At 42.4% G+C, this 72,089-nt stretch overlaps 3 protein-coding genes across 3 annotated transcripts; 1 reads left to right on the top strand and 2 right to left on the bottom strand.

Moving 5' to 3' along the window:
• Window positions 1-1,289: 1,289 nt before the first annotated feature.
• Window positions 1,290-16,302, top strand: LOC117546253 (vacuolar protein 8-like). The gene is made up of 10 exons (XM_034216414.1): window positions 1,290-1,388; window positions 1,584-1,701; window positions 3,374-3,582; window positions 3,861-3,906; window positions 11,957-12,090; window positions 13,300-13,431; window positions 13,505-13,619; window positions 13,739-13,873; window positions 13,956-14,081; window positions 15,662-16,302. Exons 1-10 carry the CDS (start codon window positions 1,290-1,292, stop codon window positions 15,820-15,822), a joined length of 1,275 nt encoding a protein of 424 aa, XP_034072305.1. The 3' UTR covers window positions 15,823-16,302.
• Window positions 16,303-44,308: 28,006 nt separating this feature from the next.
• Window positions 44,309-70,861, bottom strand: LOC117546254 (vacuolar protein 8-like). Its single transcript, XM_034216415.1, is given in 16 exon segments — window positions 44,309-45,231; window positions 46,795-46,920; window positions 47,003-47,149; window positions 47,267-47,372; window positions 47,446-47,576; window positions 48,948-49,082; window positions 57,251-57,302; window positions 57,585-57,793; window positions 60,697-60,816; window positions 61,013-61,132; window positions 63,687-63,806; window positions 64,100-64,219; window positions 66,237-66,260; window positions 66,263-66,374; window positions 66,377-66,489; window positions 70,609-70,861. Coding segments are annotated over 15 exon segments (1,743 nt in total). The 5' UTR covers window positions 66,437-66,489; window positions 70,609-70,861; the 3' UTR covers window positions 44,309-45,070.
• LOC117546255 (nuclear factor 7, ovary-like) lies at window positions 67,490-70,723 on the bottom strand. The gene is made up of 2 exons (XM_034216416.1): window positions 70,131-70,723; window positions 67,490-68,948 (listed from the first exon to the last, which is right to left on the bottom strand). Exons 1-2 carry the CDS (start codon window positions 70,572-70,574, stop codon window positions 67,962-67,964), a joined length of 1,431 nt encoding a protein of 476 aa, XP_034072307.1. The 5' UTR covers window positions 70,575-70,723; the 3' UTR covers window positions 67,490-67,961.
• Window positions 70,862-72,089: the final 1,228 nt, after the last annotated feature.

Below are 72,089 nucleotides of genomic sequence, written 5' to 3'. Positions count from 1 at the left end.
CTTTAAAGAGTCCTCTCCTGCTGATGTTCAGTGTATATCAGTATGTAGTGTCTCTACTTTAAAGAGTCCTCTCCTGCTGATGTTCAGGTGTATATCAGTATGTAGTGTCTCTACTTTAAAGAGTCCTCTCCTGCTGATGTTCAGGTGTATATCAGTATGTAGTGTCTCTACTTTAAAGAGTCCTCTCCTGCTGATGTTCAGGTGTATATCAGTATGTAGTGTCTCTACTTTAAAGAGTCCTCTCCTGCTGATGTTCAGGTGTATATCAGTATGTAGTGTCTCTACTTTAAAGAGTCCTCTCCTGCTGATGTTCAGGTGTATATCAGTATGTAGTTCTCTACTTTAAAGAGTCCTGTCCTGCTGATGTTCAGGTGTATATCAGTATGTAGTGTCTCTACTTTAAAGAGTCCTCTCCTGCTGATGTTCAGGTGTATATCAGTATGTATGTCTCTACTTTAAAGAGTCCTCTCCTGCTGATGTTCAGGTGTATATCAGTATGTAGTGTCTCTACTTTAAAGAGTCCTCTCCTGCTGATGTTCAGGTGTATATCAGTATGTAGTGTCTCTACTTTAAAGAGTCCTCTCCTGCTGATGTTCAGGTGTATATCAGTATGTAGTGTCTCTACTTTAAAGAGTCCTCTCCTGCTGATGTTCAGTGTATATCAGTATGTAGTGTCTCTACTTTAAAGAGTCCTCTCCTGCTGATGTTCAGTGTATATCAGTATGTAGTGTCTCCTTTAAAGAGTCCTCTCCTGCTGATGTTTCAGGTGTATATCAGTATGTAGTGTCTCTACTTTAAAGAGTCCTCTCCTGCTGATGTTCAGATGTATATCAGTATGTAGTGTCTCTACTTTAAAGAGTCCTCTCCTGCTGATGTTCAGGTGTATATCAGTATGTAGTGTCTCTACTTTAAAGAGTCCTCTCCTGCTGATGTTCAGGTGTATATCAGTATGTAGTGTCTCTACTTTAAAGAGTCCTCTCCTGCTGATGTTCAGTGTATATCAGTATGTAGTGTCTCTACTTAAAGAGTCCTCTCCTGCTGATGTTCAGGTGTATATCAGTATGTAGTGTCCTCTACCTGTGACATGTCTGTCTCTGATTGTTATCTGGCTGGCTCTGTTGTTATTGGTCAACATCTTAGAGATGTCCCCCTCATGGAATCATGTTTTTAATATTGCTGTTTTAAATCTAATTGTTTTCCACAATCACATCTTAAATCGACCGATGAATAGGGTCATAATAACCGTGCACTAACTCTGGTGTCAGTGTGCAGTAGCCTCTGTGGTTGAGATGGGGATGCTGGTTCCGCTGCCTGGATCTGATCCGGTCCGGAGACTCCAGCGCTCAGAGCCACTCCTGCGGCCTGCGTCGTCCTCCTCGCCTCCTCAGGTGGGTGCAGAAGGATTTAAGGTCTTTAAATGTTTAATAATTATTATTCTCTCGGTGTCTGGCTGTTACATATTTGTACAGATATCTTTATTGTGGGAAGCAGTATTTCAATCTCTCTGTCTGTACACACAAACTGAAAGATGACAATAAAGTTCACTTTGAACTTTTGAAAGTTTCACATGTTTTTTGGTGCAGAGTCGAACAGAGAGGCTGTCATGTGGAGGGAGTGAAGCCTCTGCTGCTTTAGCCAAATCCTACGACTCTCGAGAGCAGCAGGTGGCCTCCTGGGCTCTGCTGCACCTCACACACTCAGGTGGGTCACTTCCTTTAAAGGTCCCCTATTATACTGTTTTTCATCAATATATTATAGGTCTCAGATATATACAGAGCCTGTCTCTGATTGGCTGAAACACCAAACAGATCATTGTAGCATTACCCATAATCCCCTCTGTTTCAGCCCTGTTTCAAAAGTGCTGATTCTCTGTCTGTTACTTCAGATGAAAATAAGGAGCCCCTCCCCACGCCCCTCTGAGAGACATTTGGTTACAAAGAACTCAATGGAGCTCTAGGAGGAGATTCAGGTGACAAGGGGGGGGGGGGGGGGTTACCTTGGTGCTGATTGGCTAATGGTTACACAAGACCAAACATCGTTATGACATCACAAAGTGGCCAAAATCTGATCAGCTCATTTTCAGACAGGTTTTTATAGAAATGGATCAAAAAGAGAGAGAATCTTTATTCCTGAAACTTTCAGAGTCTCTTTCCACAGAGGGGACACATGTTGATGTAAGAGACATGAAGAAGAGGGACACATGTTGATGTAGAAGAGACATGAAGAAGAGGGACACATGTTGATGTAGAAGAGACATGAGAAGAGGGGACACATGTTGATGTAGAAGAGACATGAAGAAGAGGACACATGTTGATGTAGAAGAGACATGAAGAAGAGGGGACACATGTTGATGTAGAAGAGACATGAAGAAGAGGGGACACATGTTGATGTAGAAGAGACTGAAGAAGAGGGGACACATGTTGATGTAGAAGAGACATGAAGAAGAGGGGACACATGTTGATGTAGAAGAGACATGAAGAAGAGGGACACATGTTGATGTAGAAGAGACATGAAGAAGAGGGGACACATGTTGATGTAGAAGAGACATGAGAAGAGGGGACACATGTTGATGTAGAAGAGACATGAAGAAGAGGGACACATGTTGATGTAGAAGAGACATGAAGAAGAGGGACACATGTTGATGAGAAGAGACATGAAGAAGAGGGGACACATGTTGATGTAGAAGAGACATGAAGAAGAGGGGACACATGTTGATGTAGAAGAGACATGAGAAGAGGGGACACATGTTGATGTAGAAGAGACATGAAGAAGAGGGACACATGTTGATGTAGAAGAGACGAAGAAGAGGGGACACATGTTGATGTAAAGAGACATGAAGAAGAGGGGACACATGTTGATGTAGAAGAGACATGAAGAAGAGGGGACACATGTTGATGTAGAAGAGACATGGAGAAGAGGGGACACATGTTGATGTAGAAGAGACATGAAGAAGAGGGGACACATGTTGATGTAGAAGAGACATGAAGAAGAGGGGACACATGTTGATGTAGAAGAGACATGAAGAAGAGGGGACACATGTTGATGTAGAAGAGACATGAAGAAGAGGGGACACATGTTGATGTAGAAGAGAAGAAGAGGGGACACATGTTGATGTAGAAGAGACATGAAGAAGAGGGGACACATGTTGATGTAGAAGACATGAGAAGAGGGGACACATGTTGATGTAGAAGAGACATGAAGAAGAGGGGACACATGTTGATGTAGAAGAGACATGAAGAAGAGGGGACACATGTTGATGTAGAAGAGACATGAAGAAGAGGATTTTGCATAATAGGTGACCTTTTAATCCTCACAGATTTAACAAAAGCAGATGTGTTTTTCTGTTGTTGCTCCTCTCTCTCTCTTCCTCCAGATTGGTCCAGGAGGCTGCTGGGTGATGCGGGGGGGTTCCCGGTTCTGGTTCTGCTGCTGCAGGGCTCAGACTCAGAGGTCCAGTTCTACAGCTGCTCCGCCCTCTGCAACATCTCTTCTGCTCGGGAGCTCCACCGGAAGCTGCTGAGCATCGGGAGTCACTTCCTGTTGAAGTCCCTGCTGACGCTCGCCTCCTCCTCCGTGCAAAAGGTAACGTTGTAAAGCACCGCAAAATACACCCCCTTATAGGTTACCAGGGCCATGAGAACATCCGGTACAGGAGGGTGCTGCTGCTGTGAATAAGGCCGACTATGGAGTCCGATGAGCGGACTGTAAAGCACCGCAAAATACACCTCCTTCCTGATTACAATTGGCAAGTCTTATGTATATCTGTAAATGATATACTATCATATGTATATACAGTATATTATAAGCCTTTATTCCTGCTACTGCAACATGTTTATAAATGGTGTTTTGTTGTTGTTTAGAAGTCGATGCAGGCGTGCAGATGCCTTCAGACTCTCTCACAGAATGGTACATATGTTCCCATTACACTTTGCTGATGCCTTTATCCATTTAAATAACAATAAGTGCATGTAACCATGAAGATGCAAACTCAAAAAGTGTCTATACTAGATGTGAGAAAATGAATATAAATACATTTTTACCACTGAAGATAGTACTTGTGTATTTTAACTAAAGTAACTTTTGTAATGTCCCATAATATGTGTATTAGCGTGGACTGTGTGTTGTTGTGTGGAGGGTTTTTCCAGCAAGGCAAGTTTATTTATAAAGCACCTTTCAACACAAGGCAATTCAAAGCGCCCTCCAAAAAAACAAAACAAGCTAATATAGAATAACACAGATATTAAATACATGGATACAAGTTACAGTGCAGTGTAAGATATGAATAGTTCAATTATAAGCAGCGTCAAAAAGAAAAGTCTTCATCCTGGATTTAAAAGTACTCAGTGTTTCAGCAGACCTGCAGGTTTCTGGGAGTTTGTTCCAGATATTTGGAGCATAATAACTGAACTCCTCCATGTTTGGTTCTGACTCTGGGGACAGAAAAGTGCACCGTACTTTAACAACAAACTCCTCCTAGGGATTTTATCCAATCGTCTTCAAATCTTGACAGTAGCATCTCAAGACCTGGCAGATGAAAAGTTAGTGGCGCCCATTTTGACTCTCGCCTGATGGCTATGTGATCCCTTTCCATGGAAGGTGATTATCTCCTAGCGCCAGCTGACAGGCTCCAAACGGCCCAAACGTCACATGATGGTTAATGCTTCGGCCCCGAACAGCTCATCTCCAAATCTGAGGGGCCGAAACACGATATTGCTGTGACACCAATGGTGTCGACAGTCTTTACGTTTGGTGTCAATCATGATGAAGTCCAAGCTCTGTAACATGAATGGCATGTCCCCCAAAGAGTTTATGGAGATCAGAAACAGTCATAATTGTCTATGATAAACTGTGTAGCCATAATAGAGGCACTCAGAGACTTAACGTCCCCTTTAAACCCACCGTATGTAATCCCACAGCCGTGACAGCATACAATAATGTACTGTATTATAAACACTTTGTAATCTAGAGCCTTGGCTATTAATCATAATATTATAATATCATATTTTCCAGTGTTCCCTAAGTGATCAACTTAAGTAGAAAATAAAAGTACTTAAGTTTTTCCATCTTATTCATCTTTATACTTTTCTAAATCACTTCATCTCACAGGTCAATATTTTACTTTTTACTCAGTTACGTTTTTCTTACAGCTTTAGTGACTTCTTTTAGATATACTGTACACTTTGTACTAACCCTAACCTTAACCCCATCCATACCATAATTAGGTGATTTTAAATGTGAGTTTTCATTAACTTGTGTCCGTTAATGGGTTTAGAAATCTTCCTACTTCTCAAGATAAATAAACTATTTGTTAGTGAAACCCTGACAGCGAGGATTTTTTACCAAAGTTTTGCAGATAATAATTACGCATTTCTATTTAAGTGAGGTTTTAAATGTTTGTGTTGTTGAATTAAAAGCACATCACATAAGGCATATATACATTTTCAGTTTTTATTTGACTCTATTGAGGTGAGTGACACCATGTTTCAGTCAATACAATTACATGTTCCGCTCTTCACCTACACATTCTGAGTATTACAGTCCCAGAATATTTGACCAGCTTCTATGAACACATTTAAAAAATGTAAACATATATAATGGAATTGAATGTGTACAGTGAGACAAATATAAAAACACAATTTTATATTTCATACCATGGGTTGTTTTATTTATGAAAGTGTTGATTAAACATACAATGAATAAGTACTTTAGTAACCAAAATGTGATACAGTAAATCATGTATACTGTATATGTTTACACAGTGAGGCACACGCATACACAAATAGATTTGAATTTTAATTTAATTTTTAAATCAAATCTTTCTAATCCTAATTGTATCAGGAAAATGAGTTGCGGGCAAACCTGAGCTCCAGGAGAAAACCCAAAAGTGGAAGCGGGGTACGGTGGCCCTGAAGTGCAAGTCAAAACAACATTTCACAAAACACTTCAACATTTCACATTTTACGGAAAGGGTATTCCTTTAAGGAGAACACTTCTTGTTTGTGATTGGACAGAGCCAGCCAGAGAAGAACTGCTGTGATTGGTTGTTTTTGCTGCCAGTCAAGAAATGATGCTTCGTGATTGGTCAGCACCCGGCCGACAGCACCACGTACTTCCTGTTTGGTACTGTTCAGCTGTTTCTTCACAAATTGTAAACTGAGTTGGAAAGAATGGAAGAAGAGATGAACGAAGGATATACATACGATGTTATCCTCGACATGCTGTCAACCCATCACGACATCTACATGTCCCTTAGAACCAGGGGTGTAGTGCTGCCGGATCGCCGCTCCGGTTGTTAGCATCTGGTTAGCTAGCTATGCCAACGTACATAAGGAGTTGTTTCTACAACAAGGTGGAGGAGAGTCCTCTCCTGTCAGACTGAGAGGATCTTATAACTACAGCTCAGTAATAATATTAATAATACATTTGATTTATATAGCACACTTTAAACATAAAAGGATCAAATAAATAAAGTCAGTGAGGTGTCCTCAGTCCTAACTCTTTAAACCGCGCTTTCAGGGTTCTAAGCAGGGGTGTCGTGCTATTTTTATAATTGCAGGAGCGCACCAACAAAACAGCAACATATGGACATAGGTTACTACATCAAAAGTGTGCAAATGTATTTAGAATCCTGTCCATGTGACCCTTTTGTTAGTGGGTGGTGGACCTCACATCCTCTAGGGGGGTCCGGGGGCATGCTCCCCCGGGAAGATGATTTTTTTAAAGTTGAAGTTAAATTCAATCTGGTGCACTTTGAGAGCAAAGTTAGGGACTAAATCTATGGATACATCTCTCAACAACACCCATGTGAAACAGTACTGTAACCAGAAGTACTTTTTCTTAAGCATATCTTACTAATCACTCCCCTTTTAAACTGTATTTTAGTTTTACTGTCCTATAGAATGAGTTGGAATTATTTCATACCTATTTATTCTCTTATTTTTTATAATGATAATAAAAAGGTGTGCTTTGGAAATACTTGTTTACATAAATGGTGACCAAACCGTTTGAGACCCACTGAGATAGCTTAGACTAAAGTTATCTATCTAAACACTCAGAGAGTCCTTTAGCTCACTGAGCTGTAGTTATAAGATCCTCTCAGTCTGACAGGAGAGGACTCTCCTCCACCTTGTTGTAGAAACAACTGCTTATGTACGTTAGCATAGCTAGCTAACCAGATGTTAACAACCGGTAAAGCGGTGCTCCGGCAGCTGTGACTACCTGATTTGCATCTCTGCCCGATTTGCATTGCGCAAGCGCAAGATGGTCCACCATATTGGACAGCTACATACGGCAACCCAAATAGGACATTTGTTTCGCGAAGCAGACATTTAAAAAAACAAAAACCCGACAACATTAATCTGAACGAGAGAGAGAGTTATTGTTATTACAACGTGACTTCACTATTATTTAACAAATACTTTTATTGGGTTGATTACATTCTTAGAATAAGTGAGAAATTGATTTATCTTCTGTTAGACAGTTATCATACTGAAGAAATATTTACTGTGAATGTATGCAAAAATGTTTGGCATTAATAATTTATATGTAATTACATTAACTATGAATGTTAACATTTTATTTCAAATTAAATACAATTACATAAAAGATTTTCCATTTAAAAAAAAAAAAAGTTGATTCAAGAACACATCTCTGTTAGATCAGTAGTTTTCCTATATTACAATTATTGCTAAATTTTAAAAGTCTTTACCAGCTTTGGAATTATATATATATATCATTGAGATTAATGTTGTCAGGTTTTTTTAGTAATCTTTTTCTGCTTTGCCAAACGCCACTGTCAAGGGTCCTATTTGGGTTGCCGTATGTAGCTGTCCAATATGGCGGACCATCTCGCGCTTGCGCAATGCAAATCGGGCAAAGATGCAAATGGGGTAGTCACAAGCACTACACCCCTGGTTCTAAGGGACATGTAGATGTCGTGATGGGTTGACAGCATGTCGAGGATAACATCGTATGTATATCCTTCGTTCATCTCTTCTTCCATTCTTTCCAACTCAGTTTACAATTCGTGAAGAAACAGCTGACCAGTACCAAACAGGAAGTACGTGGTGCTGTCGGCCGGGTGCTGACCAATCACGAAGCGTCATTTCTTAACTGGCAGCAAAAACAGCCAATCACAGCAGTGCTTCTCTGGCTGGCTCTGTCCAATCACAAACAACAAGTGTTCTCCTTAAAGGAATACCCGTTCTGTAAAATGTGAAATGCTGTAGTGTTTTCTGAAATGTTGTTTCGACTTGCACTTCAGGAACACTGTATGCGGGGGAAGATCCAACAATACATTACATTTATATAGCGCTTTTCTTGAATTCAAAGACGCTTTGGAGGGTGGAGTGAGGTGAGGGAAATGGAGGAGGGACTTATTGTTGATGTGTTTTTTTTAATCCTTATTAATATGGATTTCTGGAAAACCTGAGCTCCAGGAGAAAACCCTATCTGAGCAAAAAGTGAAGGAGGGAGGGAGGGGGTGAGGTAGGAGGAAGGAGGTGAGGGAAATGGAGGAGGGACTTATTGTTGATGTGTTTTTTTTAATCCTTATTAATATGGATTTCTGGAAAACCTGAGCTCCAGGAGAAAACCCTATCTGAGCAAAAAGTGAAGGAGGGAGGGGGTGAGGGAAATGGAGGAGGGACTTATTGTTGATGTGTTTTTTTTAATCCTTATTAATATGGATTTCTGGAAAACCTGAGCTCCAGGAGAAAACCCTATCTGAGCAAAAAGTGAAGGAGGGAGGGGGTGAGGGAAATGGAGGCAGGGAGTTACTGTTGTCCAGCTGGAGCTGAATCACCAGAAGCTTCCTCCATCTTCTCCATCTTCTCTGAGGAGGTGTTTGCAAGCGCAAGATGGTCCCGCCTTATTGGACTGCTACATACGGAACAAATAGGACATTTGTTTCGCAAAGCAGACATTTTGTTTCTTCCTCATCTCCTTCTCTTGCATCTTCCTTATCATTTTCTGCAAGACAACGTCTCTATCCTCAGTCTCCCCCCTTCTGTGAGAGAAGAAACCTCTGCTCTTATTCTTCATGTGAAGACAGAGGTCTTCCAGAAGTTTCTTTTCCTCCTCCATCTTTTTCTCAGTCGTTGCCCAGCTCAGTCTTCTCAGAGCCAGGTCGTCCCTCTGCTCCTCCACCTGTTTCAGTTGTGTCTCCGTCAGATGAAGCTTGGTCTCCATGCTCTGGTGTTTCTGGGCCAGGTTGTCCTTCTTCTGAGTTACCTCCTTTAATTTGGTCTCCACCAAATGAACCTTGGTCTCCCAGCTCTCCTGGTTCTGGGCCAGGTCTTTGGAGAGCTTCTTCTTCTGCTCTTCCAATTGGTTTTCCAACTGCTTGACATCCGTCTCCTTGCGTTGGACAAACTGCTCCCAGTTCAGCTGTTTTTCAGCCAGGTCTTTGGAGAACTTCTCCTCCTGCTCTCTCATCTGTTCTTTCAGCTGTTTGACGTCCGTCTCCCAGCCCAGGTTATTCTCGGCCTGGCGATCTTTCTCCTTTTCCACCTGCTTTAATTTAGCCTCCACCTGTTTGAACTCAGTCTCCAAGGTCAGGGTTACCTTGGCCATGTCGTTCTTTTCCTGAGTCACCTCATTTAGTGTTGTCTCCATCTGTTGCTTCTCAGTCTCCCAGGTGTGACTCTTATCGGCCAGGTCTTTAGAGAACTCTTCCTCTTGCCTTTTCAACTGGGCCTCCATCTGTAGGAATTCCGTCTCCAAGGTCTTGTTTCTACTGGCCTGGTAATTGTTCTTCTTCTCCACCTCTTTCAACTTCATCACCATCTCTTGCTTCTCACTCTCCCAGGTGAGAGTCTTTTCGGCCAGGCTCTTGGTGACATTTTCCTCGCATTGAAGGAGTTGTTCCTCTCTTCTCTGCAGCAGGTTTAAAGTCACCAGGTTGGCCTCGTTGTGTTGGTCTGAGAGCTTCTGTTTCTGTGTCTCATACCATGCCACTGTGTCTTCCAGCTGCTCTTTGTGTTGAAGCTCTGCAGCTTCCATCTTCTCCTCCAGACCGCTGTTTCTATCCTCCAAGATGGTCACACACTCAAGGAGTTCTTCCCCTTTTCTTATCAGCTCTTTCATGGTCTCCCCTTTCCTCATCCTCAGTTTGATGATCTCTGGGTCACACTGCAGGGGAACATCATTGTTCTCGCTGTCAGATGTCGCCTGGTCCTTCTCGTCCGAGACATTTCCTTTCTCTGCCTCATGCCTTGCCACAATTTGGTCCAGCTGCCTCTTGTGTTGGCATTCTGCATTTTTCAATATTCCCATTCAGACGTGAGATTTCTGCCTCATGCTCCATGATGGTGTCAACCAGCCTTTTGTTCTCTTTGTGGAGCCCTGAGTCCCTGTAGCTCAGGAGCTCCTCGAGACGTTTGACCTTGTCTTTTTGTTTGCGCATACTGTGGCAAAATGTCGTCCTCTCCTCCTGAAATGCCCCACGATACTCCTCCAGGCCGTTTATCTGGCCGTTTCTGCAGTGGACCTGCCTGTAAGCTCGATCCGCTTCAGCTCCATGGTCGAATGGCCTGGGGTTTCCCCTGTTGTTCTGGTGGCTTCTTCTATCCATGGCACCGTCTGTAGACTTGTGTTGTGCGTAGGTAGAATAATATATTTCTCTTTGGAAGAAGTGTTCTGTGTAGAAGTCTGCGAAGGTGGTCTGAATGCGTGTCACCACTTACAGCTCTGGAGGGAAGAGTGTGGAGTGAATGCACATCACAGCCCTTGCAGTCTTCCTTCAGACTCCTGTGACATCATCATGACATCACAGATCTCTTTGATCTTCTGTGACATCATCATGACATCACAGATCTCTTTGATCTTCTGTGACATCATCATGACATCACAGATCTCTTTGATCTTCTGTGACGGAACATTCATCAAAGCCAATGATGTCATCGCTTCAGTGTGTCATAAGTGATGTCACTGAAATAGTTTGGTTTAGACTTATGGTGTTGCCATGGAAACACAAACTCGCAATAATCATTATAAAAACAGAAACAGTACAAACTAAACAAAACAATAAACAACAATAAAACCCGATGTTGTCACAAGTGAAAAGTACATAGTCCAAACGTCACATGATAGTTAACGCTCCGGCCCTGAACAGCTCTACGTCAAATCTGATCATCTCATCATATTGCCACGGAAAGACGAACTCGCCATGAAGCACGATGTCGACGTAACTCAATGGTAAATGGTCCAAACACCACCAAACTTCAGATGGCCGTTAATGTTAGAGCCCTCAACTCCTCTCTGATAACGAGGCAGCCCTCCAGACATCTGAGCCAATTGTGAGTCTTCACCGCACGCCGTAGCCGTGATGTGGCGCCCATTTGGAGGCTCGCTTGATGGCTATGTGATGGAGCTGGACTGTGTGTTGTTGTGCGTAGATCTGATCCAGGAGCAGCTGATGGAGCTGGACTGTGTGTTGTTGTGTGTAGATCTGATCCAGGAGCAGCTGATGGATCCAGACTGTGTGTTGTTGTGTGTAGATCTGATCCAGGAGCAGCTGATGGATCCAAACTGTGTGTTGTTGTGTGTAGATCTGATCCAGGAGCAGCTGATGGATCCAGACTGTGTGTTGTTGTGTGTAGATCTGATCCAGGAGCAGCTGATGGATCCAGACTGTGTGTTGTGTGTGTAGATCTGATCCAGGAGCAGCTGATGGATCCAGACTGTGTGTTGTTGTGTGTAGATCTGATCCAGGAGCAGCTGATGGATCCAGACTGTGTGTTGTTGTGTGTAGATCTGATCCAGGAGCAGCTGATGGAGCTGGACTGTGTGTTGTTGGATGTAGATCTGATCCAGGAGCAGCTGATGGAGCTGGACTGTGTGTTGTTGTGCGTAGATCTGATCCAGGAGCAGCTGATGGAGCTGGACTGTGTGTTGTTGTGTGTAGATCTGATCCAGGAGCAGCTGATGGAGCTGGACTGTGTGTTGTTGTGTGTAGATCTGATCCAGGAGCAGCTGATGGAGCTGGACTGTGTGTTGCCTCTGCAGTCCCTGCTGAAGACATCCTCTGCTGAGTGGAGAGAGTCGGCCGTCACACTGCTCTCTGCGCTGACTTCACACACACCGAACCAAGTGAGGTTTCCTCCACAGCGGGATCATTATAATATTCATTGTTAAACATTAGTGGGTAGATCATGGTGTAGGAGCCAATTAACACGGTCACTATAAAGGCAGGAACCTATGTTTGTGGGTAGAGGTTCCGCCGGAAGGCCATACAGTTTTTGACCACACACGGAGAACACACACACACACACACACACACACTGAGAACACACACACACACACACGGAGAACACACACACACACACACACACGGAGAACACACACACACACACACAGAGAACACACACACACACGGAGAACACACACAAACACGGGATTACAAACATGGAAAAGGTATTGTGTGAACCGTAATATCGTGTACGGTGAATGAGAGAACGAAGCAAGTGAAATGGAAAGCAGTGAAAGGAAAAGCAAGGACTGTATCGAACTGGAAACTTTGTGTCAATTGCGCAACATAGCGGATCCTCAGAGGCTGAAAGCGTGGCTTGGCCTCTACACATGGGTTAATAACCACACAATGGGCTTCAGACGTGAACGCCTCCTACCTAACAAGAGCCACAGATTCAACACGTTTATACGATGTCTTTGTCGATGTTGGCGACCCCTTGTGGCGGTTTAGTGTCTCTTGTTTGTCATATTCTGTCTTTTCTGTTGTTTCTCTCTTTTTGGTCATTCTGTCTCTTTTTAGACTTCGTCTTTTTTGGTTGTGTTAGTAGACATGTGTCGCCTCTTTGTGACTTCTCGTTGTCTCATTTCGGTGGTTCTGCATCTCTTTGCAGTCGTTTTGTGTCTCTTGGACTTTTTAAATGTTGCATATCTTTGTAGAACATCGTCCTCTTAGAATCATATTCTCTATCGTTTGTTCTTTGATCTAGTTTTTGCATATTTTTTCGGCCATTCTGAATCTTTTTGTAGACATTTGTGTTTCCTATCATTTGTGTTGTCTGGTGCCTTGTTTCAGTCGCTGTAGTCGGAGTGTCTGTTCTGCATCCAGACATGTGGTTTTCCTAATGACTTGTGTCCCTTAGTGACTTACCAACAAGAAATGTGAGCAATAGCTTCAAGCAGAGGTCATTCCAAAGAACAAGGATATTTCTTTGCCGGACATTCCTTCCTTTTTCATGACCTTGAACTAGTAATCAGTCGATGTCCAATCAAAACCATTTGCTGCTCTGTTTTGATCCCAGGTTTGATAATATCTCCCTGGGTTGTTTGCAGGCCGTCCTGGTGAGCGAGGGTCTGCTGGAGGAAGTGGGTCAGCTGCTTCTTCATCCCACATGCAGCTCCGTCATCATCACACACAGCTGCAGGATCATCACTGACCTGAGCAGCTGCAGCGAGGGTCAGCAGGTCAAACTCATGATTTAACGCCTGCAGTAAAAAGACACAACGCGCCTGAGTATAATCCGTCTTTGTTATCCAGGCTGTGATGGAGGCTCGCTGTTTGTCAGGACTCCTCGGCGCTCTTCTGTCTCCGTCTCTGACTGATGACACTTTAATACATCTGACGTCATGCTTGCAAAACCTCATGACACAACGTGAGGGACCTGGACTCAAACTAGTATTGGTCTGGTTAGCTCTTTCTATGTGGGATCAAACCCAAAGACATCCTTTATCTGTTTTGTAATCAGCCATAATCCTTCACTTTCTTCTTCAGATCCACTTCAGTCTGAGTTGTCGGTCATGATAACATCAGAGCACGTTTCCAGACTTGTGAAGTTATCGGGACGATCACAAAACCCTCAGTTATCGTACAACAGTGCGGCCGTCATCGGCAGACTGGAAATGACAGGTAATGTTCTGTGAAAGTATGACGACCTGATAGAAGTAAACAGATTGGTTTATGAAACGGTGTCTTCATACTCTTCATCCAGGAGAGACGCTCCAGCTGCTGAAGCCTCACTACGTCGCCATGTTGGAGTACCTGTCGGTGCTTCTCCAAAATAAAGATTTAAAGTTCCAGCAGCTTGGCTTAGTGACGATATCCAACCTCAAGACAGGTTTGTATTCGTTCTACCCTCGGGCGTCACTTTGTGTTGAAGTTCTTTTGGACTCTTTTGGACTCATGTGTTTTACTGTGTTCTAATCCTGGCTCCTTCTGGATGGTTTGCACTGTAGACACTCTGCATCCTTTTCTGGTCAATTTCTCTTTCATTGTTTTCTCCCTTTTTAGTCGTTTTGCATTTCTTTTTGGTCATTTTGCATCTCCTATTAGACTTTGTGTCTTTATGTTATATCCGGTCTCTTTTTGGTTGCTTTACGCTTTGGCAGACATTTTGCATCTCTCTTTGTTATTGTATTCCCTTTTCCTACTTCGGTCTTGTTTTGGCCTTTTTGGTAAACCGTTAAAGCTCCCAGGTCATGGCCATTTCTACTGATCATAATTCCATTGTTGAGGTCTACTAGAATAGATTTGAACTCACATTGTTTCTCATCCAGCGTCTCTGTAAAGTACACTGAACAAAAATATAAACGCAACACTTTTGTTTTTGCTCCCATTCTTCATGAGATGAACTCAAAGATCTAAAACATGTTCTATAAACACAAAATAACCATTTCTCTCAAATGTTGTTCTCAAATCTGAAAGAATCTGTGATAGTGAGCACTTCTCCTTTGCCGAGATAATCCATCCCACCTCACAGGTGTGGCATATCAAGATGCTGATTAGACAGCATGATTATTGCACAGGTGAGCCTTAGGCTGGCCACAATAAAAGGCCACTCTGAAACATGCAGTTTTGCTTTATTGGGGGGGTCTGGGGGGGTCCGAAAACCAAACAGTATCTCGTGTGAGGGGTAGGGTTAGGGTTAGGGGTAGGGTTAGGGTAATGTTGTGAATGGAGTGGCCCGTGGTGGTGGTGGGGTTATGGTATGGGCAGGCGTATGTTATGGACGACGAGCACAGGCCACTCGATTCACAACATTACCCTAACCCTACACCGACTCACAGCCTCGCCGCGTCCCGCCGTCTCAGGGAGGAGAAATCGGCGGAGCTGCAGCTGAGAAAAGATTGAGGGTGTGTGTGAGGAAGTCCGTGGATTGGTCCATTTGGACCAATCCACGGAGGGGTCGTTACGTCACTTGGTTCCCGGAAGAAACAAATGGAAAAAGAGAAATCTCCAGCGAGGCGTTCTGGGGCAGCACAGACAGGTCTTCTCTGTGTTAGAGTTTTACTCGCTACAGGGTGTACTTTGGGGTTTGTGACTCTGCAGAGCGTTACATGCAGAACAAGCTTCATAACACAAGAGGACGGGTACTAACCAGAAAAGCACGACATGGGACCTTTAATAATCAGTAGGCTAGGGTTTTCCCCTTTTCTCTGTTACTTTTTTAGACGAAGTAAATGTGTTTCTCCTACATTTTTAAATTGTCTGCTGTGCGAAACAACCTTTCTAAAAGCGTCCTCATTATTTAGTGAACATTTCTTGATCCATTTTAAACCGTAGTGGGGACAAGATCCACCAAAAGCAGCTCAAAGTACTGCAGCCATTCACACCATCTTATCATAGTAGATATCTTAACAAATGAATCACTACCAGGCCTTGAGATCCAGGAGGTTTGAGTCTTGTGTTTCCCTGCAGATGGAGACTTCTCCTCTCTGTTGTCTGGCGGCGAGGTGGAGGATCAGCTCCGGACGGTTCATGATCAGACGGAGGAAACCAGACGGCTGCTGCAGACGATCCAGCCTCTCGCTCCATCTCCTGTTCACCCTTTACAGCCTCCACACCAGTGGTTGCGTTAGACTTTTTCGTTGTTCGTCATTTTGACGGACAGGATCGTAACATTTCCGTCATAATCCATTATTACCCGTCATTTTATTTTTCATGTTTTAATGATGAGATGAGACATATTTAATATGTTTGGGTACTGAGCAGCAAATGCTCATTCATTCATGTTTTAATGATTCATACAGAACTTCTAAGGGCATGGAGAAACAAAAAGATGAACAGAGACACCGACCGTGTGGTCACTTTTCATGTCAACACGAACATGAATGATTTATTTGTTCCTGCACTGACAGACAGCAGAGGGGGCAGAGGCCGCTAAAAACACCGCCACCATTGTGCCTAAACAGGCAAATACGAACAATGCCATCGTTTGAAATGAGACAATTACAATCAGAATATGAACAAAACATTTACAAGAACAACTCAATTGACCTGCTGTAGCCTGGACGCTGATTTCTGCATCGCCGTGCACCCTCGGACAAATCCGTTACTCATCTTAGCTTCTCTACAGATGTCGCAGAACATTTTGCCATCTTCCCTCCTCAGCCACTTAAACTCTTGCTCCCATTGAACCCGGTACTCCCGCTTGAACTCCTTGCCACTTGCTTGCCCCTCTGCCGCTGGCTGAACGCTGTCAGTTTGAGTCTTACTGGCTTGTCCTTCATCCTCCACCGCATCAATCCCTCTTTTCACCTCGTTTATCCAAACCATCACATTACTGGGCTTATTAAAAAAGCTTCGGACGATCAGCTGCCGTGACATTTTGCGATTGCTAAAGCCGGTTAAACAGCGAGGTCAAAAGACAATAGTTACTTAATATACACACACTCGCCACCAACTGGACAGGGGTGAGAATGACTAAAGAATAGTTACAGACTACAGTAGATCGCCCTCAGTCGACCTGGCCACTAAGGATGTAATATAATGAGGGCCGCTGGTGGACATTTTGGCGCTGTTCCGAGTTGTGTTCTAATCCGTCAAAATGACGGACTGCTTTCAGATTTTTCCGTCATTGTTAGAAAAAATCCGTCATTGACGGAAAATATTGGGTTAACGCGACCTCTGACACACACACACACACACACACACACACACACACACACTGAGAGACGAGCACTGAGAGCAGCACTGAAGAAGAAGCAGCTTTTCTCCATGTTTCAAAGTGTTTATTAGTTTTTATGCTTACAGTCAACAACAAATGAAGTGAAAAACAAGAGAAGCGGCATAGTATCAACTCTTAACACGTGATAGTTACAAGCAATCGGATATTTAGGATTGGATACATTTGTTTTTTATATATGCTTTTCTTATAATAAACTCTCTTAAACTTCTACGCCTCCTAACGTTGCTTTGTAAAGCGAATGCGCGCGATATCAAACAGAGAAGACTGTTAGTGCAATAAAGGCTCCGTGCATCGAGTTCTCTAAAACAACACTCACTAAAACTGAAGTCTTTGGAAACTAAGTTCCTTAGCAGCTTTGAGATATGTGATTGCTATACGTCACAAAATCAACAGGTAGGAGAGGAATTTACACGGGTACAATTTAACTCTTGTGTGCTAACTTCATAGCACTAATCTAAAAGTGGAAAACTAAGGAAGGAAAAGTACTTGGACACATCAGGAATAAGCAAAAAGCATATGGCTAACATGATTGTAAGAAGAGCTATTCCTATTACTTCACACTCTCCATCGTCTCCACTGTCTACATGGTTATTACTGTATATGTTCTGCACTGAAAGGAAGCAGTAAAGAACTTGCCCAGTATTTGTGCCACTGGTTACACACACAGAAAAAGTGAAGCTGACGTCTCAGTGAGAGGCGAGGCTGGAATCGTGCATGCTCACGCTTACATTTCAGTGTGCAGAAACATGGCTGAGCTGCAGGAACTCACGGAGAAAACACAGCTCTCCAATCAAGTGTGTGAACGTCTGTGCAGCTGCTCAGATGACCTCTGCAGGGACACACACAGAAACATTATTTTCAAAGTTTCAGAGCAGCTTAAGAGATAAGAACATGTATGATCCATGTTGAGACTTTCCATTAGGGGGACATGCAGGGAAAGGAGAGGCTGTCCACACACCATGGAGCTTTATTACTTTGAACACTGTCAGGTGTTGTGTGACGAAGACTTGGTAAGATAACATTTCGCATTAATAATAACTTGGAAGAAAACGTACTGATATTTTGTGTCTTGTTTTGTCCCTATTTTAGTAGTTTAGCAATTTCTCTCCTTAGACTTTGTGTCTCTTTGAGGTTAAAACGTACTCGTTCCTTTGACAAGAGTTGTTAACTACGGAGGAGCATAAGGGTCACGTGTGAATATGTTGGTACGATCTGACCAATAGTGAACTTTTTGTATTAGTTCTGCGATTAAAGTCTTATAAAAATGAAATCACATGTTGCCCTAATCCTCTAATTAATGATGGTGTTGAAACAAATGGACAACTGTTTGAATCAAGTCGTTAGCGGACCGGTTGAGATGCAATTTGGATGGAATGAATCTGCCGTGACGCTGTCATTTACTCTCAATAAACCCTTGTTCAAGTTGGACATGTCCCTGGGGGTCTTCACTAAGTGTTATGGAGTCAGAACCAAAATACCCTGCAGACTGCAAGTGTCCTAGGATCTTGGTACATTGGATACACTGACATTACATGCTTATAGCCTAACGTTAGCCTTTTACTTCAAAAATCATAAAGATGTGGAGATCATCCTGCTGAACAGAACATGTCAGTATCATAAACATGCTTATTTTAAGAAACATTCCTAAATTAAATGGAAAAATCTCATTGCTTTTTGTAGAGGTAGCCCTTGCGACGCTTACTTCTGGGTCAGCCTACTAAAATACGTCATGCCTGCCCCACTCTACAGTGTTTGTCTCTTTAGTGGACATATTCCTCACCTCTCTGCCTCCTCTCTCTGCAGGTGCTCCTGCTCCTCTCTCTCTCGTTGTTGTCGCTCCTCTCTCTCTCGTTGTTGTCGCTCCTCTCTCTCGTTGTTGCCTCGCCTCTCTCCTCCTCTCAGCCAGGAGACGAGAGGCCTGCCCGGCGTCTGTGGTCCCGGCTGAGGGTCGACACGTGACTTCAGGAGGCTGGGGATCTGCAGGGAGAGGCTTTTGAGGAGGACCTGAAGAGAGAATAATATCACCTTTTGTAAGAGCCATTTAATAAAGTCATGTTTGGGTTCAAGTCGTGCCATTAGTGTGTTGTTGTCCTATTACCTAGGCACAGGTATTTAAGGTGTGTGTTGTCTCCGGATTGGGTGTGACTGACCCCGGAAGGGCATATGGTTTTTGACCGTCTTAGCGCATGTACAGTTGCAAGAAAAAGGATGTGAACCTGTTGGAATTACCTGGATTTCTGCATAAGTTGGTCATAAAATGTGTTCTGATCTTCATCTAAGTCACAACAATAGACAAACACAGTCTGCTTAAACTAATACCACACAAACAATATGTTTTCATGTTTTTATTGAACACACCATGTAAACATTCACAGTGCAGGGTGGAAAAAGTATGTGAACCCCGAGGCTAAAGACTTCTTCAAGAGCTACTTGGAGTCAGGAGTCAGCCAACCTGGAGTCCAATCAATGAGACGAGACGAGACGAGAGGTGTTGGTTAAAGCTGCCCTGCCCTATAAAAAATACACACCAGTTTTGAATGTGCTATTCTTAAGAAGCATTGCCAGATGTGAACATGCCTCGCACAAAAGAGCTCTCAGAAGACCTACAATTAAGAATTGTTGACTTGCATAAAGCTGGAAAGGGTTACAGAAGTATCTCTGAAAGCCTTGATGTTCATCAGTCCAGACAAAGTGTCTATACATGGAGAAAGTTCAGCACTGTTGCTACTCTCCCTAGGAGTGGCCGTCCTGTAAAGATGACTGCAAGAGCACAGCGCAGAATGCTCAATGAGGGGAAGAAGAATCCTAGAGTGTCAGCTAGTGTCACGGTTGAGTGAAGGAAGCAGGACCCAAATGCAGATAACTCTGATAAACCTTTATTTCAAGGATAATGAAACTAATACAGACAAAACAGAACACTCACCGGTGAACTCAGTCACCGACAAAAGACGAACCGACAAAGACAGACAGAAAAACCAGAACTTAAATACACACAAGACTAATCACACAAACAAGACACAGGTGAGGAGGTAGGAGAAAACACAGAGGCACCAGGTGAACACAATCGGGTAATCAGGGAGGGAAAACAGACAAAGAGCAACAGGCAGGAAACGGGGGTGAACAATTTACAAAATAAAACAGGAAACCTAAAGATAGAAAAAGACAAGACAAAACAACAACACAGACAGATCGTGACAGTACCCCCCCCCTCAAGGGACGGATCCCAGACGTCCCAAAACAAAACTAAAAAGTCCAAAACCTTAAGCAGGGTGGGTGGAGGGGGTCCGGAGGAGGGACGCATCACTAAGCCACCAGGGTGGGTGGAGGGGGTCTGGAGGACGGGCTTGGGCTGACAGCCCAGGGGCACGGCAGAGGACCAGGAAGGGGTCTCGGGCGGACGGCCCGGGAGCAAGACAGAGGACCAGGAAGGGGTCTCGGGCGGACGACCCGGGGGCAAGGCAGAGTCCAAAATGGGGACCATGGAGGGGCGAAGGCAGCGGCAGGAAGAGTCAGGGGGCCGGGCCCGAGGGCGAAGGCAACGGCAGGAAGAGTCAGGGGGCCGGGCTCGAGGGTGAAGACCGCGGCTCTCAGGGGGCCGGGCTCGAGGGCAAAGACTGCGGCAGGAAGAGTCAGGGGGCCGGGCTAGAGGACGAGGGCAGCGGCAGGAAGAGTCAGGGGGCCGGGCTAGAGGACGAGGGCAGCGGCAGGAAGAGTCAGGGGGCCGGGCTCGAGGGCGAAGACCACGGCTCACAGAGGGCTGGGCCCGTGGGCAAATACCGCGGCTCTCAGGGGGCCGGGCTCGAGGGCGAAGACTGCGGCAGGAAGAGTCGGGGGGCCGGGATCGCGGGCGAAGACCGCGGCTCTCAGGGGCCCGGGCTCGAGGGCGAAGACCAGAGAGCTCCGGAGGCCAGGCAGGAAGGCGCTGACGGGACAGTGCCGGGGACCGGGCAGGACCCGGTGTCGGAGCTGATGGGACAGGCCTCTGCAGGATCCCCCCACGGAAGAGGACCAGGACACGGGATTTGCAGGACCCCCGGCAGGAGAGCATCGGCGGGGCCCTCCAACGGCACAGGACATAGGATTGGCAGGACCCCCGGCAGGAGAGTAGACGGCGGGACCTCCAACGAGACAGGACAAAGGGTTGGCAGGACCCCCGGCAGGAGAGTAGTCGGTGGGGCCTCCAACAGCACAGGACAAAGGGTTGGCAGGACCCCCGGCAGGAGAGTAGTCGGTGGGACCTCCAACGAGACAGGACAAGGAGCTGGCAGGACCCCCCGGCAGGAGAGTAGTCGGCGGGGCCTCCAACGGCACAGGACAAAGGGTTGGCAGGACCCCCGGCAGGAGAGTAGACGGCGGGACCTCCAACGGGACAGGACAAGGGGTTGGCAGGACCCCCGGCAGGAGAGTAGACGGCGGGCCCTCCAACGGGACAGGACAAAGGGTTGGCAGGACCCCCGGCAGGTGAGTAATCTGCGGGGCCTCCAACGAGACAGGACAAATGGTTGGCAGGACCCCCGGCAGGAGAGTAGTCGGCGTGGCCTCCAACGGCACAGGACTTAGGATTGGCAGGACCCCCGGCAGGAGAGTAGTCGGCGGGGCCTCCAACGGCACAGGACAAAGGATTGGCAGGACCCCTGGCAGGAGAGTAGACGTCGGGACCTCCAACGGGACAGGACAAAGGGTTGGCAGGACCCCCGGCAGGAGAGTAGTCGGCGGGGCCTCCAACGAGACAGGACAAAGGGTTGGCAGGACCCCCGGCAGGAGAGTAGTCGGCGGGGCCTCCAACGGCACAGGACTTAGGATTGGCAGGACCCCCGGCAGGAGAGTAGTCGGCGGGGCCTCCAACGGCACAGGACAAAGGATTGGCAGGACCCCTGGCAGGAGAGTAGACGTCGGGACCTCCAACGGGACAGGACAAGGAGCTGGCGTCGTCTGGGGAGCCAGCAGGAGACGAGGTGCTGGAGTCGGCCGGTACGCCGACAAGACTCGGGGAGCTGGCTTCGGCTGGGGAGCCAGCAGAAGACGAGGTGCTGGAGTCGGCCGGTACGCCGACAAGACTCGGGGAGCTGGCGTCGGCTGAGGAGCCAGCCCTGTAGCCGAAACTGGAGTCGAGCCCATGGCTTCCGGGGACGGTACTGAAGCCGGAACCATGGCTGCGGGGGTCGGAATTGAAGCCAGAATCATGGCTGTAAGGTCCGGTTCTGGAGCCGGAAACATGGCTGTAAGGTTCAGTTCTGGAGCCGGAAACATGGCTGTAAGGTCCAGTTCTGGAGCCGGAAACATGGCTGTAAGGTCCGGTTCTGGAGCCGGAAACATGGCTGTAAGGTCCGGTTCTGGAGCCGGAACCATGGCTGCTGGGGCCGGAACCATGGCTGCGGGGGTCGGAATTGAAGCCAGAATCATGGCTGTAAGGTCCGGTTCTGGAGCCGGAAACATGGCTGTAAGGTCTGGTTCTGGAGCCGGAAACATGGCTGTAAGGTCCGGTTCTGGAGCCGGAATCATGGCTGTAAAGTCCGGAGCTGAAGCCTGGATCATTGCTGTGTGGGCCGGTACTGAAGCCGGAACCTCCAACGGCACTTCAGTAGGGACTGGAGAGGGAACTTGAGATGGGACTAGAGTTGGGATTTGAGAAGGGACTAGGGAAGGGACTAAAGGAGGGACTGGAGATGGGACTAGAGATGGGACTAGAGGAGAGACTTGAGAAAGGACTTGAGAAAGGACTAGAGAAGGGACTAGAGAAGTGATCTGAGGAGGGACTTGGGAAGGGACTAGAGAAGGGACTATGGCAGCTGGGGCAAGAGCTGGGTCTGGAACCATGGCCGCTGGGGCCAGAACCATGGCCGCTGGGGCCAGAACTGGGACCGGAATCATGGCTCTTGGGGCTCGGGCTGCTAGCCTGGACTTGCGACTCCTTCTCCTAGAAGCCGCCTGAAGGCTTCGTGGACCTCCAAAAGCCAGACGAGTTCCAGAAAACGACTCCTGGACAGGAGCAGGAACTGGGGCAGAAGCACTGGTTGACTCCAGACGGAACACACAGAGACGGTTGTATTCAGCAGGCTGGAAATCACACACCCAGAGGAAGTCCAAAATCCAGCCAGGTAAGAACTTCACCAAGTCTGGTTTCTCCATAGCCAACCGGTGCGCCTCTACCAGAGCGGCCTCCCTCTGCCGAACACTGGACGCTCCCTTCCACCAATCATAGCAGCAAGCCAAATAAAAGGAAAAATGTTGTAGTTCCACCTCAAATGGATCATCTGCTGGGTCCATTTCTTGGTTGGTTCGTACTGTCACGGTTGAGTGAAGGAAGCACGACCCAAATGCAGATAACTCTGATAAACCTTTATTTCAAGGATAATGAAACTAATACAGACAAAACAGAACACTCACCGGTGAACTCAGTCACCAACAAAAGACGAACCGACAAAGACAGACAGAAAAACCAGAACTTAAATACACACAAGACTAATCACACAAACAAGACACAGGTGAGGAGGTAGGAGAAAACACAGAGGCACCAGGTGAACACAATCGGGTAATCAGGGAGGGAAAACAGACAAAGAGCAACAGGCAGGAAACGGGGGTGAACAATTTACAAAATAAAACAGGAAACCTAAAGATAGAAAAAGACAAGACAAAACAACAACACAGACAGATCGTGACAGCTAGAGACTTAAAGAAATCTCTGGCCCATGCTAACATCTCTGTTGACGAATCTACGATACGTAAAACACTGAACAAGAATGGAGTTCATGGGAGGAAGCCACGGAGGACACCATGGAGGAAGCCACTGCTGTCCAGAAAAACATTGCTGCACGTTTGAAGTTTGCAAAAGAGCACCTGGATGTTCCACAGCACTACTGGCAACATATTCTGTCGACAGATGAAACCAACGCTGAGTTGTTTGGAAGGAACACACAACGCTATGTGCGGAGAATCCAAAGGGTTCACATACTTTTTCTTGCAACTGTACAAGGAGATGTTAACATCTGATCATTCACATTTACTCAGAGGTGGAAGAAGTACTCAGATCTTGTACTTGAGTAAAAGTAGAAGTACTCAGATCTTGATCTTGAGTAAAAGTAGAAGTACTCAGATCTTGTACTTGAGTAAAAGTAGAAGTACTCAGATCTTGTACTTGTGTAAAAGTAGAAGTACTCAGATCTTGTACTTGAGTAAAAGTAGAAGTACTCAGATTATGAACTTGAGTAACAGTAGAAGTACTCAGGTCTTGTACTTGTGTAAAAGTAGAAGTACTCAGATCTTGTACTTGAGTCAAAGTAGAAGTACCAGAGTGTAGGAATACTCTGTTACAGTAAAAGTCCTGCATTCAAAATGTTCCTCAAGTGAAAGTAGAAAAGTATTCTCATCTAAATATAGTGAAAGACAGTAAAAGTAGTCGTTGTGCAGATTGGTCCATTTCAGAATAATATATATGATATGTTTTATAATGATTGATCATGAAAGTGTTCTCAAAGCTGGTGAAGGTGCAGCTAGTCTGAATGACTTTGTATACTGCAGGGTAGCTGGAGGATTTTTTCCAGGTGGAACTAAAGTCTGATTCAACACTTGATTATATTTCACATCATTCATCCACATCTGTGAAGTAACTAAAGGTATTAATACATGTAGTGGAGTAGAAGTACACCATTTACCTCTGAACTGTAGAGGAGGAAAAGTACACCATTTACCTCAGAACTGTAGAGGAGTAGAAGTACACAGTAGCATAAAATGGAAATACTCAAGTAAAGTACAAGTACCTCAAAATTGTACTTAAGTACAGTACCTGAGTAAATGTACTTTGTACCTATGAATTTAATGATATAATGTGATCATTTAATTTTCATTATTTTCGAATTCACAGTGTAGATATTTGAATAGCTAGTGATACCTGGATACTATAACTAACTTATAAAACAATGAAACGAGTTTGTGTGCTTCAACCCTTTTAGTTTTTTGTATTTAGCTATACATCACTCTAACCTTATAACAGATAAAGTATGCAATATTCCATCATGATATTGGTTGAAAAAAACACATTTAGATTTTCCATGTTTTGAATAATATTTAAAAAATGTGTCTGTGAGAGCCAACCCCTTTGTATTTATTTAAAAAATAACAACAAATCAGTCTGAATCAAACAACCAATCCATCCCGGTATCACGGCAAGACGTGAACATGTGACGATTTACCATGCTGGGAGACGTGAAGCTGTCACGATTTCGTCCCTTCAAACGTGACAGCTACACGGTATTGTTAACATGGCCCAACCAAGCCCCCAGGAAGTGCGCCGGAGTCTGATGAGAATATTCGTGCTGGTCAAACGGCGGTACTACACTTCCTTTTGGTTGCTGGGCCCGGAAACACTTTTTCCCATTGACTTACATGGGGAAAGAGTGGTCTGTAACTCGTTGGATAATTTTTTTTAAACTAAATAAACTACCCAGTATGAACGTTTGTATAGCCCTTATTAAAAACATTCGTTCCTCAAGTTGTAAAAATGTGCTAATAACGTTATTCTGAGGTATTTCACTCGGCATTTTGAACGCGCATCTAACCCACGGTGTGAAGTTAAAACTTCTTTGCAGCAATGTTGAGCGCATCATCAAATGAGGGAAACTGGATTCACCTGTAGATACACTGATATTTATTGAGAGACAGACAATTACATACGGCCGGGGATCATCCTAGTTTCACACTGTCCTTGTGCTCCACCAAGGTAATCTCTGCCCCAAAAGACACAAAACATCTAACCAACACGAGGAGAGGCGGGCTCCCAGAAAGCCCGCGTATACCTAATTAGTAGCAGATGTGAGACAATAGTCTACTTGTCTCAAAGAGATCCAGACAAGCCTCAACCTACACAGGGGTCTTTGACTGACTACAAGCAGATGTTTGCAGTATCACAGATTCTATAAAACAATAAGAAACTCTATAAACAGATCAGATGAAAATATTCTCTTACAGATTCACCCTTTTATCAATCTATTGATAACCAATTAACATTAGTCTAAGAATATTTCAGTCAATACTTAAAATCAATAAGCGTCTTCAGAGTTGGGTGGGCTCAGATACATTCATTACATTAAAAATAGAACAAGATTGAAAAACATTTCAATCACCATGATTGAACACAGTCAATCATAATAAAAATCATCTCTCTTCAGTGCTTGGCATTTTTGTCAAAAGGTACAATAATAAACACATGGGGTACAAAATATTATAGCAAAATATATGTTTCAAGAATAAGATATGTTATCATTTATCACTCAGTTAATCTCCTTCATCAAACACAAACTCTAAATCAGCTTACATCTCAAAGATTTACTTCAAGGCAATTACTTATTAAAACACAATTAGAATTTAGGATTTATAATAAATCCAATTGAGGTATAAATCAGAATCATGAGAGATCCAGCTAAGGTTCCCAGTTAAGGTATAAATTCACAGTGATGAATCGATCAATCTGTAATCTGTAAAGTTACAGTGTCCTCAATCTTTAACATTACTTTACGTTTACTTCATTACGCTTTATTCAAGAGTAAGGCATGCTATTTAATTAATTACATTACTTCAACTATCAATCATTATGTCATTTCAAAATCTCAAGGGAAAACTGAACAATTCTCAAAATGTTTAACAATCTGAAGAATCAAACATTTTATTGTATAACGACCTGAAAAAGGAAAAAAATCAAAACATCTGTTCTTTATTCAGAGCATCAACTGTAATCAATATCAAAACATCTGTTCTTTATTCAGAGCATCAACTGAGATCAATATCAAGACATCTGTTCTTTATTCAGAGCATCAACTGAGATCAATATCAAGACATCTGTTCTTTATTCAGAGCATCAACTGAGATCAATATCAAAACATCTGTTCTTTATTCAGAGTATCAACTGAGATCAATATCAAGACATCTGTTCTTTATTCAGAGCATCAACTGAGATCAATATCAAGACATCTGTTCTTTATTCAGAGTATCAACTGAGATCAATATCAAAACATCTGTTCTTTATTCAGAGCATCAACTGTAATCAATATCAAAACATCTGTTCTTTATTCAGAGCATCAACTGAGATCAATATCAAAACATCTGTTCTTTATTCAGAGTATCAACTGAGATCAATATCAAAACATCTGTTCTTTATTCAGAGCATCAACTGAGATCAATATCAAGACATCTGTTCTTTATTCAGAGCATCAACTGAGATCAATATCAAAACATCTGTTCTTTATTCAGAGCATCAACTGAGATCAATATCAAGACATCTGTTCTTTATTCAGAGTATCAACTGAGATCAATATCAAAACATCTGTTCTTTATTCAGAGCATCAACTGAGATCAATATCAAGACATCTGTTCTTTATTCAGAGTATCAACTGAGATCAATATCAAGACATCTGTTCTTTATTCAGAGCATCAACTGAGATCAATATCAAAACATCTGTTCTTTATTCAGAGTATCAACTGAGATCAATATCAAGACATCTGTTCTTTATTCAGAGCATCAACTGAGATCAATATCAAAACATCTGTTCTTTATTCAGAGCATCAACTGTAATCAATATCAAAACATCTGTTCTTTATTCAGAGCATCAACTGAGATCAATATCAAGACATCTGTTCTTTATTCAGAGCATCAACTGAGATCAATATCAAGACATCTGTTCTTTATTCAGAGCATCAACTGAGATCAATATCAAAACATCTGTTCTTTATTCAGAGCATCAACTGAGATCAATATCAAGACATCTGTTCTTTATTCAGAGCATCAACTGAGATCAATATCAAGACATCTGTTCTTTATTCAGAGCATCAACTGAGATCAATATCAAAACATCTGTTCTTTATTCAGAGTATCAACTGAGATCAATATCAAAACATCTGTTCTTTATTCAGAGCATCAACTGAGATCAATATCAAAACATCTGTTCTTTATTCAGAGCATCAACTGTAATCAATATCAAAACATCTGTTCTTTATTCAGAGCATCAACTGAGATCAATATCAAGACATCTGTTCTTTATTCAGAGCATCAACTGAGATCAACATCAAAACATCTGTTCTTTATTCAGAGCATCAACTGAGATCAATATCAAAACATCTGTTCTTTATTCAGAGCATCAACTGTAATCAATATCAAAACATCTGTTCTTTATTCAGAGCATCAACTGAGATCAATATCAAAACATCTGTTCTTTATTCAGAGCATCAACTGTAATCAATATCAAAACATCTGTTCTTTATTCAGAGCATCAACTGAGATCAATATCAAGACATCTGTTATTTATTCAGAGTATCAACTGAGATCAATATCAAGACATCTGTTCTTTATTCAGAGCATCAACTGTAATCAATATCAAGACATCTGTTCTTTATTCAGAGCATCAACTGTAATCAATATCAAAACATCTGTTCTTTATTCAGAGCATCAACTGAGATCAATATCAAGACATCTGTTCTTTATTCAGAGCATCAACTGAGATCAATATCAAAACATCTGTTCTTTATTCAGAGCATCAACTGAGATCAATATCAAAACATCTGTTCTTTATTCAGAGCATCAACTGAGATCAATATCAAGACATCTGTTCTTTATTCAGAGCATCAACTGTAATCAATATCAAGACATCTGTTCTTTATTCAGAGCATCAACTGAGATCAATATCAAAACATCTGTTCTTTATTCAGAGCATCAACTGAGATCAATATCAAGACATCTGTTCTTTATTCAGAGCATCAACTGAGATCAATATCAAGACATCTGTTCTTTATTCAGAGCATCAACTGAGATCAATATCAAAACATCTGTTCTTTATTCAGAGCATCAACTGAGATCAATATCAAGACATCTGTTCTTTATTCAGAGCATCAACTGAGATCAATATCAAGACATCTGTTCTTTATTCAGAGCATCAACTGAGATCAATATCAAGACATCTGTTCTTTATTCAGAGCATCAACTGAGATCAATATCAAAACATCTGTTCTTTATTCAGAGCATCAACTGTGATCAACATCAAAACATCTGTTCTTTATTCAGAGCATCAACTGTAATCAATATCAAAACATCTGTTCTTTATTCAGAGCATCAACTGAGATCAATATCAAAACATCTGTTCTTTATTCAGAGCATCAACTGAGATCAATATCAAGACATCTGTTCTTTATTCAGAGCATCAACTGTGATCAACATCAAAACATCTGTTCTTTATTCAGAGCATCAACTGAGATCAATATCAAAACATCTGTTTTACCTGGTAATGATTAAGGATAGTAACATTGTCTGTTATAATATTAGAAATATCTTATTGTCCAATACCTTATAAATCTGAAAATATCAATTAATTAATTAGTTTAGTGTGAAAGTGTAATCTGATAAAATATATTTATCACCACTATTTAACACATATCTGTTCATTGGGAATACAAAAACAATCATTAATTGTACATCTGTAATCATCTGGTCATTCAATTCAAATGTTATCTTTGTACGAGAGCTAGAAGACATGTTTTCCTCCTCTCTTTATGACACAGAATGTCTGGTGTGTAAAGGCATCCTGATACTGTAGATTAGCACTGAGGTGCTGATTGGCTCAGAACTCTTCTTCATCAGAGCGCCATAACTCAATTATCTGTAGATTAGCACTGAGGTGCTGATTGGCTCAAAACTCTTCTTCATCAGAGCGCCATATCTCAATCCCCCCAATTGCTCTGCTTTTGTGGCTCAATTCAGTGAGCGCTGTATGATCTCCCAGTGAAACAGAGGCTCATCTGCCTGCATTCCTTCTGCTATCTGCTTGAGAGCAGTGCACCTGCCTATGCCAAGTGGCACATCCAGATGCCCCCCCCGTGATGGGAGAGGTTATGAAAACATCTGCTCCTCCAATGAAACATGGAAACCTTGTATGAAGCCTCTGAAGCCATCGCTCGTCCTGCGAGCGAAAATGAAGAAGCATCCCATCTCATCAGAAAGTTGAAGATTAGAATCCTCTCATCTCGAACGACCTCCTTGCCCGTGGATAAGTTGCTCTCTGCAGCCGCAGAGTGTGATCCTCTCTCTCTGACCCTTGGCCTTCAGAGCTGTCCTAGTTATTGGGTTAACACTTGATAGGGATGTTTTCCTGAGTGCAGACAACTCAAGGTAATGGATTAGCACATTATCATTCAATTACAAAAATAGGATAGGCCCCCTCAGAATGATTTGGGAGCCTTCCTGAGACATGCACATTATAAATGTAAGGTTTGTGTTAGTCATTTAACATAAAAGAATCATATACTCATCAGTCCAAAGCAGATAAATGTTATTTTAAGTTAAATGTGAGCTAGTCCCTGTGGAATAACCCTTTCTCAATGATTCTAGATGTTATATTAATTCACCATTTACCGTTTGATCAAGGATTAGTTTATCAGAAGTACATTTCCTCTTCCATAAAACATAGGTTTGAGAAATGAATGTTCCAATATGAAATCAATTGCTCAATTTCTCAATATAATTTGACTCTTCCCTCCCTTTTCTTACATATTGTCACATATGAAATAATAACTTAGGAGTCTATCTAAGCATGGTATTGTCTATATAAGCTATTAATCGAGAAAACTCAGAGTGAGTATGCAACTCGCAAATATCTCTCCTCCTTCCTATCCCTCTTTACTCTCTTTCCCATCTCTTTCTCTCTTATTTCTGTTAGATATGAAGGAAAAAACATACAAGTCCATGTAAGCATCTGAGTTACCACCGTTACCAAACGGTGTGCCGCGGCACACTGGTGTGCCGTGAGGCAAGTCCGGGTGTGCCGTGGGATTTTGTGACAACCATACATTATTTTTTCAATATACAACTACACAAAAATAATCATTTATTTTTTAATTTACTATATCAGTACTTTGTAGGTTTATGTACGTAATCTGCGCGACTTGCGCGTCCACATCTCCACGTGCAGTGCTGCATAAACATGGCTGAGTCAGCGATAACTATCGAGGGGTGGAGGTATGCCCATTATTTTATATCACGCAGTCTATTCTTCTTCTCTGTCTTCCGGTTGTTGCCTGTATTAAATGACAAATACACACTACCGCCATGGATTTGATATGAACGAGGCGGCAGTTAGCAGCTAGCGGCTAGCTAGTAATGATCTAGTGATATCGGTAATATTAACTCCATTTAATACAACATTTACGGTACAAGATTCAATCATACAGCCCATGTAGTATGACAATGAATTACAGCAAACATGTGCAATATATCAATTATTACAGCTCCGTGGGATGGCAGTAAGACGATATGGATCCGTTCCCATTGTGCATCCATGGGTAAAGATAAACGCAACTCACATTGGTTCCTCAAACAGCATCTCTGTAAACTACGTGTATTCACTGAATTTCACTCTGCCTTTAACGCTCGTTGTAGCTCCAATAGCTCCAATAGCTCCAGCCCCCACCCTCCCTGTGAGCACAGTGTGCTCTGATTGGTCGGGACACGTAACATGAACGTGCCGGGCTGCGCGGTCCCGTGGATTAGATGCACGTTCATAATGCAGAGGGAAATAACTCTCAGAATAACGTTATTAGCAAATGTTTTACAACTTGAGGAACGAATGTTTTTTAATAAGGGCTATACAAGTGTTCATACTGGGTAGTTTATTTAGTTAAAAAAATTATCCAACGAGTTACAGACCACTCTTTCCCCATGTAAGTCAATGGGAAAAGTGTTTTCGGGCCTGGCAACCAAACCGGAAGTGTAGTACCGCCGTTTGGCCAGCACGAATATTTTCATCTGAGTCCGGCGCACTACCTGGGGGCTTGACTACCGCCGCCTGCTGGTAAGGAAAGTTATTGCCACTCACGCATGCGCAGTTTGTACGTGCTCGGCGAGGAAAGTAACGAGTAAAGTACCGAGTTACTTTATGTAGATAGTAACGAAGTAGTGTAATATATTACATTTTTTAAAGTAATACATTTATAATTTGTAGTTCCGGACCATGGACAATGCAGCTTCCTTGCATTGACAGTTGTCTGTGCTGAATTTCTGCTGAGTTTCCTTTGCCTCATTTTCTATTTTGTGACCTGTCTGGTGTAAATGAGTGTGTTGCTGCTTTGATGAAGCCTAATTTGATAAAGTTTCAAATTAATTTCGGAAATATTTCGTAATATAGTTGTCTTTGTCACATTTTATTTGGCATTAGTAAATAATTATGCACATTTACAGATACTTTACATATTATGAGTGATAACACGTGTTATAAGGGCTATCTTTTCACAATAGGTGTGCCTTGAGATTTTTTTTTACTTGTCCTTTGGTGTGCCTTGGGCACAACAAAGTTTGGGAACCACTGGCATACATGATAGTGGGCGTCTGAGGGTGTCATTACTGAGAAATGTCAAAGAAATTCAAAACCTTACATTTTAAAACAGGTTTGCATTCCTCCACTTAAGGTGACGTTATCATTGGAAACAATAAAAACGAACTATTTTGATGTAGAATTTATAAATTGAATCGTTAGAGCAGAACAAAATGGTTGTATTGTAGCCTGAGTTCCGTGCAGCCCTAGTTTCAACAGGTGTAAACATGGTCCATATAATGTGAATACATGCAGAAGTAGACAGTAAGAGGCCCCTGACATCAGGTCTATTTGTTAAAATAGTAGGGGCTCTTCACTCTGCATAGCAGTATGAATAGCCTTAAAAAAAACAAACAACCCACTCCGTGGTAACGAGAGTCATATTTCTGACCCATATGCCCTAAGTGAAGCCGTTAGTCTCATCTAACTGACCCAAGGGTTGGTGCTGGTGTGACAGTTCCAAGTGTTCAGAGCAGACTTCCAGCTTCCAGTTCATGGCTCGGTGGGGGGGAGCAGACCCACGTGAGACAGTGTCAATGGCTGTATTGTTCAGTGTGAGGAGCGTCATTCTCTCTGGGAGCAGGCAATGGTGTCCATTCTCGGACCAAACCATTAATGTCATGTAGAGCAGCCATAGCATCTCTGTGACTGCACTCAGCCGGACTGTAGCAGGGTAGAACTGGGTGACTCTTAGTGAAGCTGTCCAACGCCATTAGACAAAATGGAACCACGTGCTAACAAAAGGACACAGGGTCATCAATGTCTCTCTTTACCATTGGCCTAATCATAAACAAATTAGTGGGAAAAATGTGGAACACTAATCCATCATGTGGAATGTTGAGTTAATTTAAATAATTACTTATGGGTTGAAATCAAATTAACATTAACATTAGAACCAAAGTCAGTTAACAAATTGGACTTGCACAGATCAGTAATCAATACACCATTTTTTTTTAGCTCCGTGATGAAAACGATAACAGGCAGGGATGCAAACTTGTCATCAATAAAATATTATTGGGGATGGACAGGGTTGCTAACTTTGGGTACCTGGCTGGAGTGAGATTTTGATATCATGGGTTTAATTACACACATGCGCACGAAGTGACTGCTATCGTGTCCGTAGCGGGACCTTAGCATATATTTAGGATATATATATATAATATATATATACAAATACACAATATTGGACACAGACTATAAAGGGCACACAGTTTCATTAAATAATGAAAGTCAAACACATGTTTGTTTCCACTGTTTTATTGTGTTCCTGTCGCGATAAGCAACTTATTGACTTATCGGCTCCCGAGTATTTGTGTTAGATAATCTATGGTAGGGCTAACCCATACAGTGGTGGGGCTCAAATCAGTATTTGAAATGTAATTACATACACGCTATATCGCCCCCTTGTCAGTGAAACGCCACGCGTGAGGTTTAGAATATTTCCCTGTCTCACTCCAAATTGAACTGTATGAAATTAAAATAAAATAAAAACATTTGTCTTGTAGTAAATAAAAAGGCGACCTGGAGCCAATCCTGCCATTTCCTCACAAGTGGAAGAGTTGACATGCTGAAAACCCAACCCCCGCAGGGGGTCTGGGGGGATTCTCCCCCAGGAGATTTTTGAAATACTAACATAAAATACACATTGTCTCTTGAGATGAAAAAAAATAAATCCATCTATTACTGCACGATATATTTAAATGAAGCTGAACCTGCTGCTCCTCACAGAGGGACGAGTCTGTTTGAATTACTTTACATTTTTGGATACGGGTGGATCGCCCCCCCTTGTTCTGTGTGTCAAAATGGAAGATAGCCCACACACCTGTCAATCATCAAACCGTGGGGTCTTATTTCATTATGTGATGATTTCTATCAACACGTAATGTTGTATCGATGTATATAGAGATGTACTACCGCAAAAGTATTCCCCGTCGGGACTTCCTGCAACAACACCACGCCGTTATAATACAGTGCTGAGAATGAACGCACTCTTGAACGCCGTCATGTACAGCGCTGAGAATGAACGCGTTCTCAATTACGTTCATCTAGCGGAAATACAGTACGTTCAGTTCACGTTCGCCCAAAATATGAACGCGTTCATGTACATTACTGCCTACGGATGTGTTCGTTAATATTAGCTGTGTGTGTGTGTGACTGTGGCACAGACTGGACCGCTGGAGAACAGCTGTTAGAACGGGGTGTTCAGAGCAGAGCTCCCTGTCGGAGCAGCAGAGCTTGAAGCGAACTGAAAATGTTTCTGGCTAACGTTAGCTTAGGTACTCAGATCTTGTTCTTGAGTAAACGTAGAAGTACCAGAGTGTAGGAATACTATGTTACAGTAAAAATACTGCATTCAAAATGTCCCTCAAGTGAAAGTAGAAAAGTATTCTCATCAAAATATAGTGAAAGTAGAGACAGTAAAAGTAGTCGTTGTGCAGATTGGTCCATTTCAGAATAATATATATGATATGTTTTATAATGATTGATCATGAAAGTGTTCTCAAAGCTGGTGAAGGTGCAGCTAGTTTGAATGACTTTGTATACTGCAGGGTAGCTGGTGGATTTACTCCAGGTGGAACTAAAGTCTGATTCAACACTTGATTAGATTTCACATCATTCATCCACATCTGAAAGTAACTAAAAGGTATTAATACATGTAGTGGAGTAGAAATACACCATGTACCACTGAACTGTAGTGGAGCGGATGGCTAAAATGGCAAAACATTTAAATACTCAAATAAAATACCAGTATCTCAAAATTGTGCCCAAGTATAGTACTTGTTAAGTTTATGAACTTAGTTACACCAGTGGCTATGCAGATAGAAAGACTAAGCCATGCACAGAGGCATGAAAATACATTTGGAAAATGCTCAACAGTACTGGCAAAATTATAAACTGACTGCTGCAATTAGATGTTCCTCTTTGTGCTGTGGTCATAAAACCCCCAATGGGTCGCGCCGTGGTCTGCTTCAGATTATCTTCTCCTTCCAGAGGTCACGCCTGTCTCTGACCTCGTGTCTTGCGTTTTATTTTATTTTCTTCTTCTGCAGCACCAAGCAGAGTATAGAAAAGGATGTTGAACTATATTTAAAACTGTAATTGAACTTCAACTCATATCCATTATCTGATTCCAGTGGCCAGTTGGAAACAGATAATGACAACGTTTTCATTTTGCATCAATCGTACAAAAAGGTTCAATCACCATTGTGTCTAAGTCTTGTCTTATCTGCTTTGTTTCGGAATGTGTTCAATACATTAGGTTATTTTATTTTTTATTATTACCATACAATACATAGATTAAGAATAAATGAAACAAATAATACAACATTGACCTATTTGAGCAGACAGATGACCCGCAGTTATGCCTCTGAGGTTCCCGGGTGTAAAACAGAGGCTTTTTTTGCTATTTATTTTCCTTTTGCGGAAATTTAGATTCATTTTACCTTGGCTGTGGACTGATTCATTTATTAGTTGTTACAAAACATGCACAAGACGGCAGGTATACAAACAAACACGAAACAATTATACAAACAAACATGAACCCGCAACAAATATCAGGTGACAGCTAAACTCATCCAGTTTAATTTTAATCCGAATTAGGGAAACTTCAGCGGGGGTAGGGAAATATCAGTACTTATTTTTACTTATTGTTTTTTATTTTTATTTTTATTTTTTTAAACAAAATCCAATTCAATAATCCGTAAGTTTATTAAACACAGTGTGAATGTAATATTCTGCCACCACCCTTCCCATTTAATAGCTCAATTTAGTTCTTGAGTTTATGGTGTGATTAACAGAAAATACAAGTCTGTGTTGTTAAACATTAATTCTGTTGATGAGCAATAAACTACCTTATTCTCAATCAAAACCACTATGCAAATATAGTGGTAAAACTGCTCAACCGACCGAGAGCAGAGATATTAATTAATTTAATTAATTCTAAGAACGGAATCTGCTGAAGAGTAATAACCACATTATTCTCAATCAACAACCACTATGCTAATTTAGTGGTGCTCTGCCCTCCCCGATCCGGAGAGCAGAGACTTTTAATGAATTCAGTACCCTTTATTTTAACAACAGCCAAATTCAACAACCCCTCAGTTTATGAAACACAGCGTGACGTAATATTTAGTAACATCCTAATAAGAGTTATGTTTATTTCCAAACTCATAATGGTGCGATTTAAGTAGAATACGACACTGTGCTCTGTTTCGTGTGCTGCTCCCCACAGGGGGGGGGGGGGGGGGGGGGGGGGAATTACCCACACCCTCTTCCTGCAGCAGCAACAAGGTGATTTCGAGGCGAGTTGATTTAACTAGTTAAACCGTTGACATCTCCAGAATTCGGCGATTCGTTTCAGTACAAATCTTTACATTGCTTTTAAACCGAAGTTCCACATTACTGATGCCCTCTTTAAGGTCTCTCCGAATATTTGCCGTGCACACACACAGAGGAAACCAAAAATATTGCATCTATCTGTTCCACAGGTAATTTTATACCGTCAATCACAGAGTCTGGCGAGGCAATGTCAAAATATAGATTTGAAATTACACTCACCAGCTCGACGATTTGTTGGTAACTGTTCGTGACGCCAAAATGTGAAGTAAAAACTTCTTTGCAGCAATGTTGAGCCAATCATGAAATGAGTGACACTGGATTCGCCTGTCAATACACTGATATTTATTGAGAGCCTGAACGGCCGGAGAGTTCACAGCATATCACAGTTCTCCTGTAAGATCCCAGCAAACTCTGCCCAAAAGCGCCAAGCACCCCTCTATACAAAGAGAAGAGGAGGGCCCTAAAACACGCGGGTTTTCCTTTAATGCATGCCAGATGTCGAGACAAAGACTCGTTGCATTGGAAACCCACATGAGCCAAGCTTCTCCCCCACAAGACATCAGATGACCTCTTGACCTGTGTCTTCCTGAGAAGCTATGGATCACATTACAGGCAGGAATACACTTCAACCATATGAACAGATTCCCGAGGACAAATCACTAAACTCTATATACTTTAACAAGACCAAAATATCTCCTTTACAAACTATACCTTCATTTAATATTCAGCAATAATAATACGTCTATAGTTGCAGTGTTAAAATCAGTAGGTTTCGGTGTGCATCACTCCATGTCATTTCGCTACTAAATTAACCTCTATAAGAAATGGTAAACTAGCCACATGCTAACCGGAGATGAAGGATTTTCAGAATAAAAGCTTAACTGGTTGTGCACAATAATTTTCTGGTTTTTCAGTATAAAACAGCATTTAAACTGAAGGTACATTTAAGGTACATTATGCCATCAAAACATTGATTTTAATTTCTAACAAGAGTCGTAGTCATATTTCGTGAACACTTTGAAGAGTACTGTCACGCCGGTGTGATCATTCTATAATACACCTTTAAGCCCGGATGCCCCCCGAGGGAGACATGCTAATGCAACATTAGCATTGTTGATCTTTTATTACTTCATGCTATCTGCACAAATGGTTAACATTGAACATTAAAAAGATCAGGCAGTTCAGGAAGAATTGAAGGCAGGCAGGCAGCTTTGCATGACATTCTTCTGGACGTGTTTCATTGTGGTGATAGTGAGGGTAGTCAATCCCTTGTTTGGCAAGACAATAGTGACGGCCATCTTGGTGACGTGTGTTTTTGTGTGAGACCAGAGATGTAGTTCATTGAGCGGTTTCACACAAAAAAAGTCTTACTTCACAGTTTTACGGCAAAACATTTTTTTTTTACTTGCAAAATTATCTTTTAAATTGACAAACATCATATGTGTAATTCGTGGCACAATTCAAACGGGATGGAAAGATAACGTTTCTCTCGCCATTGACTTCAATACTTAATTTTTTCCGAAATAAGGTCCCTTGGAGGTCCACCGGAAAGGGAGGGACTTCACCTCTCTATTTACTCGGCATTTCCGGGTATTTCTCCACTCGTTGGGCCCATGGATGTATAATAAGAACTGGATACAGCGTGGGAGGCGGGGCCTCATTCATTCCTATGAGAGTTGCTCAATGGCGCATGATGACAAAATGGCCCAACTTTTGAGAGAGCGAAACGTCACAGATTACCCGGCATGCCTGAGAAGTACCCGTATGTGCACTCATAGAGCATGCGCAACTTTAACCACGCTGCCCAAAAGGCTCGTTCACATTAAGCACGTGAATTTGCGTACACGTAACAGCACCGCGCGTTCATGACAGCATGGTACTGGATTTATATTAACGAGGCGGCAGTTAGCAGCTAGTAAATTATGCTAAGTTACACATCAATCGTTATGTACTTTTATATTACGCTGACATCAGGATCTAGTGATATCCAAGCAACAGAGCTTCATGTAGCATGATACTTGTGTGGGTTGTACATGAAACCACTTGGTAATATATAAACATGTATATGTTGAAGCCTGTTATGATCAATTGTGAGTTAAAACTTTATCTAAAAAGTAAAGCTGATGATGGATTACTGTGGTGGAGTTAAAATAACAATAGCCTATTTCTTTTTGAAATGTGATGGAGTAAAAGGATAGTAACTGTGATTATTCATGTTAGCCCACAAGTAACTAAAACAATTGCAAGTGCAATAAGAAGCTACAGGAACGTTAATCTACGTCGGTAATATTAACTTTATTTAATACAACATTTACGGTACAAGATTTACATCATACAGCCCATGTAGTATCATATTTTACAAATGATGAATTACAGCAAACATGTGCAATATATCCATTATTACATCTCTGTGGGCTGGCAGTAAGGCGATATGGTCCGTTGTTATTGTGCATCCATGGATAAAGAGAAACTCATGTAGTACTGAACACGTAACATGAACGTGCCGGGCGGCGCGGTCCCGTGGGTTAGATGCGCGTTCATAATGCCGAGTGAAATACCTCAGAATAACGTTATTAGCACATTTTTACAACTTGAGGAACGAATGTTTTTAATAAGGGCTATACAAACGTTCATACTGGGTAGTTTATTTAGTTTAAAAAAAATTATCCAACGAGTTACAGACCACTCTTTCCCCATGTAAGTCAATGGGAAAAAGTGTTTCCGGGCCCAGCAACCAAAAGGAAGTGTAGTACCGCCGTTTGACCAGCACGAATATTCTCATCAGACTCCGGCGCACTTCCTGGGGGCTTGGTTGGGCCATGTTAACAATACCGTGTAACTGTCACGTTTGAAGGGACGAAATCGTGACAGCTTCACGTCTCCCAGCATGGTAAATCGTCACATGTTCACGTCTTGCCGTGATACCGGGTTGGATTGGTTGTTTGATTCAGACTGATTTGTTGTTATTTTGTAAATAAATACAAAGGGGTTGGCTCTCACAGACACATTTTTTAAATATTATTCAAAACATGGAAAATCTAAATGTGTTTTTTTCAACCAATATCATGATGGAATATTGCATACTTTATCTGTTATAAGGTTAGAGTGATGTATAGCTAAATACAAAAAACTAAAAGGGTTGAAGCACACAAACTCATTTCATTGTTTTATAAGTTAGTTATAGTATCCAGGTATCACTAGCTATTCAAATATCTACACTGTGAATTTGAAAATAATGAAAATTAAATGATCACATTATATCATTAAATTCATAGGTACAAAGTACATTTACTCAGGTACTGTACTTAAGTACAATTTTGAGGTACTTGTACTTTACTTGAGTATTTCCATTTTATGCTACTGTGTACTTCTCCTCCACTACAGTCCAGAGGTACATGGTGTACTTCTACTCCACTACATGTATTTAATCCCTTTAGTTACTTCACAGATGAATGATGTGAAATCTAATCAAGTGTTGAATCAGACTTTAGTTCCACCTGGAGTAAATCCACCAGCTACCCTGCAGTATACAAAGTACTTCAAACTAGCTGCACCTTCACCAGCTTTGAGAACACTTTCATGATCAATCATTATAAAACATATCATATATATTATTCTGAAATGGACCAATCTGCACAACGACTACTTTTACTGTCTTTCACTATATTTAGATGAGAATACTTTTCTACTTTCACTTGAGGAACATTTTGAATGCAGTACTTTTACTGTAACAGAGTATTCCTACACTCTGGTACTTCTACTTTTACTCAAGTACAAGATCTGAGTACTTCTACTTTTACACAAGTACAAGACCTGAGTACTTCTACTGTTACTCAAGTTCATAATCTGAGTACTTCTACTTTTACTCAAGTACAAGATCTGAGTACTTCTACACAAGTACAAGACCTGAGTACTTCTACTGTCACTCAAGTTCATAATCTGAGTACTTCTACTTTTACTCAAGTACAAGATCTGAGTACTTCTACTTTTACACAAGTACAAGATCTGAGTACTTCTACTTTTACTCAAGAACAAGATCTGAGTACTTCTACTTTTACTCAAGATCAAGATCTGAGTACTTCTACTTTTACTCAAGATCAAGACCTGAGTACTTCTTCCACCTCTGAGTAAATGTGAATGATCAGATGTTAACATCTCCTTGTACAGTTGCAAGAAAAAGTATGTGAACCCTTTGGATTCTCCGCACATAGCGTTGTGTGTTCCTTCCAAACAACTCAGCGTTGGTTTCATCTGTCCACAGAATATGTTGCCAGTAGTGCTGTGGAACATCCAGGTGCTCTTTTGCAAACTTCAAACGTGCAGCAATGTTTTTTCTGGACAGCAGTGGCTTCCTCCGTGGTGTCCTCCGTGGTGTCCTCCGTGGTGTCCTCCCATGAACTCCATTCTTGTTCAGTGTTTTACGTATCGTAGATTGGTCAACAGAGATGTTAGCATGTGCCAGAGATTTCTTTAAGTCTCTAGCTGACACTCTAGGATTCTTCTTCACCTCATTGAGCATCCTGCGCTGTGCTCTTGCAGTCATCTTTACAGGACGGCCACTCCTAGGGAGAGTAGCAACAGTGCTGAACTTTCTCCATGTATAGACAATGTGTCTGGACTGATGAACATCAAGGCTTTCAGAGATACTTTTGTAACCCTTTCCAGCTTTATGCAAGTCAACAATTCTTAATCGTAGGTCTTCTGAGAGCTCTTTTGTGCGAGGCATGGTTCACATCTGGCAATGCTTCTTAAGAATAGCAAATTCAAAACTGGTGTGTATTTTTTATAGAGCAGGGCAGCTTTAACCAACACCTCCAGTCTCGTCTCATTGGTTGGACTCCAGGTTGGCTGACTCCTGACTCCAAGTAGCTCTTGAAGAAGTCTTTAGCTTAGGGGTTCACATACTTTTTCCACCCTGCACTGTGAATGTTTACATGGTGTGCTCAATAAAAACATGAAAACATATCATTGTTTGTGTGGTATTAGTTTAAGCAGACTGTGTTTGTCTATTGTTGTGACTTAGATGAAGATCAGAACACATTTTATGACCAACTTATGCAGAAATCCAGGTAATTCCAACAGGTTCACATCCTTTTTCTTGAAACTGTACATGCGCTAAGACGGTCAAAAACCATATGCCCTTCCGGGGTCAGTCACACCCAATCCGGAGACAACACACACCTTAAATACCTGTGCCTAGGTAATAGGACAACAACACACTAATGGCACGACTTGAACCCAAACATGACTTTATTAAATGGCTCTTACAAAAGGTGATATTATTCTCTCTTCAGGTCCTCCTCAAAAGCCTCTCCCTGCAGATCCCCAGCCTCCTGAAGTCACGTGTCGACCCTCAGCCGGGACCACAGACGCCGGGCAGGCCTCTCGTCTCCTGGCTGAGAGGAGGAGAGAGGCGAGGCAACAACGAGAGAGAGAGGAGCTACAACAACGAGAGAGAGAGGAGCGACAACAACGAGAGAGAGAGGAGCAGGAGCACCTGCAGAGAGAGGAGGCAGAGAGGTGAGGAATATGTCCACTAAAGAGACAGAAACACTGTAGAGTGGGGCAGGCATGACGTATTTTAGTAGGCTGACCCAGAAGTAAGCGTCGCAAGGGCTACCTCTACAAAAAGCAATGAGATTTTTCCATTTAATTTAGGAATGTTTCTTAAAATAAGCATGTTTATGATACTGACATGTTCTGTTCAGCAGGATGATCTCCACATCTTTATGATTTTTGAAGTAAAAGGCTAACGTTAGGCTATAAGCAGGTAATGTCAGTGTATCCAATGTACCAAGATCCTAGGACACTTGCAGTCTGCCGGGTATTTTGGTTCTGACTCCATAACACTTAGTGAAGACCCCCAGGGACATGTCCAACTTGAACAAGGGTTTATTGAGAGTAAATGACAGCGTCACGGCAGATTCATTCCATCCAAATTGCATCTCAACCGGTCCGCTAACGACTTGATTCAAACAGTTGTCCATTTGTTTCAACACCATCATTAATTAGAGGATTAGGGCAACATGTGATTTCATTTTTATAAGACTTTAATCGCAGAACTAATACAAAAAGTTCACTATTGGTCAGATCGTACCAACATATTCACACGTGACCCTTATGCTCTTCCGTAGTTAACAACTCTTGTCAAAGGAACGAGTACGTTTTAACCTCAAAGAGACACAAAGTCTAAGGAGAGAAATTGCTAAACTACTAAAATAGGGACAAAACAAGACACAAAATATCAGTACGTTTTCTTCCAAGTTATTATTAATGCGAAATGTTATCTTACCAAGTCTTCGTCACACAACACCTGACAGTGTTCAAAGTAATAAAGCTCCATGGTGTGTGGACAGCCTCTCCTTTCCCTGCATGTCCCCCTAATGGAAAGTCTCAACATGGATCATACATGTTCTTATCTCTTAAGCTGCTCTGAAACTTTGAAAATAATGTTTCTGTGTGTGTCCCTGCAGAGGTCATCTGAGCAGCTGCACAGACGTTCACACACTTGATTGGAGAGCTGTGTTTTCTCCGTGAGTTCCTGCAGCTCAGCCATGTTTCTGCACACTGAAATGTAAGCGTGAGCATGCACGATTCCAGCCTCGCCTCTCACTGAGACGTCAGCTTCACTTTTTCTCTGTGTGTGTAACCAGTGGCACAAATACTGGGCAAGTTCTTTACTGCTTCCTTTCAGTGCAGAACATATACAGTAATAACCATGTAGACAGTGGAGACGATGGAGAGTGTGAAGTAATAGGAATAGCTCTTCTTACAATCATGTTAGCCATATGCTTTTTGCTTATTCCTGATGTGTCCAAGTACTTTTCCTTCCTTAGTTTTTCCACTTTTAGATTAGTGCTATGAAGTTAGCACACAAGAGTTAAATTGTACCCGTGTAAATTCCTCTCCTACCTGTTGATTTTGTGACGTATAGCAATCACATATCTCAAAGCTGCTAAGGAACTTAGTTTCCAAAGACTTCAGTTTTAGTGAGTGTTGTTTTTAGAGAACTCGATGCACGGAGCCTTTATTGCACTAACAGTCTTCTCTGTTTGATATCGCGCGCATTCGCTTTACAAAGCAACGTTAGGAGGCGTAGAAGTTTAAGAGAGTTTATTATAAGAAAAGCATATATAAAAAACAAATGTATCCAATCCTAAATATCCGATTGCTTGTAACTATCACGTGTTAAGAGTTGATACTATGCCGCTTCTCTTGTTTTTCACTTCATTTGTTGTTGACTGTAAGCATAAAAACTAATAAACACTTTGAAACATGGAGAAAAGCTTCTTCTTCTTCAGTGCTGCTCTCAGTGCTCGTCTCTCAGTGTGTGTGTGTGTGTGTGTGTGTGTGTGTGTGTGTGTGTGTGTGTGTGTGTGTGTGTGTGTGTGTGTGTGTGTGTGTCAGAGGTCGCGTTAACCCAATATTTTCCGTCAATGACGGATTTTTTCTAACAATGACGGAAAAATCTGAAAGCAGTCCGTCATTTTGACGGATTAGAACACAACTCGGAACAGCGCCAAAATGTCCACCAGCGGCCCACATTATATTACATCCTTAGTGGCCAGGTCGACTGAGGGCGATCTACTGTAGTCTGTAACTATTCTTTAGTCATTCTCACCCCTGTCCAGTTGGTGGCGAGTGTGTGTATATTAAGTAGCTATTAGTCTTTTTTGACCTCGCTGTTTAACCGGCTTTAGCAATCGCAAAATGTCACGGCAGCTGATCGTCCGAAGCTTTTTTAATAAGCCCAGTAATGTGATGGTTTGGATAAACGAGGTGAAAAGAGGGATTGATGCGGTGGAGGATGAAGGACAAGCCAGTAAGACTCAAACTGACAGCGTTCAGCCAGCGGCAGAGGGGCAAGCAAGTGGCAAGGAGTTGAAGCGGGAGTACCGGGTTCAGTGGGAGCAAGAGTTTAAGTGGCTGAGGAGGGAAGATGGCAAAATGTTCTGCGACATCTGTAGAGAAGCTAAGATGAGTAACGGATTTGTCCGAGGGTGCACGGCGATGCAGAAATCAGCGTTCAGGCTACAGCAGGTCAATTGAGTTGTTCTTGTAAATGTTTTGTTCATATTCTGATTGTAATTGTCTCATTTCAAACGATGGCATTGTTCGTATTTGCCTGTTTAGGCACAATGGTGGCGGTGTTTTTAGCGGCCTCTGCCCCCTCTGCTGTCTGTCAGTGCAGGAACAAATAAATCATTCATGTTCGTGTTGACATGAAAAGTGACCACACGGTCGGTGTCTCTGTTCATCTTTTGTTTCTCCATGCCCTTAGAAGTTCTGTATGAATCATTAAAACATGAATGAATGAGCATTTGCTGCTCAGTACCCAAACATATTAAATATGTCTCATCTCATCATTAAAACATGAAAAATAAAATGACGGGTAATAATGGCTTATGACGGAAATGTTACGATCCTGTCCGTCAAAATGACGGACAACGAAAAAGTCTAACGCAACCACTGGTGTGGAGGCTGTAAAGGGTGAACAGGAGATGGAGCGAGAGGCTGGATCGTCTGCAGCAGCCGTCTGGTTTCCTCCGTCTGATCATGAACCGTCCGGAGCTGATCCTCCACCTCGCCGCCAGACAACAGAGAGGAGAAGTCTCCATCTGCAGGGAAACACAAGACTCAAACCTCCTGGATCTCAAGGCCTGGTAGTGATTCATTTGTTAAGATATCTACTATGATAAGATGGTGTGAATGGCTGCAGTACTTTGAGCTGCTTTTGGTGGATCTTGTCCCCACTACGGTTTAAAATGGATCAAGAAATGTTCACTAAATAATGAGGACGCTTTTAGAAAGGTTGTTTCGCACAGCAGACAATTTAAAAATGTAGGAGAAACACATTTACTTCGTCTAAAAAAGTAACAGAGAAAAGGGGAAAACCCTAGCCTACTGATTATTAAAGGTCCCATGTCGTGCTTTTCTGGTTAGTACCCGTCCTCTTGTGTTATGAAGGTTTTTCTGCATGTAACGCTCTGCAGAGTCACAAACCCCAAAGTACACCCTGTAGCGAGTAAAACTCTAACACAGAGAAGACCTGTCTGTGCTGCCCCAGAACGCCTCGCTGGAGATTTCTCTTTTTCCATTTGTTTCTTCCGGGAACCAAGTGACGTAACGACCCCTCCGTGGATTGGTCCAACTGGACCAATCCGCGGACTTCCTCACACACACCCTCAATCTTTTCTCAGCTGCAGCTCCGCCGATTTCTCCTCCCTGAGACGGCGGGACGCGGCGAGGGCTGTGAGTCGGTGTAGGGTTAGGGTAATGTTGTGAATCGAGTGGCCTGTGCTCGTCGTCCATAACATACGCCTGCCCATACCATAACCCCACCACCACCACGGGCCACTCGATTCACAACATTACCCTAACCCTACCCCTCACACCAGATACTGACTGGTTTTCGGACCCCCCCAGACCCCCCCAATAAAGCAAAAGTGCACGTTTCAGAGTGGCCTTTTATGTGGCCAGCCTAAGGCACACCTGTGCAATAATCATGCTGTCTAATCAGCATCTTGATATGCCACACCTGTGAGGTGGGATGGATTATCTCGGCAAAGGAGAAGTGCTCACTATCACAGATTCTTTCAGATTTGAGAACAATATTAGAGAGAAATGGTTATTTTGTGTTTATAGAACATGTTTTAGATCTTTGAGTTCATCTCATGAGAAATGGGAGCAAAAACAAAAGTGTTGCGTTTATATTTTTGTTCAGTGTACTTTACAGAGACGCTGGATGAGAAACAATGTGAGTTTAAATCTATTCTAGTAGACCTCAACAATGGAATTATGATCAGTAGAAATGGCCATGACCTGGGAGCTTTAACGGTTTACCAAAAAGGCCAAAACAAGACCGAAGTAGGAAAAGGGAATACAATAACAAAGAGAGATGCAAAATGTCTGCCAAAGCGTAAAGCAACCAAAAAGAGACCGGATATAACATAAAGACACAAAGTCTAATAGGAGATGCAAAATGACCAAAAAGAAATGCAAAACGACTAAAAAGGGAGAAAACAATGAAAGAGAAATTGACCAGAAAAGGATGCAGAGTGTCTACAGTGCAAACCATCCAGAAGGAGCCAGGATTAGAACACAGTAAAACACATGAGTCCAAAAGAGTCCAAAAGAACTTCAACACAAAGTGACGCCCGAGGGTTAGAACGAATACAAACCTGTCTTGAGGTTGGATATCGTCACTAAGCCAAGCTGCTGGAACTTTAAATCTTTATTTTGGAGAAGCACCGACAGGTACTCCAACATGGCGACGTAGTGAGGCTTCAGCAGCTGGAGCGTCTCTCCTGGATGAAGAGTATGAAGACACCGTTTCATAAACCAATCTGTTTACTTCTATCAGGTCGTCATACTTTCACAGAACATTACCTGTCATTTCCAGTCTGCCGATGACGGCCGCACTGTTGTACGATAACTGAGGGTTTTGTGATCGTCCCGATAACTTCACAAGTCTGGAAACGTGCTCTGATGTTATCATGACCGACAACTCAGACTGAAGTGGATCTGAAGAAGAAAGTGAAGGATTATGGCTGATTACAAAACAGATAAAGGATGTCTTTGGGTTTGATCCCACATAGAAAGAGCTAAACAGACCAATACTAGTTTGAGTCCAGGTCCCTCACGTTGTGTCATGAGGTTTTTGCAAGCATGACGTCAGATGTATTAAAGTGTCATCAGTCAGAGACGGAGACAGAAGAGCGCCGAGGAGTCCTGACAAACAGCGAGCCTCCATCACAGCCTGGATAACAAAGACGGATTATACTCAGGCGCGTTGTGTCTTTTTACTGCAGGCGTTAAATCAGGAGTTTTACCTGCTGACCCTCGCTGCAGCTGCTCAGGTCAGTGATGATCCTGCAGCTGTGTGTGATGATGACGGAGCTGCATGTGGGATGAAGAAGCAGCTGACCCACTTCCTCCAGCAGACCCTCGCTCACCAGGACGGCCTGCAAACAAACCAGGGAGATATTATCAAACCTGGGATCAAAACAGAGCAGCAAATGGTTTTGATTGGACATCGACTGATTACTAGTTCAAGGTCATGAAAAAGGAAGGAATGTCCGGCAAAGAAATATCCTTGTTCTTTGGAATGACCTCTGCTTGAAGCTATTGCTCACATTTCTTGTTGGTAAGTCACTAAGGGACACAAGTCATTAGGAAAACCACATGTCTGGATGCAGAACAGACACTCCGACTACAGCGACTGAAACAAGGCACCAGACAACACAAATGATAGGAAACACAAATGTCTACAAAAAGATTCAGAATGGCCGAAAAAATATGCAAAAACTAGATCAAAGAACAAACGATAGAGAATATGATTCTAAGAGGACGATGTTCTACAAAGATATGCAACATTTAAAAAGTCCAAGAGAAACAAAACGACTGCAAAGAGATGCAGAACCACCGAAATGAGACAACGAGAAGTCACAAAGAGGCGACACATGTCTACTAACACAACCAAAAAAGACGAAGTCTAAAAAGAGACAGAATGACCAAAAAGAGAGAAACAACAGAAAAGACAGAATATGACAAACAAGAGACACTAAACCGCCACAAGGGGTCGCCAAACATCGACAAAGACATCGTATAAACGTGTTGAATCTGTGGCTCTTGTTAGGTAGGAGGCGTTCACGTCTGAAGCCCATCGTGTGGTTATTAACCCATGTGTAGAGGCCAAGCCACGCTTTCAGCCTCTGAGGATCCGCTATGTTGCGCAATTGACACAAAGTTTCCAGTTCGATACAGTCGTTGCATTTCCTTTCACTGCTTTCCATTTCACTTGCTTCGTTCTCTCATTCACCAGACACGATATTACGGTTCACACAATACCTTTTCCATGTTTGTAATCCCGTGTGTGTGTGTGTTCTCCGTTGTGTGTGTGTGTGTTCTCCTGTGTGTGGTGTGTGTGTGTTTCTGTGTGTGTGTGTTCTCCGTGTGTGTGTGTGTGTGTGTGTGTGTGTGTTCTCCTGTGTGTGTTCTCCGTTGTGGTGTGTGTTTGTTTCTCCGTGTGTGTGTGTTCTCGTGTGTGTGTTCTCCGTGTGTGTGTTCCGTTGTGTGTGTGTGTGTGTGTTCTCCGTGTGTGTGTGTGTGTGTTTCTCCGTGTGTGTGTGTGTGTGTGTGTTCTCTGTGTGTGTGTGTTGTGTGTGTGTTCTCCGTGTGTGTGTTCTCCGTGTGTGTGTGTGTGTGTGTGTGTTCTTGTGTGTGTGTGTGTGTGTGTGTGTTCTCCGTGTGTGTGTTCTCCGTGTGTGTGTGTGTGTGTGTGTTCTCTGTGTGTGTGTGTGTGTGTGTGTGTGTTCTCCGTGTGTGTGTGTGTGTGTTCTCCGTGTGTGTGAAGTCAGCGCAGAGAGCAGTGTGACGGCCGACTCTCTCCACTCAGCAGAGGATGTCTTCAGCAGGGACTGCAGAGGCAACACACAGTCCAGCTCCATCAGCTGCTCCTGGATCAGATCTACACACAACAACACACAGTCCAGCTCCATCAGCTGCTCCTGGATCAGATCTACACACAACAACACACAGTCCAGCTCCATCAGCTGCTCCTGGATCAGATCTACACCCAACAACACACAGTCCAGCTCCATCAGCTGCTCCTGGATCAGATCTACACCCAACAACACACAGTCCAGCTCCATCAGCTGCTCCTGGATCAGATCTACATCCAACAACACACAGTCCAGCTCCATCAGCTGCTCCTGGATCAGATCTACACCCAACAACACACAGTCCAGCTCCATCAGCTGCTCCTGGATCAGATCTACACACAACAACACACAGTCTGGATCCATCAGCTGCTCCTGGATCAGATCTACACACAACAACACACAGTCCAGCTCCATCAGCTGCTCCTGGATCAGATCTACACACAACAACACAAAGTCCAGCTCCATCAGCTGCTCCTGGATCAGATCTACACACAACAACACAAAGTCCAGCTCCATCAGCTGCTCCTGGATCAGATCTACGCACAACAACACACAGTCTGGATCCATCAGCTGCTCCTGGATCAGATCTACACACAACAACACACTCTGGATCCATCAGCTGCTCCTGGATCAGATCTACACACAACAACACACAGTCCAGCTCCATCTGCTCCTGGATCAGATCTACACACAACAACACACAGTCTGGATCCATCAGCTGCTCCTGGATCAGATCTACACACAACAACACACAGTCTGGATCCATCAGCTGCCCTGGATCAGATCTACGCACAACACCAGTCCGGCTCCATCAGCTGCTCCTGGATCAGATCTACACACAACAACACACAGTCCAGCTCCATCACATAGCCATCAAGCGAGCCTCCAAATGGGCGCCACATCACGGCTACGGCGTGCGGTGAAGACTCACAATTGGCTCAGATGTCTGGAGGGCTGCCTCGTTATCAGAGAGGAGTTGAGGGCTCTAACATTAACGGCCATCTGAAGTTTGGTGGTGTTTGGACCATTTACCATTGAGTTACGTCGACATCGTGCTTCATGGCGAGTTCGTCTTTCCGTGGCAATATGATGAGATGATCAGATTTGACGTAGAGCTGTTCAGGGCCGGAGCGTTAACTATCATGTGACGTTTGGACTATGTACTTTTCACTTGTGACAACATCGGGTTTATTGTTGTTTATTGTTTTGTTTAGTTTGTACTGTTTTCTGTTTTTATAATGATTATTGCGAGTTTGTGTTTCCATGGCAACACCATAAGTCTAAACCAAACTATTTCAGTGACATCACTTATGACACACTGAAGCGATGACATCATTGGCTTTGATGAATGTTCCGTCACAGAAGATCAAAGAGATCTGTGATGTCATGATGTCACAGAAGATCAAGGTGATATGTCACAGAGATCAAAGAGATCTGTGATGTGTCATGATGATGTCACAGAAGATCAAAGAGATCTGTGATGTCATGATGACTGTCACAGGAGTCTGAAGGAAGACTGCAAGGGCTGTGATGTGCATTCACTCCACACTCTCTCCCTCCAGAGCTGTAAGTGGTGACACGCATTCAGACCACCTTCGCAGACTTCTACACAGAACACTTCTTCCAAAGAGAAATATATTATTCTACCTACGCACAACACAAGTCTACAGACGGTGCCATGGATAGAAGAAGCACCAGAACAACAGGGGAAAACCCCAGGCCATTCGACCCATGGAGCTGAAGCGGATCGAGCTTACAGGCAGGTCCACTGCAGGAACGGCCAGATAAACGGCCCTGGAGGAGTATCGTGGGCATTCAGGACGGAGAGGACGACATTTTTGCCACAGTATGCGCAAACAAAAAGACAAGGTCAAACGTCTCGAGGAGCTCCTGAGCTACAGGGACTCAGGGCTCCACAAAGAGAACAAAAGGCTGGTTGACACCATCATGGAGCATGAGGCAGAAATCTCACGTCTGAATGGGAATATTGAAAATGCAGAATGCCAACACAAGAGGCAGCTGGACCAAATTGTGGCAAGGCATGAGGCAGAGAAAGGAAATGTCTCGGACGAGAAGGACCAGGCGACATCTGACAGCGAGAACAATGATGTTCCCCTGCAGTGTGACCCAGAGATCATCAAACTGAGGATGAGGAAAGGGGAGACCATGAAAGAGCTGATAAGAAAAGGGGAAGAACTCCTTGAGTGTGTGACCATCTTGGAGGATAGAAACAGCGGTCTGGAGGAGAAGATGGAAGCTGCAGAGCTTCAACACAAAGAGCAGCTGGAAGACACAGTGGCATGGTATGAGACACAGAAACAGAAGCTCTCAGACCAACACAACGAGGCCAACCTGGTGACTTTAAACCTGCTGCAGAGAAGAGAGGAACAACTCCTTCAATGCGAGGAAAATGTCACCAAGAGCCTGGCCGAAAAGGACTCTCACCTGGGAGAGTGAGAAGCAAGAGATGGTGATGAAGTTGAAAGAGGTGGAGAAGAAGAAAAATTACCAGGCCAGTAGAAACAAGACCTTGGAGACGGAATTCCTACAGATGGAGGCCCAGTTGAAAATGCAAGAGGAAGAGTTCTCTAAAGACCTGGCCGATAAGAGTCACACCTGGGAGACTGAGAAGCAACAGATGGAGACAACACTAAATGAGGTGACTCAGGAAAAGAACGACATGGCCAAGGTAACCCTGACCTTGGAGACTGAGTTCAAACAGGTGGAGGCTAAATTAAAGCAGGTGGAAAAGGAGAAAGATCGCCTGGCCGAGAATAACCTGGGCTGGGAGACGGACGTCAAACAGCTGAAAGAACAGATGAGAGAGCAGGAGGAGAAGTTCTCCAAAGACCTGGCTGAAAAACAGCTGAACTGGGAGCAGTTTGTCCAACGCAAGGAGACGGATGTCAAGCAGTTGGAAAACCAATTGGAAGAGCAGAAGAAGAAGCTCTCCAAAGACCTGGCCCAGAACCAGGAGAGCTGGGATACCAAGGTTCATTTGGTGGAGACCAAATTAAAGGAGGTAACTCAGAAGAAGGACAACCTGGCCCAGAAAACACCAGAGCATGGAGACCAAGCTTCATCTGACGGAGACACAACTGAAACAGGTGGAGGAGCAGAGGGACGACCTGGCTCTGAGAAGACTGAGCTGGGCAACGACTGAGAAAAAGATGGAGGAGGAAAAGAAACTTCTGGAAGACCTCTGTCTTCACATGAAGAATAAGAGCAGAGGTTTCTTCTCTCACAGAAGGGGGGAGACTGAGGATAGAGACGTTGTCTTGCAGAAAATGATAAGGAAGATGCAAGAGAAGGAGATGAGGAAGAAAACAAAATGTCTGCTTTGCGAAACAAATGTCCTATTTGTTCCGTATGTAGCAGTCCAATAAGGCGGACCATCTTGCGCTTGCAAACACCTCCTCAGAGAAGATGGAGAAGATGGAGGAAGCTTCTGGTGATTCAGCTCCAGCTGGACAACAGTAACTCCCTGCCTCCATTTCCCTCACCCCCTCCCTCCTTCACTTTTTGCTCAGATAGGGTTTTCTCCTGGAGCTCAGGTTTTCCAGAAATCCATATGAATAAGGATTAAAAAAAACACATCAACAATAAGTCCCTCCTCCATTTCCCTCACCTCCTTCCTCCTACCTCACCCCCTCCCTCCTTCACTTTTTGCTCAGATAGGGTTTTCTCCTGGAGCTCAGGTTTTCCAGAAATCCATATTAATAAGGATTAAAAAAACACATCAACAATAAGTCCTCCTCCATTTCCCTCACCTCACTCCACCCTCCAAAGCGTCTTTGAATTCAAGAAAAGCGCTATATAATGTAATGTATTGTTGGATCTTCCCCCCGCATACAGTGTTCCTGAAGTGCAAGTCGAAACAACATTTCAGAAAACACTACAGCATTTCACATTTTACAGAACGGGTATTCCTTTAAGGAGAACACTTGTTGTTTTGTGATTGGACAGAGCCAGCCAGAGAAGCACTGCTGTGATTGGCTGTTTTTGCTGCCAGTTAAGAAATGACGCTTCGTGATTGGTCAGCACCCGGCCGACAGCACCACGTACTTCCTGTTTGGTACTGGTCAGCTGTTTCTTCACGAATTGTAAACTGAGTTGGAAAGAATGGAAGAAGAGATGAACGAAGGATATACATACGATGTTATCCTCGACATGCTGTCAACCCATCACGACATCTACATGTCCCTTAGAACCAGGGTGTAGTGCTTGTGACTACCCCATTTGCATCTTTGCCCGATTTGCATTGCGCAAGCGCGAGATGGTCCGCCATATTGGACAGCTACATACGGCAACCCAAATAGGACACTTGACAGTGGCGTTTGGCAAAGCAGAAAAAGATTACTAAAAAAACCTGACAACATTAATCTCAATGATATATATATAATTCCAAAGCTGGTAAAGACTTTTAAAATTTAGCAATAATTGTAATATAGGAAAACTACTGATCTAACAGAGATGTGTTCTTGAATCAACTTTTTTTTTTTTTAAATGGAAAATCTTTTATGTAATTGTATTTAATTTGAAATAAAATGTTAACATTCATAGTTAATGTAATTACATATAAATTATTAATGCCAAACATTTTTGCATACATTCACAGTAAATATTTCTTCAGTATGATAACTGTCTAACAGAAGATAAATCAATTTCTCACTTATTCTAGAATGTAATCAACCCAATAAAAGTATTTGTTAAATAATAGTGAAGTCACGTTGTAATAACAATAACTCCTCTCTCGTTCAGATTAATGTTGTCGGGTTTTGTTTTTTTAAATGTCTGCTTCGCGAAACAAATGTCCTATTTGGGTTGCCGTATGTAGCTGTCCCAATATGGTGAACCATCTTGCGCTTGCGCAATGCAAATCGGGCAGAGATGCAAATCAGGTAGTCACAGCTGCCGGAGCACCGCTTTTACCGGTTGTTAACATCTGGTTAGCTAGCTATGCTAACGTACATAAGCAGTTGTTTCTACAACAAGGTGGAGGAGAGTCCTCTCCTGTCAGACTGGAAGAGGTCTTATAACTACAGCTCAGTGAGCTAAAGGACTCTCTGAGTGTTTAGATAGATAACTTTAGTCTAAGCTATCTCAGTGGGTCTCAAACGGTTTGGTCACCATTTATGTAAACAAGTATTTCCAAAGCACACCTTTTTATTATCATTATAAAAAATAAGAGAATAAATAGGTATGAAATAATTCCAACTCATTCTATAGGACAGTAAAACTAAAATACAGTTTAAAAAGGGGAGTGATTAGTAAGATATGCTTAAAGAAAAAGTACTTCTGGTTACAGTACTGTTTCACATGGGTGTTGTGAGAGATGTATCCATAGATTTAGTCCCTAACTTTGCTCTCAAAGTGCACCAGATTGAATTTAACTTCAACTTTTAAAAAACCATCTTCCCGGGGGAGCATGCCCCCGGACCCCCCTAGAGGATGTGAGGTCCACCACCCACTAACAAAAGGGTCACATGGACAGGATTCTAAATACATTTGCACACTTTTGATATAGTAACCTATGTCCATATGTTGCTGTTTGTTGTTGGTGCGCTCCTGCAATTATAAAAATAGCACGACACCCCTGCTTAGAACCCTGAAAGCGCGGTTTAAAGAGTTAGGACTGAGGACACCTCACTGACTTTATTATTTGATCCTTTTATGTTTAAAGTGTGCTATATAAATCAAATGTATTATTATTATTATTACTGAGCTGTAGTTATAAGATCCTCTCAGTCTGACAGGAGAGGACTCTCCTCCATCTTGTTGTAGAAACAACTCCTTATGTACGTTGGCATAGCTAGCTAACCAGATGCTAACAACCGGAGCGGCGATCCGGCAGCACTACACCCCTGGTTCTAAGGGACATGTAGATGTCGTGATGGGTTGACAGCATGTCGAGGATAACCATCGTATGTATATCCTTCGTTCATCTCTTCTTCCTTCTTTCCAACTCAGTTTACAATTTGTGAAGAAACAGCTGAACAGTACCAAACAGGAAGTACGTGGTGCTGTCGGCCGGGTGCTGACCAATCACGAAGCATCATTTCTTGACTGGCAGCAAAAACAACCAATCACAGCAGTTCTTCTCTGGCTGGCTCTGTCCAATCACAAACAAGAAGTGTTCTCCTTAAGGAATACCCTTTCCGTAAAATGTGAAATGTTGAAGTGTTTTGTGAAATGTTGTTTTGACTTGCACTTCAGGGCCACCGTACCCCGCTTCCACTTTTGGGTTTTCTCCTGGAGCTCAGGTTCGCCCGCAACTCATTTTCCTGATACAATTAGGATTAGAAAGATTTGATTTAAAAATAAATAAAAATTCAAATCTATTTGTGTATGCGTGTGCCTCACTGTGTAAACATATACAGTATACATGATTTACTGTATCACATTTTGGTTACTAAAGTACTTATTCATTGTATGTTTAATCAACACTTTCATAAATAAAACAACCCATGGTATGAAATATAAAATTGTGTTTTTATATTTGTCTCACTGTACACATTCAATTCCATTATATATGTTTATATTTTTTAAATGTGTTCATACAAGCTGGTCAAATATTCTGGGACTGTAATACTCAGAATGTGTAGGTGAAGAGCGGAACATGTAATTGTATTGACTGAAACATGGTGCCACTCACCTCAATAGAGTCAAATAAAAACTGAAAATGTATATATGCCTTATATGATGTGCTTTTAATTCAACAACACAAACATTTAAAACCTCACTTAAATAGAAATGCGTAATTATTATCTGCAAAACTTTGGTAAAAAATCCTCGCTGTCAGGGTTCACTAACAAATAGTTTATTTATCTTGAGAAGTAGGAAGATTTCTAAACCATTAACGGACACAAGTGAATGAAAACTCACATTTAAAATCACCTAATTATGGTATGGATGGGGTTAGGTTAGGGTTAGTACAAAGTGTACAGTATATCTAAAAGAAGTCACTAAAGCTGTAAGAAAAAACGTAACTGAGTAAAAAGTAAATATTGACCTGTGAGATGAAGTGATTTAGAAAAGTATAAGATGAATAAGATGGAAAAACTTAAGTACTTTTATTTTCTACTTAAGTTGATCACTTAGGGAACACTGGAAAATATGATATTATAATATTATGATAATAGCCAAGGCTCTAGATTACAAAGTGTTTATAATACAGTACATTATTGTATGCTGTCACGGCTGTGGGATTACATACGGTGGGTTTTAAAGGGGACGTTAAGTCTCTGAGTGCCTCTATTATGGCTACACAGTTTATCAAAGACAATTATGACTGTTTCTGATCTCCATAAACTCTTTGGGGGACATGCCATTCATGTACAGAGCTTGGACTTCATCATGATTGACACCAAACGTAAAGACTGTCGACACCATTGGTGTCACAGCAATATCGTGTTTCGGCCCCCTCAGATTTGGAGATGAGCTGTTCGGGGCCGAAGCATGAACCATCATGTGACGTTTGGGCCGTTTGGAGCCTGTCAGCTGGCGCTAGGAGATATCACCTTCCATGGAAAGGGATCACATAAGCCATGAGGCGAGAGTCAAAATGGGCGCCACTAACTTTTCATCTGCCAGGTCTTGAGATGCTACTGTCAAGATTTGAAGACGATTGGATAAAATCCCTAGGAGGAGTTTGTTGTTAAAGTACGGTGCACTTTTCTGTCCCCAGATCAGAACCAAACATGGAGGAGTTCAGTTATTATGCTCCAAATATCTGAAACAAACTCCCCAGAAACCTGCAGGTCCGCTGCAACTCTGAGTACTTTTAAATCAAGATGCAGACTTTTCTTTTTGACGCTGCTTATATTGAACTATTCATATCTACACTGCACTGTAACTTGTATCCATGTATTAATATCTGTGTTATTCTATATTAGCTTGTTTTGTTTTTTTGGAGAGCGCTTTGAATTGCCTTGTGTTGAAAGTGCTTTATAAATAAACTTGCCTTGCTGGAAAAAACCCTCCACACAACAACCACACAGTCCACGCTAAATACACATATTATGGGACATTAAAAAAAGTACTTTAGTTAAAAAGTACTATCTTCAGTGGTAAAAATGTATTTATATTCATTTTCTCACATCTAGTATAGACACTTTTTGAGTTTGCATCTTCATGGTTACATGCACTTATTGTTATTTAAATGGATAAGGCATCAGCAAAGTGTAATGGGAACATATGTACCATTCTGTGAGAGTCTGAAGGCATCTGCACGCCTGCATCGACTTCTAAACAACAACAAAACACCATTTATAAAAATGTTTTGCAGTAGCAGGAATAACAGGCTTATAATATACTGCATATACATATGATAGTATATCATTTACAGATATACATAAGACTTGCCAATTGTAATCAGGAAGGAGGTGTATTTTGCGGTGCTTTACAGTCCGCTCATCGGACTCCATAGTCGGCCTTATTCACAGGCAGCAGCACCCTCCTGTACCGGATGTTCTCATGGCCCTGGTAACCTATAAGGGGGTGTATTTTGCGGTGCTTTACAACGTTACCTTTTGCACGGAGGAGGAGGCGAGCGTCAGCAGGGACTTCAACAGGAAGTGACTCCCGATGCTCAGCAGCTTCCGGTGGAGCTCCCGAGCAGAAGAGATGTTGCAGAGGGCGGAGCAGCTGTAGAACTGGACCTCTGAGTCTGAGCCCTGCAGCAGCAGAACCAGAACCGGGACCCCCCCCGCATCACCCAGCAGCCTCCTGGACCAATCTGGAGGAAGAGAGAGAGAGGAGCAACAACAGAAAAACACATCTGCTTTTGTTAAATCTGTGAGGATTAAAAGGTCACCTATTATGCAAAATCCTCTTCTTCATGTCTCTTCTTCAAACATGTGTCCCTCTTCTTCATGTCTCTTCTACATCAACATGTGTCCCTCTTCATGTCTTCTACATCAACATGTGTCCCCTCTTCTTCATGTCTCTCTACATCAACATGTGTCCCCTCTTCTTCATGTCTCATCTCATCAACATGTGTCCCCTCTTCTTCATGTCTCTTCTACATCAACATGTGTCCCTCTTCTTCATGTCTCTTCATCAACATGTGTCCCCTCTTCTTCATGTCTCTCTACATCAACATGTGTCCCCTCTTCTTCATGTCTCTTCTACATCAACATGTGTCCCCTCTTCTTCATGTCTCTTCTACATCAACATGTGTCCCCTCTTCTTCATGTCTCTTCTACATCAACATGTGTCCCTCTTCTTCATGTCTCTTCTACATCAACATGTGTCCCCTCTTCTTCATGTCTCTCTACATCAACATGTGTCCCCTCTTCTTCATGTCTCTTCTACATCAACATGTGTCCCCTCTTCTTCATGTCTCTCTCATCAACATGTGTCCCCTCTTCTTCATGTCTCTCTACATCAACATGTGTCCCCTCTTCTTCATGTCTCTTCTACATCAACATGTGTCCCCTCTTTCATGTCCTCTACATCAACATGTGTCCCTCTTCTTCATGTCTCTTCTACATCAACATGTGTCCCCTCTTCTTCATGTCTCTTCTACATCAACATGTGTCCCCTCTTCTTCATGTCTCTTCTACATCAACATGTGTCCCCTCTTCTTCATGTCTCTTCTACATCAACATGTGTCCCTCTTCTTCATGTCTCTTCTACATCAACATGTGTCCCCTCTTCTTCATGTCTCTCTACATCAACATGTGTCCCCTCTTCTTCATGTCTCTTCTACATCAACATGTGTCCCCTCTTCTTCATGTCTCTTCTACATCAACATGTGTCCTCTTCTTCATGTCTCTTCTCATCAACATGTGTCCCCTCTTCTTCATGTCTCTTCTACATCAACATGTGTCCCCTCTTCTTCATGTCTCTTCTACATCAACATGTGTCCCTCTTCTTCATGTCTCTTCTACATCAACATGTGTCCCCTCTTCTTCATGTCTCTTCTACATCAACATGTGTCCCCTCTTCTTCATGTCTCTTCTACATCAACATGTGTCTCCTCTTCTTCATGTCTCTTCTACATCAACATGTGTCCCTCTTCTTCATGTCTCTTCTACATCAACATGTGTCCCCTCTTCTTCATGTCTCTTCTCATCAACATGTGTCCCCTCTTCATGTCTCTTCTACATCAACATGTGCCCCTCTTCTTCATGTCTCTTCTACATCAACATGTGTCCCCTCTTCTTCATGTCTCTCTACATCAACATGTGTCCCCTCTTCTTCATGTCTCTTCTACATCAACATGTGTCCCTCTTCTCATGTCTCTTCTACATCAACATGTGTCCCCTCTTCTTCATGTCTCTTCTACATCAACATGTGTCCCCTCTTCTTCATGTCTCTTCTACATCAACATGTGTCCCCTCTTCTTCATGTCTCTTCTACATCAACATGTGTCCCTCTTCTTCATGTCTCTCTACATCAACATGTGCCCTCTTCTTCATGTCTCTTCTACATCAACATGTGTCCCCTCTTCTTCATGTCTCTTCTACATCAACATGTGTCCCCTCTTCTTCATGTCTCTTCTACATCAACATGTGTCCCCTCTTTGTCATGTCTCTTCTACATTAACATGTGTCCCCTCTTCTTCATGTCTCTTCTACATCAACATGTGTCCCCTCTTCTTCATGTCTCTTCTACATCAACATGTGTCCCTCTTCTTCATGTCTCTTCTACATCAACATGTGTCCCCTCTTCTTCATGTCTCTTCTACATCAACATGTGTCCCCTCTTCTTCATGTCTCTTCTACATCAACATGTGTCCCCTCTTCTTCATGTCTCCTCTACATCAACATGTGTCCCTCTTCTTCATGTCTTTCTACATCAACATGTGCCCTCTTCTTCATGTCTCTCTACATCAACATGTGTCCCCTCTTCTTCATGTCTCTTCTACATCAAACATGTGTCCCCTCTTCTTCATGTCTCCTCTACATCAACATGTGTCCCTCTTCTTCATGTCTCTTCTACATCAACATGTGTCCCTCTTCTTCATGTCTCTTCTACATCAACATGTGTCCCCTCTTCTTCATGTCTCTTCTACATCAACATGTGTCCCCTCTTCTTCATGTCTCTTCTACATCAACATGTGTCCCCTCTTCTTCATGTCTCTTCTACATCAACATGTGTCCCCTCTTCTTCATGTCTCTTCTACATCAACATGTGTCCCCTCTTCTTCATGTCTCTTCTACATCAACATGTGTCCCCTCTGTGGAAAGAGACTCTGAAAGTTTCAGGAACAAAGTTTCTCTCTCTTTTTGATCCATTTCTATAAAAACCTGTCTGAAAATGAGCTGATCAGATTTTGGCCACTTTGTGATGTCATAACGATGTTTGGTCTTGTGTAACCATTAGCCAATCACCACCAAGGTAAACCCCCCCCCCCCCCTTTATCACCTGAATCTCCTCTAGAGCTCCATTGAGTTCTTTGTAACCAAATGTCTCTCAGAGGGGCGTGGGGAGGGGCTCCTTATTTTCATCTGAAGTAACAGACAGAGAATCAGCACTTTTGAAACAGGGCTGAAACAGAGGGGATTATGGGTAATGCTACAATGATCTGTTTGGTGTTTCAGCCAATCAGAGACAGGCTCTGTATATATCTGAGACCTATAATATATTGATGAAAAACAGTATAATAGGGGACCTTTAAAGGAAGTGACCCACCTGAGTGTGTGAGGTGCAGCAGAGCCCAGGAGGCCACCTGCTGCTCTCGAGAGTCGTAGGATTTGGCTAAAGCCAGCAGAGGCTTCACTCCCTCCAACATTACAGCCTCTCTGTTCGACTCTGCACCAAAAAACATGTGAAACTTTCAAAAGTCAAAGTGAACTTTATTGTCAATCTTTCAGTTTGTGTGTACAGACAGAGAGATTGAAATACTGCTTCCCACAATAAAGATATCTGTACAAATATGTAACAGCCAGACACCGAGAGAATAATAATTATTAAACCATTTAAAGACCTTAAATCCTTCTGCACCCACCTGAGGAGGCGAGGAGGACGACGCAGGCGCAGGAGTGGCTCTGAGCGCTGGAGTCTCCGGACCGGATCAGATCCAGGAGCGGAACCAGCATCCCCATCTCAACCACAGAGGCTCTGCACACTGACACCAGAGTTAGTGCACGGTTATTATGACCCTATTCATCGGGTCGATTTAAGATGTGATTGTGGAAAACAATTAGATTTAAAACAGCAATATTAAAAACATGATTCCATGAGGGGGACATCTCTAAGATGTTGACCAATAACAACAGAGCCAGCCAGCTAACCAATCAGAGACAGACATGTCACGGTAGAGACACTACATACTGATATACACCTGAACATCAGCAGGAGAGGACTCTTTAAAGTAGAGACACTACATACTGATATACACCTGAACATCAGCAGGAGAGGACTCTTTAAAGTAGAGACACTACATACTGATATACACCTGAACATCAGCAGGAGAGGACTCTTTAAAGTAGAGACACTACATACTGATATACACCTGAACATCAGCAGGAGAGGACTCTTTAAAGTAGAGACACTACATACTGATATACACCTGAACATCAGCAGGAGAGGACTCTTTAAAGTAGAGACACTACATACTGATATACACCTGAACATCAGCAGGAGAGGACTCTTTAAAGTAGAGACACTACATACTGATATACACCTGAACATCAGCAGGAGAGGACTCTTTAAAGTAGAGACACTACATACTGATATACACCTGAACATAGCAGGAGAGGACTCTTTAAAGTAGAGACACTACATACTGATATACACCTGGACATCAGCAGGAGAGGACTCTTTAAAGTAGAGACGCTACTGATATACACCTGAACATCAGCAGGAGAGGACTCTTTAAAGTAGATACACTACATACTGATATACACCTGAACATCAGCAGGAGAGGACTCTTTAAAGTAGAGACACTACATACTGATATACACCTGAACATCAGCAGGAGAGGACTCTTTAAAGTAGAGACACTACATACTGATATACACCTGAACATCAGCAGGAGAGGACTCTTTAAAGTAGAGACACTACATACTGATATACACCTGAACATCAGCAGGAGAGGACTCTTTAAAGTAGAGACACTACATACTGATATACACCTGAACATCAGCAGGAGAGGACTTTAAAGTAGAGACACTACATACTGATATACACCTGAACATCAGCAGGAGAGGACTCTTTAAAGTAGAGACACTACATACTGATATACACCTGAACATCAGCAGGAGAGGACTCTTTAAAGTAGAGACACTACATACTGATATACACCTGAACATCAGCAGGAGAGGACTCTTTAAAGTAGAGACACTACATACTGATATACACCTGAACATCAGCAGGAGAGGACTCTTTAAAGTAGAGACACTACATACTGATATACACCTGAACATCAGCAGGAGAGGACTCTTTAAAGTAGAGACACTACATACTGATATACACCTGAACATCAGCAGGAGAGGACTCTTTAAAGTAGAGACACTACATACTGATATACACCTGAACATCAGCAGGAGAGGACTCTTTAAAGTAGAGACACTACATACTGATACACCTGAACATCAGCAGAGAGGACTCTTTAAAGTAGAGACACTACATACTGATATACACCTGAACATCAGCAGGAGAGGACTCTTTCAAGTAGAGACACTACATACTGATATACACCTGAACATCAGCAGGAGAGGACTCTTTAAAGTAGAGACACTACATATGATATACACCTGAACATCAGCAGGAGAGGACTCTTTAAAGTAGAGACACTACATACTGATATACACCTGAACATCAGCAGGAGAGGACTCTTTAAAGTAGAGACACTACATACTGATATACACCTGAACATCAGCAGGAGAGGACTCTTTAAAGTAGAGACACTACATACTGATATACACCTGAACATCAGCAGGAGAGGACTCTTTAAAGTAGAGACACATACTGATATACACCTGAACATCAGCAGGAGAGGACTCTTTAAAGTAGAGACACTACATACAGATATACACCTGAACATCAGCAGGATGGGACTCTTTAAAGTAGAGACACTACATACTGATATACACCTGAACATCTGCAGGAGAGGACTCTTTAAAGTAGAGATACTACATACTGATATACACCTGAACATCAGCAGGAGAGGACTCTTTAAAGTAGAGACACTACATACTGATATACACCTGAACATCAGCAGGAGAGGACTCTTTAAAGTAGAGACACTACATACTGATATACACCTGAACATCAGCAGGAGAGGACTCTTTAAAGTAGAGACACTACATACTGATATACACCTGAACATCAGCAGGAGAGGACTCTTAAAGTAGAGACACTACACACTGATATACACCTGAACATCAGCAGGAGAGGACTCTTTAAAGTAGAGACACTACATACTGATATACACCTGAACATCAGCAGAGAGGACTCTTTAAAGTAGAGACACTACATACTGATATACACCTGAACATCACAGGAGAGGACTCTTTAAAGTAGAGACACTACATACTGATATACACCTGAACATCAGCAGGAGAGGACTCTTTAAAGTAGAGACACTACATACTGATATACACCTGAACATCAGCAGGAGAGGACTCTTTCAAGTAGAGAGGACTTTTTAAAACACCTTGTGATTTCGTATCTCTCACCGTTGTTCTTCACTAACAGATTGACTAAAGACAGAGAGATGGTCTTCTGAACATCCAGGTCAGATGATAGCAGTAAGTTCATGACCGGCTCCAACAATGCGTCTGGGAGAGGAGAGTTCACTGAAACACACAGAGCAGGAAACACTGGTTATTGTGGGTGAAGAAGCAGCGCTTTGGGATAGTAGTGCTGTGAATAACGGCACTTAAGCCACACATGCAGAGAATTATCTGCCAACCCTAGAAAGAAAATTACAGTTGATCATTTGCATAATAACCGTGCTGTCCGTTAGAGCTTATCTCTACAGACGAGAGCAAACACACGTCTCATTACCTGCTCCACTTATCTGTAAACCATTGCTATAAAGAAGAAGATAGTGAAGCAACATACAAATCTGTTTGGATTCTTTACTCACAGTGATGACTGAGCTGTAGATAAAACATGGCCGCTGTCTTCTGCAGCTCAATGTCCTCTGAAGCTGAGAGTCGGCTCAGAGTCTGAAGACTTTCCTCTTCATGGAGCTGAAGTTCCTCATCTGTAGGAAGAGAGGAGGGACAAGTACTCAGATCTAGTACTTGAGTAAAAGTAGAAGTACTCAGATCTAGTACTTGAGTAAAAGTAGAAGTACTCAGATCTAGTACTTGAGTAAAAGTAGAAGTACTCAGATCTAGTACTTGAGTAAAAGTAGAAGTACTCAGATCTAGTACTTGAGTAAAAGTAGAAGTACTCAGATCTAGTACTTGAGTAAAAGTAGAAGTACTCAGATCTAGTACTTGAGTAAGTAAAAGTAGAAGTACTCAGATCTAGTACTTGAGTAAAAGTAGAAGTACTCAGATCTAGTACTTGAGTAAAAGTAGAAGTACTCAGATCTAGTACTTGAGTAAAAGTAGAAGTACTCAGATCTGGTACTTGAATAAAAGTAGAAGTACTCAGATCTAGTACTTGAGTAAAAGTAGAAGTACTCAGATCTAGTACTTGAGTAAAAGTAGAAGTACTCAGATCTAGTACTTGAGTAAAAGTAGAAGTACTCAGATCTAGTACTTGAGTAAAAGTAGAAGTACTCAGATCTAGTACTTGAGTAAAAGTAGAAGTACTCAGATCTGGTACTTGAATAAAAGTAGAAGTACTCAGATCTAGTACTTGAGTAAAAGTAGAAGTACTCAGATCTGGTACTTGATAAAAGTAGAAGTACTCAGATCTAGTACTTGAGTAAAAGTAGAAGTACTCAGATCTAGTACTTGAGTAAAAGTAGAAGTACTCAGATCTAGTACTTGAGTAAAAGTAGAAGTACTCAGATCTAGTACTTGAGTAAAAGTAGAAGTACTCAGATCTGGTACTTGAATAAAAGTAGAAGTACTCAGATCTAGTACTTGAGTAAAAGTAGAAGTACTCAGATCTGGTACTTGAGTAAAAGTAGAAGAACTCAGATCTTGAGTAAAAGTAGAAGTACTCAGATCTAGTACTTGAGTAAAAGTAGAAGTACTCAGATCTAGTACTTGAGTAAAAGTAGAAGTACTCAGATCTAGTACTTGAGTAAAAGTAGAAGTACTCAGATCTAGTACTTGAGTAAAAGTAGAAGTACTCAGATCTAGTACTTGAGTAAAAGTAGAAGTACTCAGATCTGGTACTTGAATAAAAGTAGAAGTACTCAGATCTAGTACTTGAGTAAAAGTAGAAGTACTCAGATCTGGTACTTGAGTAAAAGTAGAAGTACTCAGATCTTGAGTAAAAGTAGAAGTACTCAGATCTAGTACTTGAGTAAAAGTAGAAGTACTCAGATCTAGTACTTGAGTAAAAGTAGAAGTACTCAGATCTAGTACTTGAGTAAAAGTAGAAGTACTCAGATCTGGTACTTGAGTAAAAGTAGAAGTACTCAGATCTAGTACTTGAGTAAAAGTAGAAGTACTCAGATCTGGTACTTGAGTAAAAGTAGAAGTACTCAGATCTAGTACTTGAGTAAAAGTAGAAGTACTCAGATCTAGTACTTGAGTAAAAGTAGAAGTACTCAGATCTGGTACTTGAGTAAAAGTAGAAGAACTCAGATCTTGTTCTTGAGTAAAAGTAGAAGTACCAGAGTGTACTGTAGGGAATACTCGGTTACAGTAAAAGTCCTGCATTCAAAATGTTCCTCAACCAGAAAAGTATTATCATCAAAATATAGTGAAAGTAGCGACAGTAAAAGTAGTCATTGTGCAGATTGGTCCATTTCAGAATATTAGATATATTATTTGTGTTATAATGATTGATCATTAAAGTGTTATCAAAGCTGGATTTTAGTAATGTTCGATAGTGTTTTCTGACTTTTGTATATTTTTACATCTGTGCATTTCTACATAAATACCCCATAGATATAGATATATTTCTGTATATGTGTGTATTAGTGTGCAATGCCTGTTTCCATGCTATAACAAAGAAAACGTTCCCAAGATTTGGATTTTAAAAAGTATATCTGATCTAATATCAAGTATCTACAGTAAATGCTCTTGGGGACATTGCAGCACTAAAGGCGTGTTTGTCGTCCAGAAACAAAGACAATCCACAAGTGTTCTTACCGTTCAGAGAGAGAGACTCCTCTTCCTCCTCTTCCTCCTCAGGTAACTGCTCTCAGGTGAGACACTGAAGCACGTGCACTCACACAGCTCCCTGAAGATGGGTTTTCTTTTCCGCTCAAACTCTCTGCAGACTTTCCTTCAGATGGAAAGTTGAATTCTTCCAGAAGTCTGGAGCAATCCTCACAGAAACCCGAAGCCATGACCGTTTCTCCTGCAGAGAAGAAAGAAGGCACCTGTGCCGCGTGACGCAGAGCTGCAGGGAGACACGCCACTGTGACGTCAGGTCTCAAAATACATATATGAACAAATGAAAAACCAGATATTAAATATAAATAAAAAGAGTTCGTAGTGATGGGAATTACGGCTTTTTGAAAGGAGCCGGATCTTGGTTTTTTTAAAGGGGGCGGGGTTAATAGGTTTATCTGCGAAATAATCACCAGGATAATGATTGACTGTTTTGCCAGAAATCTAATTTTACTCACAGAACATGTATAACTTGCTTAATCTCTCATCCAGCCAAACTACTACTCAAGCAGCATGCGTTATGCCATCATCTATGGAAAATGTGCATTCAGGAAAGTTCCTTTAAAGCAGTGGCGGTTCTAGACCAATTTGACTGGGGGGGCCAGGCTGGGGCCAGTTATTTTCTGAGGGGGGCCCAATAAATGCAGGACGAAAAAGACAGTATGAAGTAATTGCGCATAAGAAAACAAAACAATACAGTTATTGGTATTTGTTTCATTACACATATTTATTTCAGATATTTATAGTTACAGTTTTTACGCTCTAATGCAGGGGTCTCCAACCTTTTTTAGGATGAGAGCTACTTTCAAAATATAAAACAAGTCGTGAGCTTGTCATCAATTGTCATCATTTATATTCTCTGTAATTTGTCACATGGCTATTTGACAGATGTACGTGAAGAAACAGAAATCAACCTCATAGACACATTTCTGAATTAAACTGTTGCTTATTTAAACACAAGATATCTACAAATACTACACTTACTTGTACAGCTATAATTACCTTTAGGTTCATTAGAAATGTATGTTAGGCCCAGGTCTAGGGGAACCTAGGCGCAGCAATAACATTTTTCTAAAACTTGCCTAACCAAAAGGAATAAAGTACAGGCTTCTCACCTACTCTTATCAGTAAACAAAAAGAACAGGTTCAAACAAAAAGAGGGTTTCTCACTCCTAAACAAAGCGTGTCCTCGAGACAGGTCAAATTAGCTTAGCAATGTACACAAAGGGTTCGGTAAACGGTCACTTTAATAACACAGGCAACAGACCAGCTCTTCTACTGACATAGAGTTGGGAGTAGGAGAGGTCGAGTGAAAGAGAAGTTAGAAGTTAAACTGATAACGTATACTGCTATAACGTGATGTTTGACTCGAAACGAGATCAAAGGAGAACTGACAGCTTTGATTCTTAGTTTGGTTGATGTCATGAAGTTTCAGCACGATATACAGACTTCTTACATTTCTTCAAGAATTCACACAAAACTTAATCAAACATTCTCATTTCATCCATTACAAAGAAAAACAGAAAATAAATTCATCCATTCAAAGATTCTTGGATTAAAAATGTGAACATTCATCGATCATGAAATGAGTCAAATGAAAACTATAAACACACTGTAATAAAGTTTGATGCAAAATAAACTCCAAAGAGATGTAGACGGAGAGTGAAGTCAGAATAAAGTCTGAACCAACACTCCTGAGCATCACAGAGGAATCTCACGTCGACAGATTTTGATATCAGCAGTTTTAGCATCACCAGCTTTTCCAATACTGAAATATGGGAAGAGTTTCTCAGTGAAAGTGTCTCTGAGAGTGCAGATGGGAGTCATGTGTTCAGGGTCGTAGAAGGACACCTCCCCCCTGTCATAGTCCAGCTGGACTCTGATCCTCTGGAGATTCTTCTCCACTCTGACAGTCTCACCATCACCATTAGAGTATCCTCCATCGCCATGTGCTAAACACCAGATTCCATCTTCTGGTGAGACACCTGGTATCTCTCCCTTCCTGTCAGCTGACTCTTTAGTCAAACCTATAATCCACTCAGGATGATCTCCCACCTCCACCTCCCAGCTGTGTTTCCCTGAGCTGAAGCCCTCAGAGCCCAGAACATTATGATACTGAGTGAATCTCTCTGGATTATCAGGAAGCTGCTGATCGTCGTCTCCACGTCTCACACTGGTCAGATCATCAGACAGATAGAGCCAGCTGCTTGCAGTGTTTGGGTCCAGAAGGACAGGACTGAAGTGGACCTGGTCCTTCATCTTCTCCCAGACTCTGAAGGACAGGTTGCCCAGGTGTTTGGCCACATCTGTCAGCGCTCCTGAGAGCAGCTGTGGGTCTGCCAGTGAGCTCTGGACTCTGGCTCTGCTCTGAGTGGCTTTATAACTGCTGAGGAAGGGCACGTTGAGTTTCTGCAGCTCTTCTTCAACAGCAGAGATACTGTGTGACAGAGAGGAGATGTGCTCCTGAATGCTCTTCATCTCTCTGCTGATAGTCTTCCCTTTCTGCTCCTCTTCCTCCCTCAGAGCTGCCAGTCTGGACTCCTCTTCCTCTTTCAGGAACTGATGGAGCTTGATGAACTCTGCTCTGATCTGCCTCTCTGTGGACAGCAGCTGCTTCTCGGACACTTGAATCACTTCCTTGTATGTTGTCTCCACTCCTTTGTATTTGTCCCTCTTGTCCTGCAGAGACTCTAATGGCGCGTTTCCACTGCAGCGGGTAGCCCCGTTTAAGCGTCCTTAACCGTCCTCAAACGGCCAGGCCGGTTTTTGGTGGCGTTTCCATATAGCCTAGTACCGGCCAGCGGGTACTTTTTCCCTCTTTTTCCGGCCTCATAAAATCGTGGTTCCCTCAGACCAGGGCCAGGGCTGAACTAGTGACGTCAACACTCTCGACTGCTGATTGGTCAGAGAGAATCGTCACAAGATTGCGCGAGTTCATCCCTAGCGTTGCATATATATCTAGAAGCAAGCTTGCAGCATATTTATACACAGCATTTTGTAAACAGAGGAGCTACAAAAATGGCTACTTCTAAGAAAAGCACACCGTGGTCGACCGAGGAGGTGACGACGTTCCTTCATCTCATTGGGGATGATCAAATCCAGCGGGAGCTCGACGGAACAACGAGAAATGTAAAAGTGTTCCAGGATGTCTCTGCACAGATGTCCGAACGCGGATTTTCGAGGACTTTCCTGCAGTGTAGGGAAAAACTGAAAAAGATAACAATAACAATAACAACACGAGTGGTGCGGGTCGCAAACAATGGAAGTGGTTCGATTTGTTGGACCAGATCTACGGCCATAGACCGGCCAATGTTGGGAGGGAGGGAGGCCTGGACTCTGCAACGGCTTTACTGGAGTCCCTGCAAGGTACGCTCACTTCTAACAAAGAAGTCTATTTTATCCTTACATTAATGTTCGACAACCCATGCTTTTATCGAGCCTCGAAGAGCTACATAGCTAGCTAATGCTTTTATGGAGCCCCGAAGAGCTACATAGCTAGCTAAAGGCAGATAGCCTTAGCTAGAGCTATTGTTTGCTAACACATATGTGCCATTGTTTACGTTCAGTTTTTCTTTTCTATAGTTGCTGTTGCTATTTAGTATTGTGCTGCAGTAGTTTGTGGAATTAACAAGTCATTTTGCTGTTCTAGATGATTACATTGGGACTAGTGAGGAGGAACATTCCCGAACAACGGGCGATGGCAGTGTTCCGTCCACATCGCTGATCGCCCCGCCTACACTGCGTTGCTAGCCCAGGTCCTAAACTGTAATGGAAATGCGCCACGGCCTGGGCCGGCCAGCGAGGCAGCCCGAGGCCAGAGCGAGGACGCTTAGGGACGCTTAAACGGGGCTACCCCGCTGCAGTGGAAACGCGCCATAAGTCAGATTTCAGCAGGTCCTTCAGCTCACTGACTGCTTGTTCTACAGGAACCACCTCGTGACTCTGGTGGAGAGAAAAGTCACAGACAGGACACACAGCTCTCTCTTCATCCATACAGAACAATCTAGGCTCTTCTTGATGTTTACTACACACCACCTCCACCTTCTTCTCTCCTTTCTCTGTCTCAGATGATCCAGCTTTCTGTCTCTCAGCAAAGGAGTCAGACAGTTCCTTCAGTGCAAAGTTCACCACAGGATCTTTGGAGGACTTTCTTTTACAAATGGGACAGTTTTTGTTCTTACTTTGTTCCCAGAATGTCTGCAGGCAGCTCGAACAGAAGCTGTGGTTACAGCCCAGAGACACAGGATCTCTGAAAGTCTCTGAACACACATGGCAGCTCAGGAAACTTTCAACAAGAGCGATTTTCTCAGCCATTTGGTATTAAAGTTATTTCTAGAGCAGGACTCACCAACTTACAGTCTCTCCACTTCTCCCCAAATATACTCCAAACGTGTCTCCGAGCAGAAATCTCGCACCCTGTAATGGCGTCTCAGCGCTGTTCAACAATGTCTAAATCCACTTTCGTTTTCTCTCACCTCCGTCACAGGGTGAATGATCAACATCAGGAAATGCTGCTATGTCATTTATTCACCAGCAGATGGAGTCAGGATGTCTTTCAGAGGGAAATGTCCTTTGGTATTCAGTTCAGGACGGTGACTTTGTCCAGGTATCTGTTGAAGAAAAACACATACAATTTAACACGTTTAAAAAACAACAACGTAGGATGAAAAGGAAAATGCTCATTTATAAAAGTTTGAAGTGGACAGTTTGTGTTCTTACTTTGTTCTCAGAATGTCTGCAGGCAGCTCGAACAGAAGCTGTGGTTGCAGCTCAGAGACACAAACAAAAACTCACTTCGTTATATCTTCATTCCAATGGAAGGAGAATCTGGCAGTGAGAAAAATATAGCACTTATTGAACATTAGAGCATTTAAACATGTCACAGTAAAAGCACAAAATCCAAATATGAACGTGAAATGAGAGAATATATATGTCCTTTTTAAAAACTACAATAAAGAGTCGAGCTTTTCAACAATTTAAGCTGAAATAATTCTAATAATATGATTAGTAAATTCAAATGGGCCTTGTGCTTTCTCCTTCCTTCACGGCCTACAGTTGTGTGGATTTAGAGGACATCATAATGAAGTCACATGATCTATCTGCTTATCCATCAACTTTCTCACTGAAGGTCAACAAAACAAGATTCTTACCTGCTGTAAAGTTTCTCTTATTCTGCATTAAAAACCGTAAAACTATTTATTAAATACACTTTAAATATACAAGAGTTTATTTACCATCAGTCTTCATATACTACCCAACATGACACATGATGTACAGTGGAGGAAGTACTGCACTTAAGTACACATTTGAAGGATTGAGGTATTTACCTGTTATGTATTGTTTTTTTTACTACAGTGCATCTTATATGACTGCTTTCATTCATTTGAGATGCATATGTCATATTTATGATCAGTGTATAAAATATAAATGTGTATTGATGATTTGAATGTAAACACTTTAGATAGTACTTTTATTTTTTATATTTAAGTTCTATTTCTTGCTTAAACGTCGGCATTTTTACTCTGCACACATGACATTTGTTTGTAACAGTAATTTTTGATTGTGCTGCTTTGTTAATAGTTCTATCGCTCGAAGTGGAGTCGAAAGAGATGAGTTTTCAGTCTGCGCCGGAAGGGTGTAAGCTATCTGCTGTCCTGATGTCAATGGGGAGCTCATTCCACCATTTAGGAGCCAGGATAGAAAACCCACGTTTTTGCTGTAATAAAAATGCAATAACGTGCTTTAACCACTAGGTGTCCCTTTCTATCAGCTGTGCACCGTTATGGTGTAAAATATAGCCTATCTACCAATTGGATCAAATATAAAAGT

Source organism: Gymnodraco acuticeps, unplaced genomic scaffold (genome assembly GCF_902827175.1).
Source record: "Gymnodraco acuticeps unplaced genomic scaffold, fGymAcu1.1, whole genome shotgun sequence".
Classification (NCBI taxonomy): Eukaryota; Metazoa; Chordata; class Actinopteri; order Perciformes; family Bathydraconidae; genus Gymnodraco; species Gymnodraco acuticeps.
This window is presented reverse-complemented; position numbering and strand designations above follow the sequence as displayed.

What these genes read in the sequence shown, in the direction of transcription:
- LOC117546253 (XM_034216414.1), top strand. Translation starts at nt 1,290, where the DNA reads ATGGGGATGCTGGTTCCGCTGCCTGGATCTGATCCGGTCCGGAGACTC. An exon ending in CCTCCTCCTCCGTGCAAAAG is followed by an intron (nt 3,583 to 3,860) that starts GTAACGTTGTAA and finishes GTTGTTGTTTAG; the next exon opens with AAGTCGATGCAGGCGTGCAG. An exon ending in TCAGACTCTCTCACAGAATG is followed by an intron (nt 3,907 to 11,956) that starts GTACATATGTTC and finishes TGTTGTGTGTAG; the next exon opens with ATCTGATCCAGGAGCAGCTG.
- LOC117546255 (XM_034216416.1), bottom strand. Translation starts at nt 70,574, where the DNA reads ATGGCTGAGAAAATCGCTCTTGTTGAAAGTTTCCTGAGCTGCCATGTG. An exon ending in TGAAATCTGACTTATGGCGC is followed by an intron (nt 68,949 to 70,130) that starts GTTTCCACTGCA and finishes GCGCCATTAGAG; the next exon opens with TCTCTGCAGGACAAGAGGGA.